Raw genomic sequence first — 70,723 nt, 5'->3', positions numbered from 1 at the left:
CCCGAACACTCCGATCTCTTTTTTTGCAACTCAACTAGGCAACTTACTCAATTGTCATAGCTTTTGGGATGCTGACCAACAAGGAGCGTCCGAATTATCTACCAACAAGGAGCGCCAGATCACGCAACATCAATTTATAACAAGAAGACTTCCCTATGACAAACTATCATTAATAATGTTAGTTTCCTTTTGGGATGCTGATCAATACAAAGCTTACTTAAGTGTCATAGCTTCTCCTGGGTCTATAAGTGTATTATTTTCCTATTATTAGCAGGTTTAGATCATGAGAAGGCTTTTCAAAAGCATATTTTTCTTTCTTTTAATTTTTTTCTACTTCCCAAAACAAAATTTGAAATCCACGATATATAGATCCCTTATTTTACATTAACTTGATAGTTACTGAACCTATACCTAACCCAAAATAAATAAAAACAAGCTAATAATGTACTCATGAAGACATTACAGCGTGCAAGAAAAAGCAATGTAATTCCCCCAAGAAGTAAGAAATTACAGAGACATTGGTTTTAAGTCGATAATTAAATTAGGTTAAGAAATTCAATCTCATGGTGTAACCAAGCACACAAGTTCAAATAATATAATATGATGAATAGTTTATGAAGTCAAGAAAGTTTAATATATAGGACTTAAGTTAATGAGTAGTTTATCTGTAAGTTCAAAGTTGAGATCAGCAAATTACATACTCATCTTTGTCTAGGATTGGATGGGCGGAACATGATAACAGTTCTGATGAGGTCTGTAATCTGTATATTATTTATTGCATTAATTCCTCCCTTAGCATTTGATGGGTGGTACCACCTATTGTGATAATGGGAATTAAAATGCTACTTTAATAGATATCTTGTCTCCTTCCCAAGTTGATTTCTCAAATGAAAAAATAGAAAGCAAAAAAGGGTAAAATTAACAAACATATGTTGAGCACCAAAGGTTAATGATCTGTCTTCATCAATCGCCCCCAATAATCAAAAAGCAAAAGCACTCCTTAGCATAAACAAAGCCATCAAATGGACAATCAGTGTCATGCTCAAGGATTTTTAAAGCTTAAATGACGTACCTTGGCTTTTCTGCTACGAGACACCCTGGTTGATTAGCTAACATCTAATGTTTTACAGTTTGGGAAAGCATTAATTTTAGCACTATGTGTAGGGGACCGCCTGTGATGACCCTTTGTTGATTAGTTTTTGAACTTAATACAATGCTGAAGAAGAGATGAACAACACAAATCAGTGACCATTAATTAATGATTAAAGTAATGTACAATAACGGGTTGAGCTGGATTGATCTTACCATGGCGTGTTTCACTAATGTTTCTTTGTTTCTTTTTTATATCTTTGTTCTAAGTGAAGGGAACAACCCACACTCTGGATCAATGAATTTGACAATTCAGTGAAAGATAATTACTTGATTGAGCGTATTAGACCCAAATTTTGAAGAAGTCATTATATACCATTATTTTTCAATCTTTTAATTGCACTTTCCACCAAATGTTGACATCTGTTATACTTTTTTTTCCTTTTATTAACAAAACAAGGTAGAATGGGACCATTTGGGGGGGTCTTGCCTTTTGCCATGTATTCATTTGCAAAGCTAAGCTAAGTAGGTATTGTCTGTGAAGAACCTGTGGTCCATTTTCAGCTCATCCTCCCTCACAATTCACAAACTAGAGAAGTGGTTCAAGCATACCAACCATCATAACTCAATTATTTAGCTGGTGAATCATTTATTTATTTATTCAGTCTTTGTTTTATTTTTCTTTAATTATTTGTTTATTTAATTATTATTATAGAACATTTGTTCTTTGGCTGGAGTGGGAGGGATGATTTAGAAGGGAGGTTCTGATGGATGAAGGAGATATGAATCAGCAGATTCAAGAAAGACTCCATTTTAATTACTGCCATGAAAATTTATATATGTGAAACGTTTTAAAGGCTAATTAAGATAGCCTTTCTCACGTAAGCACATACTTTTGGAATTAGTAGTCATTTTTCTTTCAATTTCAGTGGTTCAGATAGAATTATTGAACCCATGATTGTGTGGGCTACCCCTTGTTGGGGGTATATATGAATATCAGATTGTGATGATACAATTGTACAAAAATCTTAATTAACCATTTTTAATTATCTAGACTCATTGTTGGCAATGCCAAGGAGAAGAAATTGGTATTTCTAAGTAGGAAAATTAAAGAAAAGTTGGCAGGTTTTGGTGTCAAAGTGTCCATTAAAATCTTGTTTTCTAGATATGCCAGATCCCACCAATGAATGCATCCAAATGGGTGAGTTAGTCGCGTATGTATATGGCAATTACAGGTGGGACCCTCCGAATGTGATGATCGACATCCATGTGTATTAACCCATCTAGCTCACTTGACAAGTAAGCTAAAATCCAACACCAACTAAACCCTAAAACATAGACCATCATTTATCATCTTGATGAGGTGACATGCTTATTGTACACAGACAGAGAACTTGCACCAACTGATGATTTGGGTTAGACTAGAATCAATCAATCACCCAAGGAGAGGGCTCCATTTGCTTGCCTGTACCACTCGTGATGTTGCTTTTGGAAGCTCCAAGAATGCATATTCCTTGTCTGTTACTATGAAAGCCTTGAAAAGTAATTTGAGGGTTTGTTTTTTTCTTCAGAAGACAAGCTTTTGTTGGTGGGATCTGAACAGTACTTCAAATCAATATAAAGGCACTGGTTTGTTCTGGCTTATTGTTGTTGGAGGGAGATAGTTCTCTTGAAACATCTCAAGTAGATATCAAGTAGATGGCCACATACTTTTTTAGTTAAGAAGAACTAAAACCTGTAAAGTGGCATTTTCAATCAGGCACTACAGTGCTTCTGGTATTAACTAATCTATATTAGTTACATTGGCACATGTTTTGTCAAATCAGGAACATGAGACTGAGTGGGATGCATGTTATAGACAGCTTTACACCATCAACCACCAGATCCATCAATTGATTCTAACTAACCAATAATTAGATGTCTTCTTTTACTGTGGCATGTCCGGCCACCCAGAAAGGGTACAACTGATTGATTATGAAAACCCCACAATTTGGAACCTTTCTGCTTAAAAAATTTCTAGATGGGGTTCACTAGTTAGTCACATTGAAATGCTCAACATAATTAATGGAAGTACTGATACATTAATGTTAAAGAAGAAGAAGAACAAGAACAATAACAAGAACAAGAACAAAAACAAGAATGAAGTTCTTTATAAAATGATACTCAGAAAGTAGTGTTAGAAGGCTTCTCATTTAAAGTTTATGAAATGATACTCATCGGATTGATAGCCAACCCCCTGAGACTCAAGCCTAGGGTATGGGCATGGAACAACTTGATGTCAATTCCAAGTTTAGATAAAGTTGCATTAGTTTTTATAGTTAATTATTTCTAGATAAATTTGTAATAACATTTACTAGTTTTATTGATTTTTATTATTTACATAGTATCTAAATGGAATTTAAATGAAGTTCATTTCAAAATTTAATTTTAAGATTAGTAAGTTAGATTTGTTTTTCTTAAATATTTATTAATTTATATTATTTTAAGTGGAATTTCAATGGATTTTAAATTATACTTTTAATAGTAATAACAATTAATAATTATTATAAGATTATATATTTAATTATTAGTTTTAATAATCTTATCATTCTTTACTATTTCAAATGGAATTCAGAATGGTTTCCAATTACAAAAATATGTTTAAGATTATTATCATTTACAAACTTCTATTGATTTTTAAATGGGTTTTAAAAACTAATTATTATTTATTTATTATTTTATTGTTAGAATCATTCGTATTAACTTTATTCTTTTTTTTCTAAGTAAATTTGTAAATTTTTTTAAATTTATTGATTTTTTTATTTAAATGCATTGTATAAGGATAAGTGATGAGTACTACATTTACTACAAGCTAGTTTTACTCAAATAAGTTTGAGTGAACCATTTAACTCACATCTGTGCATCATATAGGTCTAAATAAACCCATTTAATTTGTTTCTCTCTTAAGGGAAAAAGTGCCCATGGTCCATGTTTTCTCCTTCTAAAAGTAGACATGGATAGCATATTTTGGTTGACAACAAATGACCTCTCGGTTGCTGCAGGAGCAGCATTAATAAAATATCTCTACAATGAAAGGGGAGAAAGAATTCTTTTCTTTGAATCAGGATTTGCTCATGGCAGAACACTCCATACTCCTTACACCAATCTCACAACACATTGCAGCTGTTCATTGGGAATATCCTTCATGAATGATAACACATTGAAAAGATACTCACATTTTCCAATACAGATATGCTAATGTGAACGAGGCCAGAGAGATCCTCACAGTATGTTTCAACTGCAAATTTAGAACATCTCCTATATTTGTATATATATATATATATTATTATTCATGTGAGGTGTTTCTAATACAGTTGGGTGTGACTGTAAGGTCAGTGTGAGGAACAGATCCCAATCGATGTGAACGTAACGCTGCTGACATGAACATCATTGGGTAAGGAGTTATCTCATAGGAGGTAATGAAAGATAAAAAGCAATCACAACAGGATTAAATGAATCTGAATTTGGTGCGATCACAATTGTGCAAACCTACACGATTGAACTAGTGTTCCTACACATGGGGTTTACACCACATATGGCCCCATGTATAGGGAACACTAGCATGTTCATTTGTGGTTGGTCGATCACTTAGCCAGGTTTTTACATTTGTGTTTGTAGATTCCGTGCAGGATTTAAACCATGTAAAGTGATTAGGGAAAATTGCAGATTATATCCTATATTTTGGGCCTAGTTTTACTTTGGTCTCGGAACTTTAAAACATGTCAATCCAATGTCTAAATTTCCAAAACTTGTTAGTTTAGTCTCTGTCATTAGCAGTCTGTAAGTTATTTCTATCATGTGATGACATGTGCGACTTAAAACTTTTGAAAATGTCAAAATTACCCTTTGACACTATTTATCATCTTCTTCTTCAAGAATCAAGATTGAACCAAAGCAACATATCGTTTTTTGACAAATTACTTTTCTCTATTGGCTTCTAAGGGATTTGAGCATTTGGATGGTTGATAAAAAAAATTAGATGGCACCTGAAGAGCATTTGTATCCTTTTACATGCCACTTAACAACAATTAACGATTTTGTATTAAATTGGCATGTTTTAGAACTGGATTGACATCTTTTGAAGTTTGAGGATCAAAGTAAGACTAGGCCCAAAATACAGGGTACTAATCTGCAACTTTCCCAAGTGATTATTTTGTTAATAAAAACCATTCATTATTTTAACCCTAATATCCTGCCCTATGAAGCCAATGACCTGACCATGTAACTAGGTGATCAGTTGGCATCCCTCCCTTTTGAGGAGTGGATTTGAACCCATAAAAGGCAAGTTCTCCTATGTATTTATGCCAAGGTTTTGAAAATCATACTGGACATAGAACCATTTTGGCCACCGGTTCCCAGGTCAAATAGTTTGACCGTCCAGTTTAAACGGAAGGCCTGTTCTGATTTAAAAAATAAAAAACAGCCTAAAACCGTTGTCTGAATTGATGGATCGACCGTCCAGTTTATAGCACTTCACCCTTACATGGGTCAAAGCAGCATTCCTGCACCCAAAAAGAGGCCTTGTGTACTCTAAACAGAATCCGACTAACATGAGGACCTAACTAAGATTGGTTTAGCTGCTTGCAAGGCTGTGTATAAATTGGGTACTTATCCAATCACGATTCAACATGCAAGGGATCTTTACACCTAGATGTGGGCTCTATATGCACAGAGCACTGGTATGTTGACTCGTGATTGGATATGTAGCCGATTACACAGCCTTATGATCAGAAAATCCCGATATGGTTTAGCCGGCTACTAATTGGCTAGACTGATCTAGGACTTAAATATCAACTTTTGTTGGTTGAGCGCCTGAATCTAGCTAAAGTTAAGGCTTAGTTTGGAAGGAGTACAAATGCAAATCTGTAGAGTGCAAAACCTTATATTTTGTATGTATTTGCACCATACATATTTGCATTTTTACTCTTTCCAAACCGAGCCTAAGGTTTTGAGAATAGGGTTAAATTGGGCCACATAGTTGAGGAGATCGTATTCTTACAAGATTTTGTTCACAGCATATTCAACCACTTGCAACTGTGTATTAGACATATCTTTGTAGTTATGGCTCAGTTTGAAAGGAGTACAAATACAAATATATAGTGGAAAACCTTATATTTTGTATTATTTTGTATGTATTTACACTATACATGTATTCTTTTCAAACTAAACCTATATATTTTTTAGTCATTAAAAAATATTCCCAATACACAGCTGCAAGTGGCTGAAAATAGTGTGAGCACTGTATTGTGAGGACTGATGATTGAATCCGAGTTATTAGTTGAATTCAGGTTAGATAAGGTAACCATAAGACACAACTCAAACTCAACTATTTTATAGGTCTCTCAACATCTGGAGTGACCCACTTGAATTCGGTTTCGCCAACAGCCAATATATATGGGTTTTGCTATAAAGGAACCCACTACATCACTTTGAGAGTAGAAGTGCTAGTCATTAATCAGCACTTGCTGGAGTAGCAGGTTGGCAACCCCAGGGTATTCAATGCAGAAGAAAAATGGCAAATAATGCCTACTTCAGCACCTCTATGATACACTAAATAACAATTGGTCCCGTTTGGCATGTCTTTTTGTGTGGGTTGTTGGTTTTTTAAAAATTTGACAGTTCACTTTTCAGTCTTTCTCCATTTGGATGGAGGAAGATCTTTCTGCCAAAACACCGCAGCCCGAAAAGACACAAGAAGCTCGATTCAAGTTTATTTCGGAAAGTTATAAATGGAGCTTCTCGCCTTTTTATGCCTGCTCAAGTCTCGTCTTTGCATAGAAAGGCATGTGGAAAGACGTACCTCCAATCAAACAATCTTCGGGCTGCTAAGATCATTATGTAAAATCTCTTTTGGCTGTCAAATCTTCTGGAAGATGTTTCAAAAAAGACTTGCCATATGGCACCAAAGTTTATAACCTTTACGCTGATACCACCATATTAATTTTGCCTTGTAGTAATGCAACCTAGTGTTGCTTTCACCAAATTGCTAATATTTGCAGGTGGGCAAGTTGGGTACCTCAGCTTAATTTACACTGCGTCGGGCCAGGCCCATTAAAACTTAGACAAATTCTTAACCCAAGCCTGCCTAAGTTCACCTGTATTCATTTGGGGAATTTTGGTTCCTGAAGTGTTTTCATTTTGCAAACTAAGTAGGTGTGCATGATGAACCAGTGGTCCATCTTCAATTCATCCTCCCTCACAATTCATATATCTGTATTATTTTGCCCGTGGATCATTTATCCATTTATTTATAAGCAACAAAGGGAGATTGAAGGAAGATGCAACCCCTAAAATTAGGGCAAGATGGGCAAAATGGAAGAGTGCATCTAGAGCCTTATGTGATAAACTAATAATCAAAAACCACTTCAACAAAAAAGAAAATTCTATAAAACAGATATGAGGCCAACTATAAATGAAACATAGTATTGTGCAATTAAGAAACAATATATCCAAAAAATGAATGTGGTGATGTGAATGCTTAGATAGATAAGTGGTAAAACTACAAAGAAATAGGTTAAATATGAAGTTAAACAAAAAAACCTAGGAATAAATTCAATAGGTATTAAAATTAGAGAAAGTAGATTGAGATGGTTTAGCCACAAATATAGATGACCATCTACAGCTCCTATTAGCAAAAGTGGTATGTCAAAAGTTGAAGGTGATAGAAAAGCTAGGGGTAGACCAAAAATAACTTGGGCAGAAGTAATAAGAAATGATTTACGTGCCCATTTGGTTTGCAATCAAGATCAAAATTAGAATATGAATCACATATTCCCAACACTTGTTTGGTTCAAGCGAGAATCAGAGCAAAATCCCAATTGTTGTCGTTTGGTTCATCTAGAACTATAATCATAATCAATCAAAATTTCAATTTTGTATTATTATTATTATTATTATTATTATTATTATTATTATTATTATTATTATTATTATTATTATTATTATTACTTTAATAATATTTTATTAGATTAGGGGTTAGTTTTCTTGTGTAATGTACTTTACTTTTGAGAAACCCTTTAATGGAAATCCCACTCCCAGGGGTGACTGTTGTCACAGAAAAATTCAGCAACCCCCGAGTGATATGTGAACACCCACTATTTTAAATATAAAACAACTGATGTGATTTGTTTGAATTTATTGGAAATGGTGTCATGCTTGTTTTTCACTCTAATTACTGAGTTGTTCTACAACCATAGTTGTGAGTGTGAGTGGTGTGGTAAGGCTAAGTGTGGTGGTTTCCTTAAAAGACGAAGGAAGACTGGGAGCAAGGGTAGGCTAAGGGCTTCTATCAGCCGAGAGACATCTTTTCGTTATGATTCGTGCCTCCTTTAATAGGGAGAAATCTCGAGGTTTTGCAAAGAAGGAATTAAAAGAGTTTGATTCCCATTTGGAAAGAGAATTTTAGATTTGATATAGTTGTCAAGGGGACACTACTAAGGGTTCACCACGTGTTTTATGAGATCTCGCCAGGACAAGGTTTTCTTTCATTTAAGGATTCTCATAATACACGTATGTTACTTTCTTTTGTGGGTCTCATGTATTGGCATGGCATGGGTAATGTCAGTGCTAGTCTTAACATGTCTTTCTTAATCCACCGAGCGTTCTATCATGAGTGATATTGGCTAGTTGTTGTGTTTTCGTTCGTCGCCAACTTGCAATGTCTCTAAGCTTATCACAAGCCTACAATGGCTTTAGGCTCATCATAGGTCCGTGGTGATTTTGCGTTCGTCATCGGTATTGTGACTTTGAGCTCATCACAAGTTTACGGTGGCTTTGAGCTCATTGCGAGTATGTACAGGCTTTGAGCTCATCGCAAATCTATGCGTGATCTAAACTCATCACAAATTTGTGCCAAGTTGTGAACTCATCACAAATGTTTTCATAACATTGTTTTAGTACCTTCTGTGCTATTGCAGTCATAGTGAACAACGTGTACCTACAATAGGTAATGACAGCTTGAGGGAGGGGGCCTAGAATGGCCATTCCTCCATGTGAGAGAATCCTATTCCACCTAGAATGAGAATTGGAATTACATTCCAATAAAATAAATGGTTGGAATTAGAATGAGCCTTCATTCTGATTTCGAACACCTAAGCAAATCAAAGAGATCCTATGTAACATAATTTGATAATGGATATGTTCCTGAACTAAGCATAATGGTGAAAAAAATGGCTCACATAGCCAAATATGTATAGTTTAAAACCTTGTATTTGTATCGTACATATTTCTATTTTATTAGTCACAAATTGAAACTTACATATTGGTACAGAGCAAATACATATAAAATAATATAATTCAACCAAGACTATTATCATGGCATCTAAAGTTTATACGAGTGTTTAGAGGCTTATGCCATAGCTCATCTTAAGTACATAATTCGGTTTCGCTAATTTAGGCCATGTTTGGAAGTGCTTAAAAGCAAGTGTTTATTCGAAGTGCTTATTTGGGCAGAGACCACACCATTAAACACTTATTGGTGTTTGCCTGGTTGAGAAATAAGTCTGAAATAAGTGCTTATTTTAAAAATAAGAGCTTATTTTTTAAGTCCAAATTTCCAGTTTTTTCAAGTGTTCATATAATAAGCACTTATTCAATTTTTTTCTCCCAAAATTGTCCCTAATGAATTTTTAGAATACCAATTATACCCTTTTACAAAAGCACTTTTATAAAAGTAATTTTATAAAAAATACTTTTTCGAAAGCACTTTTATGAAAGCACTATTACGAAAGCACTTTTATATGAAAGCACTTATATAAAAATATTTTTACATGAAAGCACTCAAAAAATACTTTTGTGAAAGTACTTTTACAAAAGTACTTTTAAAAGAACAATTTTATGAAAGTATTTTACAAAAACACTTTTATAAAAATACTTTTATGAAACGCTTTTATAAAAACACTTTTATGCGAGTACTTTTATAAAAGTATTTTTAGGGAATTACGTACTTTTATGAAAGCACTTTAATAAAAGTACTTCTATCAAAGTACTTTTATTCATTTACTTTGAATTGGACATTTTAAAATTTTGAAAGAATATGGACAAAAGAGTCACAATTGCTTATTTAAGTGCTTATTAGAAAAAAATGCCACCAAACGTCCAATATAAAATAAATAAACACTTGAAAAAGCTGAACGCCAAATGCAAATAAATGTTTATTCAAATAAGCACTTGTTTTTAAGCACTTACTTTTGACACAAGTACTCCCAAATATATCCTTAATGAAGAATTTGGATAATGATGTTGTAGGCTTGTAGCCTAGGACAGCCCTCCTGTTTGTATTGAACCTTTTGTTTTTTATTTCTATTAGTTTGGTTATAAAAGAAAGTACATAATTAGGGAATCATTTTCTCTTTCCATCTCAGTGGTTCAGATAAGATTATTGAACCCGCGACTGTCGTTCAGTGCACCAATGATATGGGTACTACCTCTTGGGTGGGGAAGGTGGGGAGAAGGGCATTTTATGAAATATAGGATACAAACTACAAACTACAAAGATCTTAAATTCTTAACCATTTTATGATTATCTAGAATCATTTATCATTATTGGCAATTCCAATTTCCAAACTATGAGAAGCCAGATCATTGTCTGGCGCCCATTCGCATCTAGACCGTTTATAAGGGTGTACAATCAACATTACAGATATTGGATTGCTTCATTTTGGTTGCTTTTATTTGTTCAGAAGACAGCAAAATTAGAGCTAAAACATAGTAACACAAACAAAAAACATCAACTAGCCAAAGCAAAAGATTTTACAGAAGGTTGTGTTCTAGTAAACACGGTGATTTAAAAGGCACGCCTAGGCACACAGGCGCCTCGCCTAGGTCCTAGACGCAGCCCTTTCAAAAGGCACATGCCTAGTGTTTCTACACATGCGCCTGATGCGCCTTGCACCTCAGCCCAGGCATGTCTTTTGAAAATTTGACGTTTTTTTGTTTTTTTGAATGTAACGGCTGGGCCGGGGGCTCTGCTCCACCAAAGCTCTGAAAACCCCCAATTTGGAAATACTGCTCATTCATTCATCCTAATAAAATGTCTTCTTAAAAAGGAATTAAAATTATAAAATCATTAATTTTTGTATGAAAACTAAGAATTTAAGACCTAAAATGGAATTGTTTGGGCTCGCCTCGAGCTCATAGAATCAAGAATGTAATATGTTTTACATTACATTAGCTACTTGAAGTAATGCAAATGAGTGAGAAAAGAAATTAGAGGTTTTACATGCTTGAAAATGTTTTTTATGTTTGATTTTATTTTTAAATTCTCATTTGAATATGCTTTACATCTTATGTTTATGTATTTTAATTTTAGATAATAGATTTTTTAAAACATTTATTTTAAAAATTAAGTTTATATTTTTTATCAATATTATCTTTAATATTTTTTTGATTTTTTTTGAATTTCTTTTGGCATTTTTCTGAATTTTTTGACTTCTTTTTAGCATTTTTTTTTGTATTTGTGCGCATTGCTTCAAAAAGGTGTGTGCCTCGCCTTGCGCCTCAGGTGCAAATTGACCCCTGCACCTTTTTTGCGCCTTGCGCTTTTAAAACACTGGGTAAACAAAAGGTTTAGTACCTTCAAGAAGACCCAGCACAGGTCTAATACCACTAGTCTATGACACCAAATTCCAAGTACAAATGTACAATGCCTTTTCCATTATTTGCAGCATCAAAAAAGAATGAACACACCCTGGATTTCAGGCTTATTGGATTGGACTTGTTGGCTTTGCAGAGTTCAGTAACAGTAGCAACAACGTGATCCTGCAAACCCATAATCATATAAGATGTTGCAGAAAATCTGCATTTCCTAATTTTAAATAAAACAAGCTATACTCCCAATATAATTTGGAACTTATCTTCTTTTACATTTAACCCAGGAATGAAAATGGAATCAATGGAACTTACTGGTCTACCTACTGTTTTTTTTTTTTTTTTGAAAAAGTTATTAGATTAAGATACCTAGTGTTTTCTGAACAAGTTATGATGTTTCAGATATTAAGAAGCAAAATATCTATCTCATAGTGAAATCAAAGCTAACTTACCAATCTATTATCTTTCTGTCTTCCAAATTCCATCTATAAAGTGAGAAACCTCTTAGAGAAAACCCAAAGAAACTTTCTTCGGGATGGAGGGGAGAATAGAAACCACTTGGTAAAATGGGATCAAGTGAGTAAGTCGAAGGAAGGAGGATTGGGAGTTGGGCATTTAAAAGAGAAAAATACCCCTCTCTTGAGCAAATGGCTATGGAGATTCCCCATAGAGTCCAATGCTCTTTGGGCAGCTGTCATCTCTAGCAAATATGGAACAAGTACAAATGAGTGGGACAGTAATCTTCATTTGTACCAGGTAAAGAATACAAATCCTTGGAAAGGTATAGCCTCTTCACACTCTTCTTTCCTTCCTTTCATTACACTTAAAGTGGGAAATGGTAATAAAATAAAATTCTGGAAAGATCTCTGGTGGGGGAACACCACTCTAGCAGAACCCTTCCCTAGAATCTTCAATCTTTCCTTAGACCAAGAATCAACTGTCTCCTCTTGTATCCTAGATATACCTGCCAATTACAACTTGACCCTGAACCTGAGAAGACCCCTAAGGGGCACTGAGATTTCAGACCTCTTGAACTTCTTTCATACCATTAAAGAAGTCTACACTTCCCCTCATTCCATTCACACCCGAGTTTGGACCCTCAACCTAAATGGTGATTTCTCTTCCCAAATCTATGTTCAAGGTTCTAACTGCAGGTGAATAGAGTTCCTCTTTCCCTTTCAAGAAGATCTGGAGCAGTCATATTCCACTAAGAATTTGCTTCTTTGTTTGGGAAGCGTGCCTACAGAGAATAAATACTTGTGACCTTCTTCAGAAAAAAAGTCAGGGAAGATCATATATTTCTCCTAATGCATGTGTGCTTTGCCTAAGAGAAGGTGAATCAGCTGATCACCTACTTATTCACTGCAATTTCTCTCAAAAGATTTGGTGGCATTTCTTAAACCTGACTGGATACAGTTGGGTCTTTCCAAAGCATATTCAGGAGTTTCTCCATCAGTGGCATGGTTCAGGCTTGAGCAGAAGAAGTAAAGTGTACTGGCAAACTATGTTACATGCAGTATTGTGGGGAATTTGGGAGGAAAGAAACAGGTACTTATTTGACAACAAAATCAGATCTCTTGAAGAACTAATCTCAGATATCTCCTTTCATTGCAATTTCTGGACTGTTAATTCTGACTGTTCCAAGGGCTCTCTCTCAATGACCTTAACAGAAATGTCCAAACGATCTTGTTTCTTCCAACCTATCCTCAACCAATCTAGAGACTAAAAATATCGCATAATGAAAGAGGGATGACTTTAAGCTTTGATGGAAGTGCTGCAGGCAATCCTGGTGTAGCTGGGATAGGGGGTATTTTGAGGGATGATCTGGGTAATATCTGCTGGGTTTTTAGTGGCCCAATAGGTAATGCTGATTCAACAAAGGCTGAAGTTATGGCTGCTCTCACTGGAATCAGAATAATAAAAAGATTGGGCATTCAGAACCTATCCATTGTAGGAGATTCTGCTAATACTATAAAATGGCTGAAAGTCAAGGAGGGGGGGCCTTGGAGGTTCAGTCATCATCTGGCTGAGGCAAGAGACTCCTTGGAAAATATAAACGCAAACCTGCTGTGGATACCGAGGGAGTTGAATCATATTGCAGATGGATTAGCTAAAATTGTAGCAAGACTAGAAAATCTGTACAGCAACAGGCTTCCCCCCCTTGTAATTTTTCTTTTTTGCTGTTTGAGTTTTCTTTCTTCTGTGCAGTACATCTGCTCATGTACTTCCTGCTATTTTTAATGAAATCTGGTTAACCTTTTCTCAAAAAAAAAAATGTCAGAGGTTATTTTTAGATACAAACCATTGACATCCTATTATTATCATAAGAGGTAGACACATGCTGCTAAAATCATCATACCTGTAAGCATGCAGGTAACAAATGATGTATGAGCACCACTTCAAGCCAGGGTCATGTTTGAGACATCAGAAGCCTCAGTTTTAGATGCACAACCAAGAGGAGAAAGACCAAACCGTTAACAAATGATGGCCTTTGTTACATTCAACCTTCCCTTTAAGGATTGGGGTCACATAAGAGGTGATGTCCTACTTCGATGTTCTCCAAGATGCTGAGGTCCTCTGCTACTAATAGGGGTGTTCAAATTTTGTTACCAACCAAAAACCAAACCAAATAAGCTATAGTTTGGTTTATTCAGTTTTTGATTTAGTATGACAATTTTTCAATCAAACTGAATTATATATATTCTATAAATGTATATAATATATATCATACATAAAATATAATATTGTATAATATATATATATATTAGGAATAATCCCAAACCAATTTGAATTCAGTTTCATTTGGTTCATGAAAATTGTCTAACCAAAATGTCAGCTAGGTTCTTTTTCTAACCAAACTGAACTGAACTAACCAAATGAACACCCCTAGCTACTAAAGGCCAGAAGATAAATAAATCTCTCCCTTAGCTGTGAATCCATTTCATTCATGGTCTTAACAAGGTGATGTCATGGAATATTAGGGACTTAAATTCGAGCAGAAGAAAAGAACACTGCAATTCTTGTTTGGAGTCACCAGATCACCTCTTCCTTTACTAAAATTTAGCCTACTCTTTGTAGACTAGAATGTTCAATATGTTTTGGTACTCATACCTCTTTCCAGAGACAGTGATGCAGCTCCTAGGGGGTTGGCAATCTCTGGTTTTAGCAGGAATAGCAAGCTGTTATGAGAGATGATTCCTGCAATTGTTTTCTGGGCTATATGGGGAGAAAGGAACAGGCAGATTTTTGAAATAAATTCTGTGAGGAGACTATGGTGGTGAGGAAAATTATAGGAATGTTGATCTCTACGTTGACTTTAAACACTAAGGGAAGGCATTTCAATACTGTTTTTTCAACAGGAGCCTTTTGATTTTGTAATTAGTTTTTTTGAAGATCTTTTTGTATCCCCCAACATACAGTTCCTTGTTGTAAATCTTCTGATATTAATAGAATTCTTACTTTATGTTTTCTACAAAATAAAAAGGCATACAGATATAAGCATGAGACTTTCTGTCTCTCTCTTATAACAGCTAGAGAAATTTATGTTTTCTGGGTTTGTGACTAGTCATGATCATTAGATGAGAAGTCAGGTGCATTAAGATGATAAGACACCAAATGATATTGCTCATAGATGATGTAAGAATTCACTGTCCATCACATCATTACGAGAACTGTGAACTGTCACCATATAAATAAATAATTGTTGGAACCACAACCAAGCCAAGTCCCCATATATATCGAGGCTTTTCATCTTTGCCAGATGAGATAGCAATACCATTCTTGCATTGAATATTTAATATATGATTCTCATTCAATAAGAGAGAAAATAACACTTTCAAAATTCTCATTCATTTGAAGCATTTCAGCACCTCAAACTCAAGCAAGGGTCAGAAGTAATTTCAAAATTATAGGAATGGAAGCACAAGAATCCCTTTCTTGAAGCTTCTGAACAAGAAATTGTAAGCGGCAATGCTTTTGTATGATTGGCAACCAAGTATCAGAAGTCAGAAAACTAACCCACACTAGGCCAACATTTTTCTAGCTTCTACTGTAGCTAAGCTATCACCTAGATAGCTGGCTGATCTTGGAGTTTCAAGAGAATGAGATGTCCACCCTCTTTGCTAAGAATAGTCTCTTGAATGTTGTGTCCAAGGGCCCATGGATAGGGGTGATCATTTCAGCCCAGCCAGCCTGGAAATTCCAGGCTTGGGCCTAGGCTTTGTGTTCAGGCCCAGCCCAGGCCCGGGTGCGCATAATGTGTTTTATACATAATTTGTACATACATACATACATATATATATGTTATTTCATGTTACATTATATATTTTATGTATAAATATTATAATATGACACTTATAATATGTATTATATATTTATAAGTAATATTTTAAATTATATAATGTACAAAATAAAATTATATGCCAATTAACATAAAAAATTATATATGTAATACTTATATATATATAGAAAACATAGGCCGGAATCAGGTCTGGCCCAGACCAGGCCCGAGCTTATGTTTCAGGCCCGGAACACCCCTAAGCCCTTACGTTCTTCCTATTAAGCATCCATAAAACTTGGCTTTACCTGACCATGTAGCAGGTGGTGGATGGGGGTCCAATCTCTTATCACCAGTTGTCTGCGTCCAAAGGAGGTGATGGTGTTGCATCCTTGTGAATACATTAATAGAGACTTCCCAAATTTCCCCCCTCAAAACTGAACTTCCACCGACAATATGAAAATGTATGTGAGGTAGTAATTGTATCATTGTATGTTGCTTTCGTTTGAATTTATAACTAGGAAATACATAAGAACGTTTGGGTTTAAAAGGAAGGGCTAAATCAGGGTTTGCTGGAATCAATTTATAACTCCATGCAATGATATAACATCAACATTCAAGAAGTATATATATTAAATGTTAAGCACCAAAGATTTGAATGATCATCTAACACCAAATTCTCAAATTTGCATGTCTGAGTAGTTTATTGATGGAGTTTCGAATTCAATATTAAATTTTTATCACTGAGAAAGAAGACAAAAAAAACGTTGAAAGATGCATCCAACCTCTTTTATAGTGATCAATTACATAGGTATTTCAGTTGGCAGGAATCAAAGATATCTAGTTAAGATTCTTCGAAAGATTGATGAGAGAAACAAGCACAAGGAATGAGGAAGGATAAAGCAATCATGAGGTGAAATGTGCTTTGTCACATCTTGTCCAACCGATATTCATCAAATTGTTTTTGTGAAACCAGGATCCTGGCTGCATAGGTCCCACACCTTTATAAATAAGTGTAGATTCATAATCAGGAATGAGGAAGGACAAAGTATGCCTGCATCAGATATGGTCAATTCTAACCTCTATCCTATTAATTGCAATTTAAGCTAATTGAAAACTTTAACAATCAATGAAAAAGGAAAAAGAATGAGCATTCAGAATTTATGGGGATTTTAGCTGACCTGAACAAGTTTGTCATTTTGTGGTAGCCTCAATATGTTTCTGTACTTGAGCAAAAGCAGAGAGCATCGCAGACCGCATATTTGCAATTTTTATAAGTGTCTCCAGTGCTGCAGAAAGTGCAAATTTCTTAATATATGCATCTTATGACATACAAGTTTTTAAGTTCTCACAGAATCTAAACCTATGATCAAAGAATATCCAGGAACCACATTGATTCCACATGGAAATCAGTAATGTATTGTAAAAGTCAAGAAAAGTGATATATTAAAATAAGAAACCAAGAGATAATACAGAAGCTACAATAAGATAAAATGAGCAAAAAGACCAAGACAACTAAACTGGAAGTGAATGACCCCAATGCATCTCATTCCAACCAAAGACGGGAACAGTCACCTCGGACACCAAAAATATATCCCCCAAAACGCATTTTTTATTCATGTGGCATGGAGAATAAAACTCAATGTCTAGGAAATTTGAAAGATAAAACCAGAATACATTCTAATCATGTGGTTTCATACTTTGCTCCTTTTTTTTTTGCTATTTATTATGTGCTTCCATACTAATAACCACATAAACATCAGAACTACCCCATAAGCTTGAGCAAAACCAGCATTAGATTTTCCTACTTACTCTAAGCCTTTCATTCAATTTAATAACCGATTTCAACCCGACAATTAATTAAATTATATCCAACTTCCACGTTTTAAAAAAATTAGGTTAAACTATCATTCTACCTATTTTGACTTGGACAAATTGTCCTACATTATAATGTGGCACAAGTATTATGATAAAGGAGGAATGAGTTTGACATTAATGAGTTCATTGAGAGAAAAAAAAAAAGAAAAGAAAAAGAAAAATCTTATGGTCTCACTACTATTTAATGTTATGAAGAGAGAGAGAGTATGAAAATGATTAAAATACTCTTTATATTTTATAAGATGACAAAGTGGGATTACTCCATTCATTCATTATCAGTTTGAATTAAATATTTGTGGCCATTTTCTGAAGCCTTTTAACCTTAAGTGGGTATTTCCCTCACTGGTAACACATTATCTGGACGGGACGTCCCTCCATCTCTTTTCTTGTCTGTTGAGTTGATATTTTGATCTTATCTGTTTGTTGTCTTTTCATTTGGTGGGGTTCTTTTCCTTATTGAACAGCCTCTCACTACAAATGGGGATTTCTTGAAGCTTTTGCATATCCAATGGTTTAATGTTTACCAATTTAATGCCTTACTTTTGTAAAAGGAAAAAGTGGGGTTACACTCGTCCAAAACAAAAAGGATATAGTGAGTTCCTCACTGTAATCATTCATGGAGAGAGAGAGACGAGAGAGAGAAAGAGAAGAAGAGGAAGATACGATTGAGAGAAAAAGAAAAACTGCTCCTGGCTGCCGCCAGTTCATTATTTATATTAACTTAATATAAAAAGAATGGAAATTACTAGTATGCCCCTGGCAGCACTCCCTAGAAACAAACTAATAAGAAAGAAAGAAAATAACTAACTGACAGCATCTTAAGAGGACAACCCACTAACAGCAACTATAAAATAACAATTAAATAATCCTCACAACACTCGCTATATAGAAAACCATGTCTATTTTCATGCAGCAAAGTATTAATATTATCTTAACCTGTCTCGAATGAAAGTTGGGCAGCTCGGAGCTTTGGAGAAACCAAAGTTCCAAATACTGATAGTGATTTGAAACGCTCCTTTTGTACCTGAAAAGAGAAGATAGTAGTTAAGCAATGATTTCATTTATACCTTAACTTGTTCAAATTTTAATATTTTAAATTGTAATCCAGGTTCTTCCAGGGTCCTTTCAGTATTCAGACACCTACATCATCTATATTAATTAACCTAGTCAAGATACATTTTGAGATCTTTCATGGGCCACTTACTTGATCTTCAACTTTGGGAGAAGGTGTGGACCTTGCTGAGTATTCCTCCTGCAGTTCTATAGGCAACGCAAAATGAGGAAAGAAGGGAAAATCATTAAAGAATAACGATGAAACTAACTAGAAAAAGGACATCAAGGAACCAATTTGATGGGTTAGGAGTATGACCCCACAATGGTATTCAGGTACATGCGATGCATAGCAGATCTTCTGTGCCAGATATTGAGCCACATACTTCCCTTACCACAGAATAGTACCATAATTGTCCCATCTAATAAGCATTCTCTGCTTGACATAAGTAAAAAATTTGATGACCAGTTCATCATATCTGGTCTATATTTGTAAAGGAGATCTCTTAGGTCACCAACATATAGCAGTGTTTTCCCCTACATGCTTGTTACGTGTAATGCTATGATGTTGCCATAGGCCAACCCTTAGTCTTTCATTTTTGCAGTACCTACTTTAGAAAATCTCATTAATGAAAGAATATGCCGTAAAAGGGTAGCATATACCAGAATGTAGGGATGAACCTCGATGTCGTAGCTCAGAACTACTAGACTGCTGCATCTCCTGTTTATCAATCTCTATTTCCCCTGAGAAACATTTTCCACTGTCTGAAGATGACCATTTGTAGAGAACAAAATGTGGTTGTTCTACCATGGCATCAGCTAAAAATAGTGCATATATCACAAAGTTACTTCGATAAAAATAAAAATAATAATAATAATAATAATAACAATAATAATAAAACTATGTTAAAAGTTAAGGGAAAAGAGGCAAGTCCTTGTCAATAAGAAGATTTTTCTTTCTTTGACTAGTGTGTGTGCATGAGAGAGAGAGGAAAGAAATGAAAGAAGAAAAGACAAACTTAATTTGGCAAGAAGAATATTTTTCAGGACTTCAACAAGAGGCTCCATATTAGTTTATGCTTATAGGCAGCAGGCAGAAGCATTAAGGGAGAACCACAATCAACAAAAAATACTCTCATTAGGGCAACCCTATGAGGAAGATCTCACCCCCCTTGTGTTTTCCATAAACGTGACAGATGTAGGTTGGGGTAACTACCAACCAACAATCTTTGTGGAAATTCTGAGCAAATCAGATGATCAAACATATCAAAACCTATTGCATTCTTTTGAGAAGGAAACCAGCTAACATAAGCTTTTGCATTTTGTATGGCCAAAATGATCAAGTTTGACCTCGAAGAATCCTTAGTGGGAGGGCTCACTTAGAGATCTCAGTGTGCAATGTATGGAACTGCAAGAAAGCAGTTTTTTGCTTCTATTCAGGTGCAAGGACTTCTGTCTTTTATATGTTTCTAGATTTCCCCCATATGTGAGGCCTCCTAAATCAGTCAAATCATGTGGCTTCTCTAATGACTGTCTCCAGAACCCCAAAGCAGTAATATCCATCTTGCATAGGTTGTAAATAAGTCACCACCCTCAATACAATGAAGTCCTAAGCAAGCTCAGAATTCAGCAAGTACTTAGCAGAGAAGAATCACCATCTTGTTGAGACACATGCAATGTGGTTGCAGCAGAGTGTGATTTGAGGTCAAACAACGCACTAGTGACACGTGATAAACCCATGGAATGTCGAGCACTGGCAAGGTCAATCCATCCCTGTACAAAAATAGCTTATAAAAGCAATTTTTGGTAGTAGAAAATAATATAACAATTATTTATATTTTATATTATCCAACAAATCATGAAAAAATAGTAAAGTGCTTTTCTGCATGTCTGTACTATATAACTTTTATTCAATTTAGAACATAAAGGTACATATGTACAATATCCCTTTTAGAGAGAGCATCAGCTATCTCTGCTCTTTTTTCAGCTACACATTGCACCCAAAACATTTATTCTCTCCCCACCCCTTTCTTAGTTAATTTATCTGCCATGCTGTTAGCTACCCTCTTTACCCATCTAATTCTCACTTCAATGTTTTCAGTCAGCCACTTGAATTTTTTTTATTCATTTCTATATTGTCAATAGGTAGCCACTCAATGCTGTAGCCATCCTGTTACCAACCCTGAATCTAAAAGCACCATAAATCAAATACAAGAGAATTCCCATTGTATGGATAGTTCAAATAAGATAAGAAATGGAGTAAGAAAGCACCATAAATCAAACACAAGAAAAGAATCAATGGAAACACACAAGATGCAGCAAACATCAAACAAATAAAGAGCCATTAAGACAGAGAGCAAATCAGACATGAAGTATAACCATGTCAAAACCAAAACTCTACATAATAAGAGAAGAAATGATATTCTACACTATCTTGTATGTAATTAGAGCATATTAGAAAGAGAAGAAAGAAAAAAAAAAAGATAAGTTAAATTGGCCATGATATTTTTCTAGCAATTAGGATAATAAAAAAGGAGAAGAGAATGTTACAACCATTCCAGTCCACTCGAGCCCAGGCCCAGCAGCCCACAATGGATCCAGAGAGAAGCCACTCATTTCATGCCGGTTCGTTAGAAGACAGAGGGGACCACCAGCCGTTACAGATGATTCAGTGCCAGAGTTGGTTATGCCTGCCATGAGAATATCTGATCCTCATGATTAGCTCAGTAGGCCATTATATAAGGCTAGCAATCTGCAATTGTGTAATAAAGAAATATAGAAATAAACTTCTTCTTCCCTCCCTATCTTCTCTATTCAAGGAGGTGAATCTCCCTCGAAGAGACTACCGAGGTAGGCGTTACCTACCAGAGAACATGCTGAAATCTTAAACAAACTAATTACAACTACATATCTTTGGTTGTAGCCTCTTTTCAAATACTTCAAGAGCTGATAGGAATGTTTCTGACAGTTGAAAACATGAAACTTCAGTAGGAGGGGCAGATTTCCTTCGATTCTTGGCTCAATGAATCCAAAAATAATGCTGAAGATGTTTCTAACTCTTCTTCTTCCTTTCTTCTCTTTCCTTCTCACTTTTTCTTCTCTCTTCCATAGTTGTGACCAAACTCTAGAGCATGGTTCAAAGTATCGAAGCGTATCGGCCCGTATCGGCCGATATGTGTCGTTCCAGGACCCTTCCAATACACCCCTATAGTGGGTGTATCGGGGGTCTGACTGGTTCAGAGAGTGGAGGAGACCTAAACCGGCCCCCGTGAACCTGTTTCAAAAAATAAATAAATAAAACATAAAAAAAAGGTATCGATTCACCCGATATGCCCATACCGGCGTATCGGGCGTATCGATATTTTGAACCTTGCTCTAGAGGATTTTCCTTCTTGTTGAAAATGTAAGGAAAGAAGAATGGATGAAGGAGAAAGGATTGGAGAAGGGGGATTCAGTTTTAGAGTGTTGGGAGGGTTTTTGGAAGGATAGAGGCTAAGAGAGAAGGGAGAGATGTTAGAGTTTGGTTGGGGCATCTCTTTTAGAGGAGAATAGGACTGGTTCAAACAAGAGAAAGAGCAGGGAGATTAGCTTATTGTTTTGTTTGAATATGCTTAGGAAAGTGGGGGTTTGTTTCTATTTTTTGGCTAGATAGCTCAAAAGGAAGGAAGGGGTTTCTTTTATAAGGAAAGTCAAAGGTAAGCTTGAAATTTCTTAAGAAGGTGGGGGCGCCCTAGGGTTCTCAAAAGAGGGTCCCCTATCTAATGTGGAGATTTAAAGATCGTTTTGTTTTTTTTTCTATCAATAACTGAATCAAATTTATTCAATAATAAGAAAATTAGTATAACTGAGGAGAAAGAATGGGGAAGGGATAAACTCTCTTAACCCCTCCCCAAATGAAAATTACAACACAGCCCAGAATAAACTATTTCTCCCCACCCCTTGGTTAGCGGGTGAATTAGCATAGCACCACCATCCAGCCTCCTCATCTTTCTGGAGATAGCTTATTACCAACTTCAAATCACCCTCAATTAACAGCTTCCTAATGTTCAGCTCCTTAGCCTTTTGAATCCCTTCCATAACTGCCAGAATTTCAGCCCTTAGAGAGTTCCCAATTCCAATTGGACCCGAAAAACATGCAATGACAATTCCTTCCTCATTCCTGAACACTCCTCCAATGCCAGACAGGCCCAGATTGCTTTCACTACTACCATCAAAATTAAGCTTAACACCAATGGCAATTCCTTCCTCATTCCTGAACACTCCTCCAATGCCAGACAGGCCCAGATTGCTTTCACTACTACCATCAAAATTAAGCTTAACACCTCTATGGGGTGGGGACCACATAGGTCTGACCACCACCCTAAAGGGGGAAGAACTAACAACCTCTCCATTTTCTCAGCAGCTCACCCTTAGAAACATCCTCGAATAGCTCTGACGAGTTCACCCAATGGACCACCTTGATGGAAATAGCTTCAATAATAGTTTCTCTGCTTCACTCTTTACCAAGAAATATATGCTGGTTCCTTTCTTCCCAAATTGTCCAACACACTGCTGCCCTTGTGCACCTCCAAAGCAATCTTCCCCTCTTCTTTGGCCAACTTACAAAAGTAGGAGCAGACAAGCTTTGTACATTAGTGGAGAGTTCCACCTGCACCCAAACAAGAAAAGAACCACTCCCAAATTGAAATAGAAAAAGAGCAAGAGATAAATAAGTGATAACAATTCTCATCCTTAACTTAGCAAAGAAAGCACACCAATGGAGGGAGAGGCACCAATTATGTCTTTTTCTTTGCAGTAGTTCACAAGTATTAATTCTTTCCAGATACAATTCCTAGCACCAACCACCCTCCCTAGGAGGAATAGGTGAACTGCAAATCTCTTCAAAGGGGAAGGAAGGACTCCGATATCCCTTGCCGGGATAAGGGCTGAAAAGAAGGAACTACAGGTGAAAGAACTATAAGGTCATAGAGTCCATATTCTCATATCCCTTTTACCTGCATCTAAAAACACACTTCCAATCTTTGTAGAAGACTTGTGACATTGTTCACTTCATAATCATGGGCTATCCAAGGGTTGGGGCATTGACATGTGTTAGGGGTTTTGTTGTGAATTTAAAAAGTGGGGGGAGGGGAGAGTTTAAGAGGGAGGACTCACAAAGTAATTATGTGGAATGTGAAAAGGCATGGAACGAATGGAATTTATGGATATTAAAACCCTAGATAGTTAGGGTGTGCTCTAGGTCCTAGGGGGAACGAATGGGATTCATGGAAAATTAAATGTCAGCCCCCTATGGAGATGATAAGGGTGAAGATTAAAACCCTAGATAGATTAGGGTGTGCTCTAGGTCCTAGGGGGAACCAATGGGATTCATGGAAATGGAATCTTGAGTTTTTACAAGGATAAGCGGGTATTTTCGCACATAAAATTTATGAAAGGATATTTAGGTGGGGCCGAGTCATTTGGAGGGGGAATGAGGTGTTGGGAGTATTTGGATCTCAAGGATACGGAATATCTAGTGCTTTAACAGACGAGTTTGCACTGTTTAAAATCTTTTTTGATTAAGGGGTAAAATGGGGGATTTTGCGTTAAATTTCATAGGAGGATATTAGTAAGCTGCTGGTGGAAGGAGACTCTCAACTGACTGTTAGTTGGTTGCAGAAGGAAGAGTCTAGCCTGTGGAAGTTCTCAAATGAAAGAAAGAAAATCAAGCAGATAACTCAGAATATGATTGTAAGGGTTCAATGGGCCAAGAGGAGCACTAATTCCATGGCTGACACCTTGGCTAAACAGGGGGTGGGAAAACCTAATTTCTTTTGGGCTATATTGTAATAGGTGTTTTCAGTTCTGTAAGTGAGGGTTAAGATATCTTACCCCTCCAATCTGGTTGTAATTTCCTTATATTTTTAATGAAATTACTGTTATTGATAAAAAAAATTCATAGGAGGATAATCAAGAACCCTAAAAAGGTGACAGTGGGATTTGATAGTCTTGGGAGACATGTCACAACGAGAATCCTTGATTTAGAGGATTGTAATTAACGATAGCCATCAAATTGGAGTCTTTTCCATAGGAAGGGTAAAATGGGGATTTTAGGTCTAAATTTGATGAAAGGATGATCAGGAGTCTAAGAGTCTTAGAAGAGGAATGGTGAGGTTTCAGATCTTAGGGATTGTACCACAGAGAGGATCTGTGATTTTGAGAGTTGAGGCTAATGAAAGCTATTGAATTGGAATCTTTCCTAATATAAGGGGTAAAATGGGGATTTTAGGTCTGAAATTTGGCAGAGGGTGATCAAGCGATGTAAAAATGTAATGATAGGGTTTCGAGGTCTTAAGAAATGTGCCATGAAGAGGATGTTTGATTTTGAGAGTTGTAGCTAAGAAGAGCAATTAGATTAGAACTTTTTCCTATAAGAAGAGTAAAATGAGGATTTTAGGTCTAAAACTTGGTGGATGAGTGATTAGAAGGTGTAAAAGGGCAATGGTAGGGCTTCAAGGTCTTTGGGGTTATGCCGCAGGGATAATCTTTGATTTTGAGGGTTGATATTAATAAAAGCTATCAAATCAAAATATTTTCTATAAGAATGGTAAAATTGGGATATTTTGTCTGGATATTTGATGGAAGGTTGATCGGGAGTCTTAGAAAAGGAATGGCTAGGAGAGTCGTCATATCTTTTGTGTGAGGGGTAAAATGGGGATTTCAGGTCTGAAATTTGACGGATGTGTGACCAAGAGGTGTAAAAAGGTAATGCAAGGAACAAAATTTCGTCACGTATCGGCCAATACGCATCGTATCGAAGCCTTCCCGTTACGCCCCTACAGGGGGTGTTTCAGGTCAGCAAGTGGTTCAGAGGGTGGACCAGCCTTAAATTGTCCCCTCTGAACTAGTTTTGAAAAAAAAATAAAAAATAAAAAACATATAAAGAAAGTACCGATACGCCCTACTGGCGTATCGCCCTATATCGCTATTTTGAACCTTTAGGTAATGGTAAGTTGCAGCTAATGAAAATTGTCAGATTGGAATCTTTTTTTGGAGTGGTAAAATGGGGATTTTGGGGTTAAAAATTTTACAAATGGATATCCAAAGATGTTTAAAAGTGATCGGTGATGTTTGATGTGTCAATGGTCAAATTATCGTGAGGAATTTCTGGTCCGGAGGTTTCCGCCAATCAGGATGATTAAAATGGAATCTTTGTTTAATGAGGGTCAAATGACAATAAGATGGGGGTGAAACCTAGTAGATGGGGATCTAACAGTATTTAGAGACTTTTCATGAAGTTTGATTGGTCTTGAATTGGTATTAAGGGGCTAGATCTCAAAATTGATGGTTTCGGTTGTTGATGAGTGTCAAAATGGAATCTAAGCTTGATGATAGGTGAAATGACAACAAGAAGATACAAAACTTGGCAAATGGTTGATAAGGAATATGATTGTTACTATACAGTGGGTGAGGGGAACAGCTAATGCCTTCGCTAATAGCTTGACAAAACAGGGCACAACTCGGGAAACACTATTTTGGGTTAAGCTGTAATTTTGTATTAGTACACATGTACATTTTTCTTTAGATTTTATGTGCTTCATGTTTGGAGATGCGGCATCTCATGCCTTCCCAAGGGACTGATTATGTAATTTCTTTCTGGTTTAATGGAAATATGGTATTTTATCTATCAAAGAAAAAAAAGGTTGTTTGTGGTCCAAGGAATGAAATGAGTCATCGATAAGGTTGTTTGTGGTGCAAGAAGTGGGTTGGAGAAGGGACTGACCAAAAATTAGGTGTTGACACAGAGTACCAAGACCAAAACAATGCCTATTTTCTTCCTAGGCCGCAATGTTACCCTTGTTGTTTAAACCATTTTATTTAAGTCATAAAATGTGAATTGCCAAGAAATCTTAGGCATCATCACACATATACTTGAAGAGAAAATAATGAAGACAGAGTTGAAGATCACCATTTTCAGTAAAAGCTACATTAATCAACATTTTTTTGATGAATAATAGTAAAACTTTATTAATTCAGAACCTGATTTAAAAGTGTAATTTCGTACAACAACCCATGGAGAGGCGCGAGCTTCAGCCCCTCCTAGAAGCTTACAAGTATACTAAAATAAATTACAGAAATCACAGTTGAGCCCAAAACATTTCTTCCCTGTTTACCCCTTGCTTGGCTAACACATCAGCCATAGCATTTGCTGATCTCCCCACCGACTATATAGAAACCAACATATTCCTTGTCAGCCACATGACTTTCTTAATTTCATTCTTGTAGCACCAGATGGTATCCTTAAGGTTTTTCAGCCAGCCCATCACCACCTTGGAATCCCCTTCAATTATTAACTGCTCTACCCCCAATTGGTTTGCAGATTGTACCCCTTGTACAGCAGCTAATAGCTCTACCCTAATAGAGTCTCCGAATCCTGAAGGACCCAAGTAAAGTAGAACAGTTTATCCACTCTTGTTCCTTAGAACAACCCCCATTCCAGAAGGCCTTGGGTTACCCAAGCTACTTCCATCAAAGCTAAGCTTCAGTGAACCTTCAAACGGAGGAGACCACCTTCTAACTATCTTGTTCTTAAAGGAAGAGCACCTTGCTATTGCTAACCAATTTCTCTAAAAATCGTTATATGAGAATTGTTGAAATTTTTCCAAAGTCTTCAACCAATGAATTGCCTTATCCAACACACAGGCTTTCAATTCCTAGCTGCTCCTTTTCTTCTCTTGAAAAACTCTAGCATTCCTTTCTTTCCATAGTGTCCAAATTAGGGCCGCTCAGGTGCATCTCCACATAATTCTCCCTCTTTTTGTAGGCCAAGAAAAAGTAGAATGGTCAAAAATCATGTGAACTTTTGCTGGTAAGCTCCAACTACTCCCAAACAGCGAGAGTAACCAAGCCCATAGGTCTGCAAAAAAAGGGCATGCTATTAGTAGATGGTAACAATCCTCCCCATGAGCTCTACAAAGGGTACACCAGTTAGGAGAAATATAGAGGAAAGGTTTTCTCTTTTGTAAGTTATCTATAGTGTTTATTTTCCCATGGTACACTTCCCAATAAAAAGCCATAATCTTTGGGGGAACTGACCTGCACAAAATTTACTTTGTCGGAAAAAGCTGTTGGACAGAAGACTGAGAGAAGGACTTAAAGTAAGAAGCACAAGTGAAGGTCCCTTTGGGCCTAGGAGCCCACACCCTTTTGTCTAGCCTAGAGGGATCCAAGCAAACATATATTAAGGCAGCCAAGCAAGTTAGAGAGGGATCAATTTCATCATCCTTTAATCCCCTATGAAACCCTAAATCCCAATTAGGATCCATAGGTGTTCCCGAAGATGAGACGTCACCTCTTTTTTATACAATGAAATAGAAAATAGCATAGGGAATAGGTTCTTTAGAGGGGTGTTTCCTACCTAGATGTCCTCCCAAAATCAAACAACATTGCCAGAACAAACTTCATACCTGACAAACCGGAGAAATTGAGGAAGAGTGTTGTTGATGGCCTTCCAAGGTGCAGCCAAGTTAGCCTGCCTTGATAAACCAGCGTCCCACCCATTCTCTGGACTCCATGAATGCTTCCCACCAAGCTACATTACTCAACATTTGAAAAGCCCACTCCCTGGCATTCTCGGTCCTAAATCATTGTTAGTCAGTTGAATTGTGGTCCTAGTAACATACTATTGGTGTGTCCTTACATTATGCCATCCAAAAATCAAAAAAAGGTCGTTTTCCATGCATTATATGTCATGTACTCAATGTTTTCAGTGGTAACCCTCATATTGGGGCCATAACCAAGCCAATTAATAAAAAAAACAAAAATAAAATTAACTTCAATTCTTCAGGGCTTGGGGGTTAGAGGATTCTCCAAAGAAAATGTACTCAAAGATTTTACAACTGGTGAGTAACTTGATTAGCCAGAAATATAACCAATTGCAAATCTACCCCATCTCCAAGAAAAAAAAAAGCATTGTGTTTCTTTCAACAACACTGGAGCAAAACAATAAATGAAAGAACGAAAGAAAGTAAACAAATTCCAGTTAACATAACATGGATGAATTAAAAAATAAAACTAAACCAACAATATACAAAGAAATTTCATAGCCAAAACAACAAGAACTTAACAATTAATCATAAAACAAAAACAATAAATAATCAACATTTGAGTTGAAAAACAGAGTGGGCATCCAAGGAAAGGGAACAAAGAGAAGGGGAAGGTAGTGCCAATCTGACCTGGCGAAGGGTCAAAGACAATGAATCTAAGAGAGTGAGGTAGTCGTCCATTGAATCCAGAAACTGTACGACACTTTCTTCTTGTTGATGTTCTGCTTCTCCATCTTCTCTCCCATTTTCAAAGCTTCCTTGTCTATTTTGTTGTTCTTCCATCGAGATTTACTAGTAAACCATGTACAGGTTAACAAAATATCCAATACCTGGTTTTTCTCTTAAATGGAAATTAAACAACAAATACACAGAGAAAGATAGGCAGAAATAGAGAGACATAAATGAGGTCACCACTCACCAGTTGAAAAAATAACAACATTACCCCACATGGCCCTTCAACCAAAAAAAAAAGAAAAGAGGAAGATGAAGACAAGCATTCTCCTCCTCAACCTCGAGTCCTTAATTCCTCATCTTCTACTTTTTTTCTCCTTTCCCCTTATTTTTTGGCCCCATTCATTTTCTAGAATGCTATTTACCCGGGTAGGTGTTACTTGGGGAACACTTACCCAGGTAAGTGAACTTACTTGTGTTATTTCCAGGTAAATTATACAATGGTTTTTTTTATCCATAAAAAGTCATTGTTAGAAATGGGAAAATTTGTCACAACACGTTTATCAACTTTCCCCCCAGGTGGGAAAGTTACCTACCCACCTAGGAGATGGGATCACTTACCCAAGTAAGTGATACCTAGGGAAAGTGATTTTTCCATGGGTCCTACATGAATCCAAGAAACAAACATGGGAAAAGTGGTCAACGGGAACCACAATCCCATTGACCGACTCCCCCCCCCCCTTTCAGAATCCGGGAAACGAACGAAGCCTTCATGATTATTCACTGTGAAAGGGAAATAGGGATATATTGCATACCTGAATCGAGATGAAAATGAGATGAAAGTGATTTCTTCATAGTTCTAGAGGTCCAGCATCCTACTTATTGTTCCAAGAAGGTATTTCAACCCAAGACTGAGGATAGAAGCCTATTTGAGCCTGAAGTTAGAGTGCTTCCAGCTTAGGTACATAAACTAAAACTCTTATTTATTTTTCCTCCTTTAATCTCTCATTTTCTTTTTTAGTTTGAGATGAGTTGTCTTTAATTCAAATATATGTTCATTTGTTGACATTTGGTCAAAAATATTTCAAAATATTATACATTTTTTGTTTTTAAATGACATAGGTGATATTTATCGAAATGGTCAAGATATATATGTTGAGTTGTCGACATTTGGTCGAACATATTTGAAAATATTATACATTTTTTGTTTTTATTTTTGAATGACATAGGCGATATTTACCAAAATGGTCGAGATACCAACATATTGTATTTTTTAATTCAAGTGAGAGTTTATGTTGATGGGTCTCATCACTGACATATGTCAGCAACATTTCTGAAACATTGCAACATTTTAAACCATGGATATACATACAAACATCCAATTCCTCCAATTTTCTCCAAAGCCCATTCTCTTCATCACCTCTTCCAAAAAAAACCCACTCCACATGATCATACACCTTCTCCACATCAATTTTACATGTTACCTCCTCCGCTTGACCACTTCTGATTCTTGCATCTACACACTCACTAGCAATAAGAACCCCATCTAATATCTGCCCCCCTTCAATGAAAGCCATGTGCATTGGCCTACCACCAAATGTAAAACCTCCTTAAACTTTCAAACAACGCCCATGAAGGGCATTATGACTTTTTAGTTATGACCTTTGGCCTTTCAAGTTTCAAATGCACCAGCACCTTCTATAGTCTAATGAATGATATCTTTAGACCATGTGCAAGTTTGTACTAGTTTTCTTTGATGACATTCTAGTGTCTAGTTGAAGAACATTTACAACACTTGAAATTGGCACTGAAACTAACGGGCCAGCACCAATAATATGCTAAAGGCCTCTAAATGTCAATTTGCATGTAAAGAGGTCGACTAATTGGGCCATGTGATTTCTATGCAAAGCGTTGCAATGGGTCAAAAAAGATAACATGTATGCTTCAACAGCCAAGATCCAGTTCCATTAAGGCATTGTGTGGATTCCTTGGCCTCAGAGGTTATATTTGCAAGCAAGGGTCAAAATTTTGATACGATATGTCCCGTCTATCGTATCGTATTGTTGGGATCCCAATACACCTGTTTACAGGTGTTTCAGGAACCCCCATTTTTAATAAATAAAAAAATACACTTAAATATGGTCCCAAAAACCAGGTTTTGAAAAAAAAAACTAAAAAAAAAATTATAAACGTGCATGGTTCAAAGTACCAATACACCTCTGCCGATACACGGGCATATCGATACTTTAAACCATGTTTGCAAGTTTGTGTACAATTGACAAGATTCCTACCCCACTTGCAGCTCTATTATAGAAGAATGCATAGGGATGAAATTAGATTTTGAACAACTAAAAATGGCCATGTGTCGAGCACAAGTATTGGCTTTATTAGATTTCAATCAGCCACTCATTATTTTGTGTGATGCCAGTGGGGGAGGCATAGGGGCTATTTTGATACAACAAGGAAGGCCCATAGCATATTTCAGTCAAGCCTTAAAGGGAAAGAAATCTTTATCCTGCTTATGAGAAAGAATTATTAGCTATAGTTATGGCAATTCAAAAGTGGAGGCCTTGTTTGTTAGGATGATAGAGCAAAGAATAGTCATTCCAATGCAACAACAATGGCTCAACAAACTCGTGGGTTTCAACAAGTATAAAATAAAATATAAGAAAGGGCATGAAAATGGGGTGCAGATGCTCTCTCTTGGAGTTAAACTTATAAGTTAGCAACCATCTTTTTTTTTCGAATAATAGTACAAGAGGATCCCCCAAAAAACAACTCTTGGGGAAGGATCAAACAGACCATACACCATTACAGATTCCAGAAGTTCCTAGAGGACAATCTAGCCCCAAGATGAGAGACCTGAACCCCCTTTACAGCCAAGACCCAAGAAAGCAACTTTCCAAAAGAAAAGGCAATTAGTTCTTCTGGATCTTTGGAAATGTTGTGGAAAAGTCTTTTGTGTCTTTCTGCCCAAAAAGTACTAATTACAGCAGCCAGAATAGACACCCACAGGCTTCTAGCAAGCTTTGACAGACCCTGTAACTCCCAACAACTCAACAACTCCTTCACAGAGCCACGCATAACCCGGGCAAGACCCAGAACTGAAAAATAGTGGTTCCAGGTCTTGGCCGAGATAGAGCAGTAGAGAAGCAGATATTCATCAAAAAAAAAACAGTAGAGAAACAGATGGTTACTATCCTCCGATCTTTGGCCACATAGCACACATAACAGGTCTTGGAGCTGTAAACCTCTTTTTGATAAATGAACCTTAGTTAAACACCTGTCTAGTATTGCAGCTCAAACCAAAGCATTAATTTTTGAAGGAGAAATTGTGTTCCAAATTTTAGCTGCAGGCATGTCTTCCAAGTTGCTATCAGACAAGTAAATGGCAAAGGATTTGACTGAAATTAGCTGACCACCTAGACAGCATAGGATAATATCTAGTTGTGTCATGGTGAGATAGATGAGGCTACCACAAGCTGCCAATACATAGCAGCATCATGAAAAGTCTATACTACCCTTCTACAGTCAACTCTAACACTCCCCCTCAAGCTGGTGAGTAGTCCACTCTTCCCCGATTCCACCCTTTGGTAAACAAATTTGCCCATTGATTTCCTGTGTTCGCATATGTTGTACTTATCACTCCACTAAGCACCTTCTCACGTACAAAGTGGCAATCCACTTCTATATGCTTCGTCCTTTCATGAAACACTGGATTAGAGGAGATATGAACTGCAACTTGATTATCACAATATAGCTTCATAGGAGTGTCAATCGAGCATCCCATCTCCTCTAGGAGATGCTTCAACCACACTAGTTCGCATGTTGTGTGTGCCATAGCCCTATATTCAACCTCTGCACTGCTTCTTGCTACCACTCTCTGCTTCTTACTTTTCCATGTCACTAAGTTCTCACCAAGAAAAGTGCAATACCCTATAGTGGACCTTCTGTCAAATATGGAACCGACCCAATCAGCACCCATGTATCCCTCTATCTCAAGACTTCCTCCACTCTTATATAACAAACCACGACCTAGAGCTCCCTTCAAATACCACACAATCCTTAGGACTGCCTCCCAATGTGGAATTCGAGGATTTTGCATAAACTGACTCACTACATTGACCACAAATGAGATATCAGGTCGAGTGATGGTTAGGTAATTAAGTTTACCCACCAACCTTTTGTACCTTCCCGGATCCTCAAACTCCTCACCTGCATCACTACCCAATTTAGCATTCGGTTCCATGGGTGTTTCAACTGGTTTAGCACCCAACAATCCTATTTCTTCTAGCAGATCAAGAACATATCTCCTCTGGCACAGATTAATACCATTCTTGGACCTCGCTACCTCTATCCCTAGTAAGTATCTTAATTTGCCAAGATCCTTTGTCTGAAAGTTTCAACTGGTTTAGCACCCAACAATCCTATTTCTTCTAGCAGATCAAGAACATATCTCCTCTGGCACAGATTAATACCATTCTTGGACCTCGCTACCTCTATCCCTAGTAAGTATCTTAATTTGCCAAGATCCTTTGTCTGAAAGTTTCAACTGGTTTAGCACCCAACAATCCTATTTCTTCTAGCAGATCAAGAACATATCTCCTCTGGCACAGATTAATACCATTCTTGGACCTCGCTACCTCTATCCCTAGTAAGTATCTTAATTTGCCAAGATCCTTTGTCTGAAAGTGATCATGCAAGTAAGTCTTCAACCTGTCAATCCCTGGTCAATCACTGCCTGTGATAACAAACTCTAGTGGTTGCTCCATGTACATCTCCTCGAGGAGATCACCATGTAAAAAGGCATTCTTGATGTCAAACTAAAACAAGGACCAATCAAACATAGCCGCAAGAGAAATCAGAATACAAACTGACCCAATTTTGGCAACCAGAGAGAGGGTGTCTGTGTAATCAATACCATATAGTTGTGAATAACCTTTGGCAACTAACCGAGCTTTCAACTGTTCAACACTCCCATCAGGTAAGTATTTAATCGTGTATACCCACTTACAACCCACAACATGCTCACTAAGCGGAAGAGTGGTGAGGTACCATGTATGAGTATGAGTCAGGGCCGAGAGTTCGACCATTACTTGGTGCCACCCTGGAGAAGTGAGGGCTTCCTGGACATCCTTGGGAACAGAGACAAAGGATAACATAGAAACAAAATGGCAATAGGAAGCCGAAATGTGAGATACAGAAATATAATTGGAAATGGGGTGGAGAGTGCAACTACATTTACCTTTCCGCAAAGCAATGGAGAGATCAAGATCAGAAACTAGGGTGGGACTGGGTGGTAACAACTGCCGGATCTGTCGACGGTGACGAAGCTGGAGGAGGAGTCGGTGCCTAACGATGTGTATACACTTGCCGGATAGGTGGTCATCCCGCAAGTAGCTGCACTGGAGGCAAAGACTGGGTCGCAATTGGAACAAGGGGAACGGGGTCCTCAACAAGAACTGGAAGGGAAGGTGATGGCAATGGAGGAGAAGAAGTATCTGACCCGGAGAAGAAAGGAACAGACTCAAAGAATGTAACATCAAAATACACGAAAGAATGTAGAGAATGAGGATTATAACACTTATACACTTTTTGAGTCCTGGAATAGCCAAGAAAGACGTAACACTGTGGAGGGAGGATGTGGTGGAAGTAGTGGAAGAATTGATAGGCAGATTCTCAGTTTCCAATAAGTGTAAGAATGTAGAGAATGGGTGTGTATGGGTCTTAACCAATGTTTATGGCCCTAATTCCTATAGAGAGAGGAATGAGATGTGGGAGGAACTATATGCAATCAAGGGGCTATGAGATGGCCCTTGGTGCATGGGCGGGGATTTTAATGTCATTAGATTCTCTGATGAAACCAGTAATCCCCAACAGGTAATTACAACAAGCATGAGGAAATTTAATGGTTTATTGAAGAATGTGAACTGAAGGAAATACCTATGTTGCAAGCCAGTTACACTTGGTCCAACCTTCAGGAAACCCCTTTGTGTTCGAAGTTGGACAGGTTCTTATTTAACCTTGCCTGGGAGAATAGTTTGGATAACTTGGTTACTAGAGCGTTACCCAAGGTCACCTCCGATCACTGTCCTATCCAAATAGGTACTGAGTTTTTTCCTATAGGACCCAAACCTTTTAGATTCAAAAATATGTGGCTTACCCATCTAGATTTTGTGAAAAAGGTGAAGGAATGGTGGGGTGAGGAGGAGAGGGGGGTAAGATGGAAGGGGATCAAGTTTCATAAGAAATTAAAAAGGTTGAGAGCCAAAATAAAAGAGTGGAATAGAGATCATTTTGGTGGAATTGAGGAGCAAAAATTGTGCCTAATCTCTCGAATAGAAAACTTGGATGTAAAGGAATCTCAAAATGGGTTGACCGAGGAGAACAGAGTGTTAAGGAGACAATTGAAAAAGGATTTGGAAGAGGTCTTACTGAGGGAAGAAATCAGTTGGAGACAAAAATCTAGACACAAGTGGATTAAGGAAGGCGATGGTAACACTAGATTTTTCCATGATTTGGCAATTGGGAGACGAAGAAAGAATCTTGTGACCAAGCTAGAGATAGGAGAGGAGGTGATTACCAACCAGGATGACATAGCCAGAAAATTTGTGGACCACTTCAAATCGATTTATAGAAGACCTTTGAGTGAGAGAGCAGTCGTGGAAGGGGTGGAATGGCCAAGAATTGATGACGGAGTGGCAAGGTGGCTGGAAAGGGATTTCGAGGAAGAAGAGATTAAGAAAGTTGTCTTTCTAATGGATAGATCCAAGGCTCCAAGTCCAGATGGCTTTACAATGGGTTTTTATCAAGACTGTTGGGAGGTGTTGAAAGAGGATTTAGTTGAAGTCTTTAAGGAATTTGCAAACAATCACATTATAAGCCCTGGAATTAATGCCACCTTTTTGGCCTTGATACCAAAGAAGAATGATGCCAACCACCCAAAAGATTATAGGCCTATTAGTCTGGTGACAAGCATCTATAAAATTCTGGCTAAAGTGCTCTCGTTGAGGATCAAAACAGTCCTCCCTTCTATCATTAGTGAAACCCAGGGGGCTTTCATTCAAGGGCGACAAATAACAGATCAGATCTTAATTGCGAATGAGTGTGGAGGAAATGAAAAGGTCTAGTAAGAGAGGTTTCATTTGTAAATTGGATCTTGAAAAGGCCTATGATTTGGTGGACTGGAAGTTTCTATTAGAGGTTATGCGAAACTGTGGATTTGGGGACAAGTGGTGTAGTTGGTTTTTTGGGTGTATCAGTACTTGTCACTACTCTATTCTAGTAAATGGTATGGTGAGGGACTTTTTTCCAGCTTGCAGGGGTGTTAGGCAAGGGGATCCACTCTCACCCTTCCTTTTTACCTTAGTAGCTGATGTGATTAGTAGGATCATTACTAAGGCTGACAGTGAAGATGCTATTAGGGGTTGGAGAATAGGGAGACACCAAGTCCCCGTCACCCACCTTCAGTTTGCAGATGACCTAATGATCTTTTCTGAAGGAGGTTTTAGCAAAAAGGTAGCAAACCTAAAGGAGCTAATCAAAGGATTTGAAAGTATTTCTAATTTGAGAATAAATTTGGAAAAGAGTTGCATAGCGGGTATAAATTTGGAGGTAGGGGAGGTCGAGGCTATTGCGGAGTGCCTTGGGTGTTCCACCTCTGCTTGGCCTATGTCATATTTAGGGCTTCCTTTAGGGGAAAATCCTAGGGAGAGTAGATTTTGGACCCCAGTGACAGAAAAGTTTAAGAAGAGATTAGCCACATGGAAGAGGAATTATGTCTCTTTAGGAGGGAGAATTACCCTAATAAGAGCTACCTTGGCTAACTTACCTACCTATTTTTTGTCTGTTTTTAGGATACCAGTTAAGGAAGCTAGGAAACTGGAGAAGTTGATGAGAGATTTCTTATGGGAGCCGGGAGAAGAAAAAAAGGATCACTTGGTTAATTGGGAAATTGTGTGCAGAAGTAAAGAAGAGGGGGTTTGGGACTTGGAAGGGTAACTAGAAAAAATCAAGCTCTGTTAGGGAAATGGTTGTGGCGATGGCCATTGGAAAGAGAGAGATCGTGGCATGAGGTGGTGGGAAGTATTCATGGGAGGTCAGAGAATGGATGGGATGCTAGTGTATCAAGGCAAGCTAACCTAGCAGCACCTTGGAAGGCCATTCACAACACCCTTCCTCAGTTCCTCAATTTTATCAGGTATGAAGTTTGTTCTAGCAACATTGTTCATTTTTTGGAGGATATTTGGGTAGGAGACACACCTTTAAAGGATCTGTTCCCTTCGCTATTTTCTGATTCTTTGTACAAAAAAGAGGTGATCTCAAAATTTGTCTCACCTTTGGGAACACCCTTAGATCCTACTTGGGATTTTGAGTTTCGTAGAGGAGTTAGGGATGATGAAATTGAATCTCTTTCTGTTTTGCTTGGTTGTCTTAATCAGGTTTGTTTGGACCCCTCCAAGCCAGATAAGAGGGTATGGACTCCTAGACCCAATGGAACCTTCACTTGTGCTTCTTTCTTCAAGTCCATCTCTCAACTTTCTACTCACCAACCCTTTCCGTCAAAAGAAATTTGGTGCAGGCCATTTCCCCAAAAAATTATGGCGTTTTGTTGGGAAGTAATCCATGGGAAAGTAAGCACTCTAGATAACCTACAAAAGAGAAGACATTTCCTCTGTATTTCTCCTAATTGGTGTATCCTCTGTAGAGCTCGCGCTGAGGATTGTTACCACCTATTAATATCTTGTCCCTTTTCTGCAGACCTTTGGGCCTGGCTACTTTCGTTGTTTGGGAGTAGTTGGAGTCTACCAGCAGAAGTTCACATGCTCTTCAACCATTCTACCTTTTATTGGCCTACAACAATAGGGAGAATTATGTGGAGATGTGCTCGTGTTGCCTTGATTTGGACTCTTTGGGAAGAAAGGAATATTAGAATTTTTCAAGAAAAGGAAAGGAGCAGTCAGGAATTGAAAGACTGTGTGTTAAATAGGGCAATACCTTGGCTGAAGACCTTGGAAATCTTTCATCAATTCTCCTTTAATGACCTTTGGAGAAATTGGTCAGCAATAGCGAGGTGTTCATCTCTAAAGGACAAATCAATTACAAGCTGGTCTCCTCCATCTGAAGGCTCACTGAAGTTGAACTTTGATGGAAGTAGCATGGGTAATCTAGGATTATCCGGAATGGAGGGTGCTTTGAGAAATGAGAAGGGAGAGATTTTGTTGCTCTACTCATGTCCCTTGGGAATTGGGGACTCCATCAGGGCAGAACTTTTAGCTGCTGTACAAGGGGTGCAATTTGCAAACCAGCTAGGGGTACAACACCTAACAATCGAGGGGGATTCCAAAGTGGTGGTGGGTTGGTTGAAAAATCCTAAAGAGGCTATATGGCATTACAAGAATGAAATGAAGAAATTTAGTTGGTTGGCAAGGAATATGTTGGTCACTGTACAGTGGGTGGGGAGATCAGCAAATACTTTGTCAGATGTGTTATCTACGCAAGGGGTAAATAGGGAAGAATTGTTGTGGGCTCAGTTGTGATTCTTGCTTTTCTTTCCTAGTTTACTAGTAAGATTCAAGGAGTGGCTGCAGCTCGCACCTCTCCCTAGGATGTGTATGAACTCACTCTAAATCTGCTTCTGAATTAATAAATGTATTATCATTCATCAAAAAAAGAATAGCCAAGAAAGACACACTTAGTGGATCTAACATCTAACTTGTCCATTCCAGGCCCAAGATTATGAACGAAACACACACATCCAAAAACTCTGGGAGTAAGTGGAAAAGAAGACAAAGTGAAAAACAAAACAGAGAAAGGGGACTAACCTTCAAGGATAGACATGGGCATGTAGCTAATAAGAAAGCAGGATGTAAGCACAGCATCACTCCAAAAGGGTTTGGGGATATTCATCTGATGTAATAGGGACCGAGTAGTTTCCAAAAGGTGATGGTTCTTTCTTTCAGCCACCCCATTTTGTTGAGGGATGTAGGTACACGAGGTTTGATGGATAATGCCATGTTGTTCCAAATATTCTTGAAAGGGTGTGGAAAAATACTTGCGGCCATTATCAAAACAAAGAATTTTAATATGTACACCAAATTGATTGCGAATTTCAGCATAAAATTTTTAGAAAATAGAAAACATTCACTCTTTTCTTTCATAAGGTAAAGCCATGTCATCCTTGAATAATAATCAACAAAAATTACAAAGTACTTATAACCATTATAAGACACTACTCTGTTTGGACCCCAGATGTCCGAATGGACTAAAGAAAAATGACTCGATGTACAACTATCAACTCTAGGACTACAGGAAACACGATGATGTTTCCCAAACTAACACGACTCACAATTCAAATTAGAAAGACGACTCAACGACGGAACAAGTAACTGGAGAGCTCTAAGAGACGGATGACCAACTCTGTAGTGCCATTGATGAGGGGAAAGAGATGACTGAAGGGTTGTTGCCGAACCACCTCCACCAAGATAATACAGTCCACCAGTTTCATGCCCTCCACCAATCTTCATTCCCGTCTTGAGATCCTGAAACACATAAGAGGAAGGGTAAAAAGTTATTGAACAATTAAGAGACTTAGTCAATTTACTAATAGACATCAGGTTAAAGGGAAACTTGGGAACATATAAAATTGAGGATAGGGATAATGAGTCTGCGTCAACATTACCAACACCACATATGGCTGATGTAGAGCCATTGGCAAGAGTAACAGATTGGGATGTGAAGGACGGAGAAATGGATGAAGACACCTGGAGTCCCAGTCATATGATGGGAAGCTCCATAGTCTATAATTCAACGGGAAGGTGTGGATGCCAAACAAACCGTACCTGAGTGTGCAAGGGTAGTCGTGTTCTATTGAGATGTACCCTGAATGAACCGCTCATACTCATCCCGTGAAACACTCACCATCTCCTTTCTAGAAGCATTTGTAGATGTTGTGGGGATCTTATCAGTAACTTGAGATTATTGTCTTGAACTACCACCATTTATAGCTACATGATTTGCCCAGGTTGAAGGTGGGCCATGTAGATCATAGCAAAAGCTGATAGTATGTCCCTCCATACCACAATGAGTACACCTTCTCTAAGTATTACCACGGGCTCCCCCTGAGTCTCGACCTCCAACACGACCACCACCACTACCACAGCTAGGTTGACCTCTACCACTACGACCTCCCCCTCTCATAACCGCAAATGTATACCTATCCGATAAAGTGAAAGTCTCTGTGGGTCCAACTAAAATCCTCCGAAGACGAACAAACACTTCCTCAAGAGAGGGAAGAGCAGATCCACCTAGTATTTGTGCCCTTACTAGCTCATATTCAGACTTCAGCCCTACTAAAAATATGATCACATCCAACTGCTCTCTTTGTTGCTGAATTTTGACATTAGGTGTAAGAGGGTGATAAACATTCAACTCATTTCGTAGATTTCTCATACTTGCATAATAGTCCTCAAGACTCTGATTCCCTTGTTGCAAATTGAAGTATTCTTGGTACAGTTGATAAACCCTAGTAGTATTATCTTGTCCAGAATATAGTTTCCTTGCATGATCCCAGACCTCCTTGGTTGTATCAAAAAACATGTTCACACTGATTTTGGACTCCATGTTGTTCCATAGCCATGTCATAATTTCAGCATCCTCTTGCTCCCATTCTTCATATCCCGAAGAATCAATCGGGGGTTTATCTACTCTCACATGCTTCACTTTCTTTTTGGCTTTCAGGAAAACTTCAACAGACTTAGCCCAAGGGACATAATTCTCACCATTCGGTTTTATAGAGGTCATCTGCACATTCAGATAATCAAAAGGCACCATGACACTTGATTTGCATTCACTGTTGTCCCCCATGACTGCACAAGAAAAAGGGAGAAACTGTACCACTAGGTTGTCACTCTACTGCCCTAATGAATCACCACACTACACACGAATAACTGAACACTACTAGGGTTCCTAGTATCAAAGGTTTCAGCAACAACATTCACAACTTTTCACCACTATAAGCAACAATATCACTGCTGCCGTCTACTGTCAGTACTAGAAACCCTCACAATACATCTCACGAATAGGATAATCAGTTCTGCAACACATAAAAAAAAACTTGCTACATAACACAACTTGATTCGAAGATCATGTACCTGTCGAGTAAAGGGTACCAAGTCTGCACTGTCACCATCACAAAACCAGCCCTCTTCGAAATGCCGAGTAGAGGGTTTTCTACCAACCACACAAAACCACAACTGCACTCACTGGAGGCATGGAAACCCCCAGAATGAGAAAACGACTAGTCCTTTTCTTTCTTTCTAGGAAACTCATAGTGATCAATGGGAATTCTGCAAAACCTTGGAAGGGAATGCGCAGAACAGAGAACAGAAGAGATGACTGATCTGAACTGATTACCGTGGCTCTGATACCATGATAAAACTCAGATCAGATGTTCGTATAAGTCCAGATCAGAAGAAAGAGAAGAAGAAGAGGGAGAAGAAGGAGAAGAAGGAGAAAAAGAAAAGTCTCTGCCGAACTAGAGATAAAAGTCTAATCTACTCTAGTCGGCCCTTCTTTTATTTATACTCTTCTAAAGTATACAATAATTACTATTGTGCCCTCACTTAAGTGAGAGCCACATCAGCTGGACAATTAATATATAACTTAACATAAAAAGTCGATACTACCCTTCTACAGCCAACTCTAACAGTGGTTTTTGTTTTGTTTGCCTGTATTTCTTCTATGCTTGGTAATTTGGGTGATGCGCTTCACCTGCCTCTTTGTATCGTTTCTCTCTTTAATGAATTTTCTTCTTTATTTATCTTCAAAAAAAAATTATAGCAGTATTTGGAGCAGAAATATAATAATCAGTATATAAGCAACTTCAAATCTTCAACTCCAAGGGCAAACCAATATAAATAGCAGTCTATTAGTTCAGTCTCAGGCTTCAAAACACCAGAAACAGATATTACAGATTAGGACAAACCTTAATCTGTGATTTAAGATCAAGAAACACCAGCTGAAACAAAGAAAAATTCTAACTCAGTCCAAAAATATAGGCTGTTCAACAATACTAAATGATCCCTTTGAATCACGGAAAAAAAAGATCTGAAAGTGATCTCTATGCAAATCTCTATATACTGACCTGCTCTGATACCATGTCAGAAGCAATCAGGAAAGATTCAAACGGTTGGAGAAAACAGAATTGTTGGGTGTCTCTAAAGTCAAACCATGCCCATAAAAAAGATATTAATATTATGTAAATAAAATAATGAGAAAGGACACTTATGTCCCTCTTACAAAGACAAATAACAAGCTGTACAAATAACGATACGATGTATAAAAAGTATAGTACAACAGTACTCCCAGCCCAAAAATAATGAAATGCATCTCAAACAGGATCAGAACTTAGAGTCTCTACATGCAGTGAATACCATTGGCTGAATGGTGGTACAATACCACCTACCAGTCATCTTCCAATATAATCCCATATGAAGCTTTTTTTTATGAAGGAATAATCCCATATGAAGCATTTTATGGAGTAATTCCTCTATGGTTACTAGCAAATGTGCCGAGAACCACAAAAGTTCAGGCCATGGAAAAATGAAATGAGGGACAAAAAACAAATATTACAAGAGCTCAAGGAAAATTTAAGGGCCACTCAAGAAGGAAAGAAGAGAATAGTTTACCAGGGTTGTACTGAACAAGAATTTCAAGTAGGGGACCTAGTTTACTTAAGGTTACAACCTTATAGACAAAATTCTATAGCAGTTCGGAAATCCATAAAACTCTCAGCACAACATTATAGTGCCTACAAGATCCTCCAGTAAGTTGGGAAGGTTGCCTATAGACTGGATCTTCACCAAAATTGCAAGCTCCACTCAGTTTTTCATACTTCTTTTTTGGAAAAGCTAAGGCTCAGTTTGGAAGGAGTACAAATGCAAATATGTAGAGTGCAAAACCTTGCATTTTGTATTATCTTGTATGTATTTGTACTGTACATATTTGTATTTGTACTCTTTCCAAGCTGAGACTAAAGTATTTTATTAAATATCAAGAATGTACACCCCCAACTCTGCACAGAAACTGTGCCACATGGCCCACATCTACCACCATCTATACCAGAAAAAAAGTACTCTTTAGTAATTATAAGAGTGTATGAGAATTCAAAAAAGAACTGTACGGTATATTTGCAAAACTTCAGTGCATTGCAATCCAGGAATGAATTCTCTCTCACAGGTCCTTAACAACTGCCTCCTTTGTCTTCCCACTAACCCCAACGAATCTAAAATTTCTTTCTTTCCACACAGACTCAAAAAAAATTGCCATAGGTAGCATTTCTCAAACCACTTTTCCTTTCCTACTCAGACCAGTTACATGTGTCAAGCAGCTTGGTCCACAACTTTCTAACAAAAGTGCAATGAAAAAACAAGTGATCCACCAGTTCCACAGCCAAATTACAAAATTGCAATTGACATTACCAACCACCCATCCCCTCTTTACTAAGTTGTCCTTTGTTAAGCACCTATTTAGGGAGGTAGTCCATACAAGAAAAGCAACCTTTGTAGGTGCAGCTGTACACCATATCCTTGCCCAAGGTAAAATTACTCTCCCTTTCCACCAGCTTGTTGTAAAAGGATCTAACTGAGAACAACTTAAACATGTTTTCTTTTTTTTTGGTTAACAGCTTAAACATGTAGAACAAACAAAAATTACACAAGTTTAGCACATCAATCACGTTTAGCCTTGGTGAAGCAAGAAACAAGTGAGAATCCAGAAAACTAAACAAAAAAACATCAATCACGTTTTTCATGCAAGTGTAATCCAAAATCCAAACAAGTATGGTGCAATGGTTCAAATAGGGATGATGTTCACATGTATACACGAGTCTGGTACTAAAATAAGAGCAAAATATAGCCTAAAATCAAACTTTTCATAGACATAACAAGAACAACTTACAAACAGAGATCAAAATTCATGCTTTTAAACAAGAAAGGGCAGGAAATGGGGATAGAACCTTACGTAAAAAGGAAGGGAAAACGAAGCTAGGGAGCGAGTTTTTCCCTCCTATGTGTGTCTCCACGGATCAAATAGATTGCAGGCGTCTTGGACGTGATGGAGACCTGCTGTAAGCCTTCTTCTTGCCGAATGACCAGAGAGCAGATGATGGGGCTTAGGTCTTCTCCAAAACGTGAAAGACAGAGAATAGAGAGAGAGATGAATAATAGAGAAAAAGCTCGAAAACCGGAACCGGAGAGAAATAGAGGGAAAGAGGAGAAGAATGGGGTTTCAAGGTGTGAAGCAAGCTGCAATGGCGTCTTCTCCCTTGGTTCGGATCGGACGAAGAAGTGGAGAGGAGACTGTTTACGCACAACGGCTCTTCTTTCTCACTTTGCAGTGTTCACCGGGTAAGGCACGTGACATTCACGTGTCCCCCATATAATTTCAAGGCCTGCAACTTCCTAGGTAGTAAACCGCAGAGATTGCGATTGCGATGGGGATCGCGAATTATGAATACACGAGAATTAATCTTACAATGATAGTTGCCATAACACTAAAGGAACCACCGGAACAACTACAATGAGCGTTATATTGGTCAATGAACTCGAAAGTTAAATACAATGGCAGACCTTTGTGATGATTAAAAATCACTCCCGAAATGACAAACATGACCACTTATACCTACAATGCCCTATGTGCATCACTTGCGAAGCAGCAACTCATAGCCAACAATGTCACCAATACATGTCACCATCCGGAGAGCCTTATTCCTAACATATCAAAGGACCATAGCTAAGATGTAGCACATGAGAATATTAAGGGAAAGGGAAACTATCCTAGAGGATCACTACAAGACACGTCGCAAAACCCTAGTAAAGCTTATCCCTTCAAGACCAAAGAATCGTGATCTACTTTTCTAACAAGAAAAGTCTTTATTTGTACGCTTCTTGTTATAGCTTTGGTGGCCTTTCTATAAAAAGGAGAGACTCGAAGGCCCACGCATGAGACCAGTCTCAAGAATCCTTACCTCTTAGCCTTGTAAGCTCTCTACCGCCTACTTCCCTGCTACTCCCTTCCTCACAAAGCTCTCTCTACCCGTGGTCATCCTTTGTCTTTCAAGGAGACCATTCCTTGTTGCTTTACCACCTTACCTACATTAGAATATCCGGTTTTCTCATTGATCACAAAGATGGTCCCTAGAAGAATCAACCTTTCCCAAGTCCACGAAGAAGAGCAAATCAACAACGAGGGATTTATTCAAAATGTGGACACTGAAATATCAATTCCCCCAGAGTCAAGCAATCGCGCAAACATAGATATCTTGTCCCACAAAGTCTACGACTTTTAGAAATGCTTTGGTCGCATGGAATAGATTCAAGTCGAGATGAGAAACTCACTGTACCTGCTCCTAGAGCGCACAACCGCACCAAAGAACCCTCCTTTCACCCCAGCCCGTCTATCTACTCAACCTTCTATCCATCCTAGGACCACCACACCGGAATCTCATAACCCTTAGCATCAAGACACTTACAATTCAGCCCTGTTAGCAGGAATTGCCGCTAGAACACCACACCCCTCTAGTCCTTTTCACTCCTACCCCATTGATCGAGTATCGCTGCCTCTGAAGCACCTATCAGCCACACAGAACTCCGAGAATATGTTCAATCTCATAGAGGCCACCAAAACAAGACTCAGACCTTCACCCTCCTCGAAAAGCCTTACTCAAATTGAAGTCTTCATATGCCCTACCTAGTTTGGTACACATAACCCCAATCATGGCCCTTGTATGACAGACAGAGGGATAGTCTTCAAGAACACATCAACAAGTTTGACAATGGATTGGGATCTTTTGCCTTAAACGGGGATCTCAATGTACTAGAATTTTCAAAATCACTCACCAAACCAACCTATTCATGGTTCATCAACCTGACCCCCAAAAAGCCTAGATTCATGAGGAGAACTCACCACTAAATTTCTATCCAAGTGGTTTACTCTAGAATGGCAACTCACCATGGTAAATCTATGCAATGTTGAGTAGTGACCTAGAGAAGACCGTATAGCCTACATGATGAGATTCCAGAATATCACACGCACTATGTTTGACAAGTGTACCACGGAGAAGCCTACATAGTCAATCACAAGCAGCACACCAACCGAGGACTTGGCCAACCGAAACCCATATTCCAAACCTAGTAGCCAAGGAAGACATAATGATGGTCTATTGCCTTTTGGCTGCAACAAAAACGAAGTCTTGATGATAATGAATAAGCTCGTAGAGGCCCAAGTTATCAGCCTACCTCCCCCACCTCCTCTCGTCATTCTAGAGAAGGACAAGCATGGTCTCCGATGGTGCAATTTTCATCAACCTACCAACCACAATTTGATGGACTGCTTTACCTTGTGAAGGATATTTGCTCAAAAAGTCAAGTTACATGACTTCATCAAGCACAAACCGGCCCAAGTTGATACCAAACCCCTACCTAAACCACCAATAGGGATAGTATGAATGTGGTCTAATCGGTTAACTATGACAATGCAACACCAGATACACTTTTGGAGAGGTTTGAGCATAGCGAGGAGTTATGCCAATACTTCTCCAAGTAGGGAGCCAACGAATCAACAAGAAGAGCAGCCATCAATGTTTTGGTCGAGACATTCAGGCACCCTCTTGAACCACATCGCCCAAATTGCTTCAATATAGAGTTTTGTGAAGATGACATGCTAGCCATGGACCCTCATCACAATAGACCCTTATACGTGATGGTGAAAATCTGCGGGCACAAGATGAGGAGAGCATTGATAGATCAAGGGAGTTATATTAATCTGATATCTGCACACACACTCCATCTGATGAAGATCACAAAGGATGATTTTGTGGCTTAGTCGATAGAGATAACAAACTTCAATGGTAATATATCAGCAGCATGTGGCTCCATCATGCTTCCTGTGGTCACAGGACCATTCTTCACAGAATAGGAATTTCAAGTGATATTTGGCCACACAACATACCATGTCCTCCTCGGTTGACTATTGATCCACTCCCTAGACTTGGGATCATCCACCTACCACCAATGCATCAAAGCAAGACATAAAGGAAGAGTGGTTTGCCACTAGAGTGTCGTTTAAGAGGTCAAAAGCATATCTACATTATGTGATATACTACATAGTGTTTGCAAAAGATAGTGAAGCATGAATTACATGAATTGAAGGGGTTGAATTACCCAAAGAGGAGGAAGTCACCATGACTACACAAAGGAAGAGTGGTTTGAATACCTACCACCAGAGTGTCGTTCAAGAGGTCAGAAGCATATCTATAGGATGTGATATACTACACAGTATTGGCAGAAGACGGTGAAGCACAAATTACACGAATTGAAGGGGTTGAAGTACCCAAAGAGGAGGAAGTCACCATGACTACCACAGATAAGAAGCAGCAGCAATGATGCGTCAGAGTCATGGACACAGATGGTAACTTACAATATACCATCGTGGAAGAAGACGAGGATGTTGGTGCTCCTAATGCCAAAAAAAATATAACTAAGGTATAAAAATTACATTTCATCTATATTGTATGAAACAAACTAATAATTTAAATTCCTATCTCTTATTGTTTCATCAAATACATAACTCTTAATAAAAACATGTTGCCCTTGCTTTCATACTATTTTTTATAATAACAAATATTGCCTTATGATAATGACATCAAACCAACATACTGTGGTACAGGCATTGCAATAGATCCAACCTACCAAAGTCGAGGTACATAACTCACAAAACAATAAATCAAACTAAACATATACACAACAAACTAACAATACAAACATCCACATGAGAAAAAAAAGTGACATTGTCGAATACTATGACGAATAAAGGTGTAAAACGGGTTGTGTCGGCCCCCAGGGATAACTTGGGGGGTCGGCCCGACACGGCCCAGGCCCGTGTGGGTCGGTGCCATGAGCCAGGCTAGCCCGTGGGCTGAGCCTTGGGCCAGGTTGGGCCGTGCATTGGGCCAAAGCTATTTATTTAAAAAAAAATTGACAAAAAACTTAAAATTTTAATTTTATATGAATTTTGATGTATAAAATTGCTTATATATACAATAATTAAATAAATTAGTATAGTAAAATTAAAAAAAAATATTTATTTTATTAATATATTATATACTATATATTATTATATAATTATAATAATATAATAATATATAATATATATATGGGTCGTACCATGGGCCGGGCTACGGGTTGGGCCGTGCCGGTATGGCCAGCTCGGTCTTGTCGTGTCGGCCTGACCCATGGACCTAAAACCCTAGGCCCAGCACAGCCCGCACGATCGTGTTGGGCCGCAGGCGGCCCGACACAATTTACACATCTAATGACAAAGTTCATCTCCCTCCCTAGCATTTATAGAATTCCAACGGTGTAGTTGAGGAATCATTGGAGGAAATCGATAAGATGCCTCTACTTGCACTCCTAAAACAATTCCAAGATGTCTTCGCCTGGTCGTACGACCAGATGTTGGGACTACACCCAATCTTAGTGATGCACTCTTTATACATAGATCCCAAGTACAAACCTGTCAAGCAACCCCAACAAGTTTTCAAAGTAGAAGTAGCTCTAAAAATCAAAAAAGAAAAAGCGAGGCTCCTCAAAGTTGGGTTTATAAAGCCTACATACACTCTAAATGGTTGGAAAACGTTGTACTAGTCAAAAAGAAGAATGGCCAATTAAGGTGTTGTATGGATGCCCACGACCTCAATAAACCTTGTCTAAAGGATAAGTTTCCTCTACCTAACATGGAGATCCTCATAGATGCACAACTGGCTCCTTTGTCAATGCTTATAGTTGGTATAATAAGATTTACATGGATCCTATAGATGCACCACACACAACCTTCTGAACCCTAATAGGCAACTTCTGTTACAAGATGATGCTTTTTGGACGTAAGAATGATGAAGCCACTTACCAAAGAGCCATGACATGTGTTTTCTACAACATGATACACAAAGAAATAGAATGTTATGTGGATGACATGGTTGTCAAGGCAAGAAAAAATGAGAGCCACACAAAAATCCTCAAGAAAGTATTCACAAGATGTAGAGAATTCAATTTAAGGCCGAACCCACTAAAGTGTGCATTTGGAGTCCAATTAGGCAAATTCCTATGATATAGAGCTAATCAATCCGAAATTCACTTTGGTAAATTCAAAATCAAAGTTTCCCTAGAACTACCATCACTAGAGGTGTAAATCAGGTTGGGCCACCCCGACCTGGCACGGCCTGACCCAACTTTGGACCGACCCAGAACGACTCAACACGATGGTTTGCGAGCCATACTAGGCCTGGCACGATCGTGCAGGCTGTGTTGGGCCTGGGGTTTTAGGTCCATGGGTCAGGCTGTCGCGGCCCGCATGTCGGTGTGACCCATATATATTTTATATATTTTTTATGTATATTTATATAATATTATATAAATTATAATTATATAATAATATATAGTATATAATATATTAATAAAATAAATATTTTTTTATTTTATTATACTAATTTATTTAATTATTGCATATATAAGCAATTTTGTACATCAAAATTCATATAAAATTAAAATTTTAATTTTTTTGTCAATTTTTTTAAATAAATAGCTTTGGCCCAATACATGACCTAACATGGCCCAAGGATCGGCCCATGGGCTAGCTCGGCCCGTGGCATGACACGAGTTCGCATGGGCCTGGGTCATGGATTGTGCCAAGCCGACCCCCCTAGTTATCCTTGGGGGTGACACGGTCCGCACTTTGCACAGGCCGCCTACGGGTCGTATCGTGCCCGTTTTACACCTCTAACCATCACCCAATAATTAATTGTAGCTTAAGACCTTTCTAGGGAAAGCGTCATGCCTTAGAAAATTCATCATGGGCTTCGCAACGACCACTTCCCCACTTTTCAAACTCACCAAGAAGTCTACCCATTTCTAGTGGTCTAAATAATATGAGAAGGCACTCGAATAGTTAAAGCAAGCCCTAGCTAAGGCACCAACCATGTTTCCTCCTCAGAAAGGTAAGAAGTTCAGACTCTACATCGCATCCAATCTTGAAGCCATAGGGTGTCTAATAGCTTAGGAGAATGATGAAGGACAAGAACAACCAATATACTATGCCAACATGACCCTCAAGCCAATAGAAAAGGAACTACTCCCACATGGAGCAATAGTGTCGAGCATTAGTCTTCGCCATCCAAAAATTCAAATAATATATTTTATGATAGAAAATAGTCCTCTTAGCGAAGAATGACATCTTTTTGATACTTTGTAAATAGGCTACCCCTATCAGGAAGGTTAGTAAAATGGATGATGTAGCTGAGCAAATACAACATTGAGTACACCCAACCTAGAGCCATTAGATGCTAGGTGGTTGGAGACTTATTAGGCGCATTCCCTACTAATGATTAATTTGATATATCTGAGGAAATCCCTAAAGAGGTACCCCTCATCATAGTACTGGACGATACCGAATGGGAGTTGGCATTTGATGGCAGCTGCACTAATTCTTCAACAGGTGCAGAAGTGATTCTGAAATCCCCTTTAGACGATACTACAACAAATTCCTTTAAACTATAATTCACTTGTTCCCATAACATCACAAAGTATGAAGTCCTTGTCCTGGGACTGACTATCGCAAGAGATTTGGGGGTGAAGAAAGTCTGGATAGTTGGAAACTCCAAATTAGTTATTGGCCAAATGATGGGAGACACAACCATTAAAGAAATCTCAATCCTCCCATATAAGACCCTCATCTCGAGCCTCACCAAAGACCTAGAAGTGACACACTATCACAGGAATAGAGCAAAAAATAGATATGTTGATGCCCTTTTTCTATATTCTAGGTGGTTCTTTTTTACAACATCTACCACAACAATGCAAGTTAATCCAAGCATTCATGAAGTAGAAAATATACAAGAACTATAAGTATATAATTAAAATTTAACATATTATTTTTATGTAGCTCAAATAAGATAAAGATCTATATATGCAGGAGCAAAACAATATGTCCTCAAAATAATAATACTTTGTTGACTACAAAAATGTATTTGCTTAAGCAATGAGAAGAAGTTAAAATAAAGGACTTTATAAAACGTCAAACATTTTAGGTAACTTAACAAAATAACTCATCAAAATAAATGCGCAGAAGCTTACTCTCACAGATGTCAATTCTTCATGTGGAAGGTTCTCCATAGAGCTGTTCGAACTAAGACATAAATATGGAGCTATAGAAGAAGAGAAGAAACTGGGTGCACTTTCTGTAAAGTCTTTCTAGAAACCCAATAACACCTTTTCCTACAATGCCCTCTCTCTAGGGCAATCTTCATGCAGGCTCAGGTTGGTTTGGTACCAAAAATCTTTTTGAATTCTGGCTAAGTGGACCTAATCAAGTGGTGGTGGCAGTACAATTCCCATTTGGAAAATAAAGTGAAAGTATAACTATATTGTGAAGATATGTGTTATCTTCAGAAGCATATGGGATGCAAGAAATGATCAATTATTTAACAAAGTGAACTCAAACCCCATCCAAATATTGAGAAAGGCTGAAAGTGATTGCAGTTACAAAGAATCGGGACTCAAACTCCTCAATCTATCAGATCATCGATCAGAAAAGGATTTACAACAAGTTTTATCCTCAAAATTGAAGGGATGGGATATCCATCATATGGACGTCCAAGTCTTGCGGAATGGACTGGGCGAATTTCAAAAATTTCTCCCATCTTTGCAGGGAATCGAATTCCCTATTTTGGAAAACATATTTTCAAGGATCAATCTTGAACCATGAACCAAATCAGATCTGAACCAAAAGGAGTAGGAGGGAGGATGTACCTGATACGGAAAAACAATATCTCCCAATGGAGGTGTTCACGCCCAAGGAAGGATCCAAAATCTGCTCCCATTGAAGATGACGCAGTGCAGAATGGAGCAGAATCAGCAATGTTCTTCCAAAAGAACTTGACCCTTCGCAAGAATCAATTGGATGGCTTGTGAGTACAACTCCAACCAATCTTTTCCCAAAAGATTGGAATCAAAATCAGATCTTGATTTCTCCCAAGGACTGGAGATCGAACCAAAGGTAATGGCGGCGACAGAAAAGAAGCGGCAGGAGAGAATTCGCGAGGTGCAGAAAATTCTCTTCTTGTAATTTTCAGCTCTAAAGAGAATTGAACATCAATCACTAACTCTCTGTATTTCGCCCCTTTTTTCTTTCATAATCTTAAAGGGATCAACTCATAATCTCATTAGGAGTTGCTAATCCAAATCATATTTGGGTTAGAAGTCCCTTTAAGTGATAAGGGATAACCCTTATCTTATCTGCAGATCAGATCAACCATCTCCTAATCTAATTAGGAGGTTTCCAGATCTAAATCTCATTTAGATCTTGGACTCTCTAAGTGGATAGGGTCTAGGCCCAATCCTAACAGCTGATCCATCTCAGAATTCGCCCCTTTTTTAATTGACTGATCAAATCAGCCCAGTTTGAAATGGGCTTAAGGCCCATTTAAGATTATATACTCACTTAGCCTTCCAAACTACTGCCCAGTTGAGCTTCCTTGTATGGCGTGGGACCCAAACATTGATTTACACATCAACCACATGGGTTCGGCCCAGCCTTTGTTACAAGGCCTGGCCGAATACACTGTTAAAGATAGTGCATCCCCTAGAAACCCATCTTATGGGCTCTATGGGCCCAACACTTACCCTAAGTGGTCTCTGGGCCAAGCCACCTTGTAACACCCAGGGACTGTGGGCAGATGCAAGATTAGCCCACCAGGTATTATCCTCAATGGTCTTACACTTAACCTCTCAACCCATAATGATCAAACACTGCCCGACAAGAGAGGACCTCTCCCTTGGCTGCAAGGAACAGTGTTGCACTCTCGGCTTATATGGATCCCGGGAATTAAAACCTTCTTGCAAACATTTGAGAAACCATAATATATATACTTTTATATCTCTTATAAAATATGTTTTACAAAAACAAATCTCAACGGTTGAAATCGGCTGCCGGTAGTCTTGGTTTCCATCAGTGAGAGTGCATCCCCGATCATTACCTTTGTCCAACAAAGGGGCTGATCCTGTCACTATGATCACCCACTCAGATGAATTCTCAGACAGTCCCAACATACCTAGGTTTTGACCCCCGCTAAGAATCTTACTGAATGGTACATCAAAGACAGCCCAATCCGACATCTAGTGTAGTATCATAATCGAGTCTAGGGGTTAGGTGTAACTTTCTAGTTTTGCCCATCTATCTCCAAGGTCCAGGGCAATACTAAAAATCTGGTCCAGTTCAAAGGTTATATTAATCCTACACTGTATGTGCCTAGGGTCTCAACCTGGTAGCTGAGACAGGCCACCCCAACCGACTTGGTGGCACCACAGTGTCAGCCTTGTCATGATAGGTCTCCCCAGATCGATCCACTGGCTGTGAACGTTCTAAACTAACATGAGTCTCATTAAGTGTCCAGTTTAAGGGTATTACACAGAAACATACCAAGGGAACATGAATCAAATATACACTTTTATTCATTTACAATAAACTCATAAGGTACATCATTCTGATTGAAGCTAAGGGCATACAAAATTGTCTAACACAAAATTTCTGATCACTCTTGTTGATGGCTTATGGAACCCATTCACACAAACTGCATCTACTGGTTTGTATATGTTCACTCACAGGTCACATCTTATCCTTGTAGAAGGTGAACCATGTTTGGCAAGACCCCCAGCAACAGCTGAGCTTTGGGCAGTGATTAGAGGACTAAGAAAGTTTTTTTCTATGGATGTAAAGGCAGGTTTTATGTTTTCAGATGCTAAAGTAGTGTTAGCAAAGCTCAAAGGGACAAGCAGCCGGATATAGTAGGACCATCAAGCTTTCTACGACCATATTTTGGAACTTTTATCTCTTTTTGATAATATAAAAATCATGTGTGTAAGTAGGGATGTTATTTCGCCATCCCATGAAATGGCAAGGAGAGCTAGGCATATGAACTCTTTTGTAAATAGCTATGCCAGCTCGGTAAACCTCACCAATGTTTTTGAGAAACCATGTAAAGGGATCCAAATGTTCCCTTAACTTTCTGTTAAATGAATTTCTAGTTTTTCCTTGCAAAAAAAAAGACAATAATAACTAATATCCTTAACTCTAATGAATCATGGTACAATGTGTGTGGCAATTGCAACAAAAAGGTTGATATAACAAAAAGAGGAACATATTATGACAAATGTAAAGAAAATGATATCTAGTATTATGAGAAGTATGTGATAAATTAAAATAAATAATTTAATAAATTAAGTATGTGATAAATTAAAATAAATAATTTAATAAATTATGTCAAAATAATATTATTAACAATCCAATAATATCGAATAGATATAAACATATCAGATGACATTAGGAAAGGTACTGTCACATTATGGGCAAATTTGTTAAACTACCCCTACTATTTAGCTAAATGACAAACTGTACCCTTATTGTTTAACTATTGTCTTAGACTACCCTTATTGTTTTTGACAATTGACTAGCTCTACCCCTGTTGTTAGTGTCCATTAATATTCTGTCAAAATCCGTACACATGTGACACCACGTGACCTATAAATTATTTTTAAAACCAAATACTACCCTCCATCCCTCTTCTCTTCACTTTCTTGTTCCTTCTTTTCTTTGATTCAATTGCAACCGATGCAAGGGCAGTTCTGACATGAATGACACCACTGATAGAGACACCAATAGAGACACCACCATTAGAAGGAACCAATGTGGTGATCTTAGTAATGTCCTTCCCTAGTAGATTCTCTCTCTCACTGAAAATAGAGCATTCTCTCGCCAACTAGAAGACAAACAAAATTTTATGTACTAGATCTAAGAGGGTTATCTCTGTGCTAGACGACTGAGATTTTTCCATAGTGGACAGCTCTATTCCAGATGACCGAGTGAGGGAAAGAGAGGGAGATAAGGATAATCCAGAATGCGGCAGATTAGAATATGATGCATCATCGACTAGAATAACAATCTAGAATATGATCAAGGATACCGATTTCATTTTGGCTAGATGTTGTTCTCTTGAAAGAGATAATGATATGCAATGACAACTATTCTTGCAGTGACACCATAGTTGGAGGATATTTCCATTTGTTGGCTACTATACTTCACCAGACCTCTTCTTCCTACTTTGAGACTGGGAATAGGGTTTCGGCTACTTTTTTTTTGTGACATAGTTGTCTATGCTTATGGAGAGAGATTGAGGATACTGTTCTTCATCGGACCTCTTCTTCCTACTTTGAGACTAGGAACAGGGTTTCAACTATTACTTTTTGGCGACAAAGTTGTATGTGCTTATGGTCAGAGACCGGGAACAGGGTTTCTAATGGCGACCTCTTCTTTTTCCTCTATTTTTTGATGCCAAAATCACTATTGCCACTGCAACTTCTGGCAACGGCAATAATCTTCTTCCTCCGCCCCTTTCCTCTCTTCGTTCTCCCTCTCCACCTCCCCTCTTTGCATATCAGGAGTTCATCAGAAAACCAGCCCAACTTAGATAACCCTTTTCGTATCTCAGGAAACTAGACTCCCCATTTTTCTTCTCTTTGACCCATTTTGCTAATGACCTCAACATCACGTTTGAACGTGACATCGTGAACCTTGATTTATTTGACCCAGCTTATTGGTCGCTGGCTCAGCTTCATGTGTTAGATAACGAGGCAGATGTAGTGAACCTTCTCGTCGGCACACCGATTATGTCTTCCCCGCCCCCCCACTTTGTGAAGTAACTTTTGCTGAAAATTGTCGTCTCTATGGACCGAGGCTGGAACCACAGTGACCTTCCCTTCTTGTACCATTTCTCAAAAGCTTTGCTTTACTCACGATAACATTAGGTCTTAGAAATGGAATAGGCCTGATGAGAAGAGCCCTCCATCGTTATCGCTACAACTTATAATATCCTTACTTGAGGCCGCTGAGAAGAGATCATCGAGAATGGAATCATGTTCATCGAATAGAGAATAAGAGCAAAATGGACATTTCATCCTTTCTGTTACGATTTAACGATAATGACAATTGTCATAAACAGTAAGGGTAGTCTAAGACAATAGATAAACAGTAAGGGTACATTTTGTTAATTAGCTAAATAGTAGGGTAGTTTAAGAAATTTGCCCTCACATTATTTGAAGAATCTGCTGAGATAATTGGGTGTTTAGTATTAGATTTTGTAAAGCTCCAAAGATAGGAAAAAATTTTATTATTAATCATTACTACTAACAAAATTCATATCATATTACAGGGAAAAAAGTGAAAAGAAGGAAAAATATACTTCTTCATCATACAAGTTGATAAAAAAGGATGCATGGGTCATAGCTCTGGCAAATTTGTAGCAACTAACATGATTGAAGTAGATAGTTCTACAACAACATGGATAAAAGATGTCGACTCATTCAAGGACAAAAGAATGAAAAAAAAAATCAAGATTGAAAAACAATGGAGAAGATTAACAACCTTTAAAAGTGAAGCAGTATTGAAAATAAGTCAAGAAAGAAGTTATCTCAGAAGACATTACAATTATTTTCTTTTCAGTTATATGCAATTCCTACGGCATTATGTAACTACAACTACAAGCATTTTAACTTTATTTTTATTCATATTGTTACATTTCTTAATTTTCAAATTCTATCTTAAATATGATATATCTAAAATTCAATAAATTAATATCGAGAAAATTCCTTTACATTTAATGCATATGCTTAATTACTAGTGTAAATTAAAAGACTTGAGCCCTAATAATTTGATTTAAAAATTTAGGACTTATCATCAATATACATCATGTTTAAGTATATTAAAAGTTGTAAAATGTATTATATATGATATTTATATGACCTCTAGTATATATATATATATATATATATATATATACATCATAACGCTTTGACCTTTGGTTCGACCCTGATTGAACCTCTGGCCTATTAACCTCTCCCCTCTCTGATCCTGATCTGGTTCTCAAAATATTGGAAACAACTTAACAAATTAACTGGTATCATAAAAAAGATGCCCAAGATGCCCAAGGGTAAAGGTACAAATTGAGTTGGCCCATTGAAAATTTGACAAAATCCCAACCCTAACCCCTAAAAATTGCACCCCGAGGGGTTATTCATCAAAATTTAGAAGAATGTTTTTATTGATCAAAACTCTTCGGATATGTTATCAGAGCGCTTCGAGTGCCATTTCTTTCCGTTATCATAGCTCTTTGTATAGCACGCCTTTCTCGTTATCGTAGACTTTCCAAAAAAATATGATCTTTTAATATCTTTTTCATGAATCAAATGAATTCTCAGGCTGTGTTTGGTTTGAAAGAAAATTTAAGAAAAAGAAAAAAAATCGTACTCCATTTCTATTGTGGGACAAACAGGTCCTTTGGCTATTCCGTAAGCCCAATTTGAGAGAGAGAGAGTGATAAGTGATAACTACCAATAAAGTAATAATGAACAAAAGCCAAATCATGTAGGTTCATGAATAAAAAAACAAAAGAATCATGTAGCCCATGCATAAAAAAATGAAATGTAGGCCCATGAACGTCGATCAGTCTAAGATTTAGATTCCTTTTTATTGTAATCAGACAATCCCTGATGACGAGATCCTTTCCACTTTCGACAAAAAGATGATGAAATAAAACCATTTCAACTTTTTTTGTAAACAGTACATTGTACTGCACAACGTTTTAACGTTTTAAGGAAGCATCTCTCTACCTGACTCTATTCTCATTATGTGGTGTCTGCTGACTTTGCTCTAGTCGTTGCATTCAACGTTCCTTGCAGCCAGCTCAACTCAGCCGCCCTCTTCTTCTTCTTCTCCTACTACTTCCCCCCTTCCCTTCTCTCTCTCTCCCTCCTCTGCCGATCGGAAGGAATATCGGAACTGAGAATCAGTCCGGTCAATCCCCCCTTTCTTTCTTTCTTCCTTTTCCCTCCCCTCCCCTTCCCCTCTTCTTCTAGTTTCTTTTCATCCGGCCACCCGCCACCCAACTTCACTGAACACCACCTGATATTGCAGTACCATCACTGCTTTTGGCAGCTGCACCTCCGTACAGCAAACTCGCCGCCACCATCTCTTATCTCCTACTTTCTCTCTCCTTGTCTCTCTCAGTGTCCTCCCATCGGCGCCGTCATTGATAACAGCGGCTGCCTCAGACAACGATCTCGAATCTCGATCATCGTCCTCGTCAATCAGTCGTTGCCAGCACACTCATCGAACCCAATTCACTGCGTGGGCTGGGAAATCACAACCGGGGCGCGTAACCGCGTTCTCTTAACCCAACCACAGCAGATAGGGTTTCCCATCTTGCAGCATCAAACCCATAGTTTCTGCTGCGTTTTCGTGCAGTTAAAAGATGGGGTTCGACAAGGAAGCGAGTTCGTCTTCTTATCGCCTTCGGCCACTGGCCAGAGAAGACACACCACTTATCGGAAAGCCCCAACCTCTGTCATCGAAACCTAAGACCTTTGCCAACGTTTTCATCGCCATCGTTGGAGCCGGCGTCCTTGGTCTGCCTTACACCTTCATGAAAACCGGGTGGGTCTTCGGCATCCTCATGATTGCCACCATTGCTTTCCTTACCTATCACTGTATGATGCTTCTTGTGTACACCCGCCGGAAACTGGAGTCTCTTCAGGGCTTTTCCAAGATCAACTCTTTTGGCGATCTCGGCTTCACGGTCTGCGGCCCAATTGGGCGATTCGCTGTTGACGCCATGATTGTCCTCTCCCAAGCAGGGTTCTGCGTCAGCTACCTCATCTTCATTGCCAACACCTTGGCCTATGTTTTCAATTCGGCCACCGCCACCAATTTCGACCCACGCATATTGGGGTTTAAGCCCAAGGTTTTTTACATCTGGGGGTGCTTGCCTTTCCAATTAGGGTTGAACTCGATTTCTTCATTGACCCATCTCGCCCCTTTGAGCATTTTTGCTGATGTCGTCGATCTTGGAGCGATGGGTATTGTTATGGTGGAAGACGTATTTATCTTTCTAAAACAAAGGCCTGCTTTGGAGAGTTTTGGGGGTCTTTCTGTCTTCTTCTACGGCCTGGGCGTCGCTATTTATGCATTTGAAGGGATCGGAATGGTTCTGCCACTGGAAACAGAGACTAAAGACAAGGAAAAATTTGGGAAGATTTTGGGCCTTTCCATGGCGTTTATCACGTTGATGTATGGAGCATTTGGAGCTCTGGGTTACTTTGCTTTTGGAGAAGATACGAAAGATATAATCACAACCAACCTTGGGAAAGGGCTAGTGAGCAGCTTGGTTCAGTTGGGTTTGTGTGTGAATCTGTTCTTCACGTTTCCTTTGATGATGAACCCAGTCTATGAGATAGTTGAAAGGAGGCTTTGTGAAGGAAGGTATTGCATGTGGTTAAGGTGGGTTGTGGTTTTGGGTGTGACCTTGGCTGCCTTGCTTGTGCCTAATTTTGCTGATTTTCTGTCTTTGGTCGGTAGTAGTGTGTGCTGTGCGTTAGGATTTGTGTTGCCTGCTCTCTTTCACTTGTTAGTATTCAAGGATGAGGTGGGATGGAAAGGACTAGTTTTGGACATTGTGATTGTGGTTTTGGGGATCATTTTTGGCATCTCCGGAACCTGGTCTTCCCTAATGGCGATTTTGGCTCCCAAGGTTTGAGTTTTGGCCACTTCGAGGAGAAGCAATGAATCTGTGTAATATGTGATCGTGATTGTATTACATTATATTATTGATACAAACAACAGGGTGTTTGTATGCTTGGTTTGATTTGTATTTAGTCTTAAATAATTTGAATTTTATATCTTTACGAGTCATTGTCAGAAGATAATATTAAATTAGAGCATGGCTCATCAATAGAATTAAATAATTGCATGGTTCATTGAATGAATTGTATGGAACTATGGATTTAGATTACTTGTTACTTAAAATTGTTTATTAATAGTTAATCCTATTTTGCTCAAAAACTAATTGATGAGCATCTAACCCTTTGTTTGATGAGCATCTATCCCTTGATGATGTAGTGTGGAAAGCAGGTTCTATTTTTGCAATTCTACTTTCCTAACTCCAGTATAAAGTGAAGATAGAAATTTGGAGACTCTTTTTAAGCTCTAAACTACTTATTAGAGCTTCATAGACATGTCTCAATGGCTCAATCTTCTGGCATTTCAATTACCTAATGTTGTGCAAGCTTTTATTCAATGCAAGAATTGTTTTTTAATTTTCCCATGTGTACAAGTAGAATTTTAACAAAATAGTATATTTAACTTACAAATATTTACATGCAGAGGTTATTGTATCGATATGATTAGGAAGAGGTTTAAGTGGGTCCAACAGCAATGGTGATTTTTAGCTTGCCAGGTTCTTAGAAATGTTGACTTGGTCAAACATACCACAGACAACAGTGGATAGGTTTTGTAACCTCACCATATATATTTTATTTGATTAAGTTGAGCTGTCTGGTTGAGTCATTTGATCTGTGACCCAATGGCGAATTCCTAGTGGAGTCATTAGTCCTTTTCCCTCCTATTCCTGCTGGTTCTGCTTCACTTCACCAGGGGTCACTGATCAATAATACCCTTGGGCAGGAACTCTTGGAGGCTTAAACCCTCCAGTCTCAACTAATTGGCTTGGAGGCTTCAACATAGATCTCTGCATTTATTTCATCAGGCATTTCAGCAGGTCAAGTCACTGTTGCAAAAAACATCAGCAAGTTTCAACACAGGCTCTGCTCCCAGCTAGTCAGCTTCCCTGGCCAAAGATGATTCTGATATTCAAGTACACAAAAGTGATTTGTGGAGGTAGACACTGATAGAGATGAAAAAAAAATCACTGGAAAACAGGCCTGCAACCTGTTTTTAAGTTGGAGACTCCAAAGAAGTAGATAGCTTTTGTTTATTGATTTAGTTTTGAGGTTTATGTGCTTGAAATCAAAGTCTACCAGTATGCTCTTTAGAGTAAGGCAGAATTTCTTGTCGAGGTTCAACCGTGCAATTTTATGCTTTCTCTGGTCTATCACTGGAGATGTGGATCTAGGTCATTCATTTGGTTGGCCTGTAGTACCTTGTAGCCTCTCTGTGGAACACATGGATCTGCACAGACACTAAGCAATGATGCCTATCTGCTCCACGGATTCTTTTGAAGAATGAGTAATGCTGCAGGCTTCTCTATCTTTTATTATTTTCATTATTATTGACGTTTGAACTGTAATGGATTGCAATTTGCACTCATAATCTGTTCTATTGTGAGATGGCTATTGAAGAAGGTTCAAACTTATGGTTCTGCTTTGTGTGTTCTTGTATTTCAGTTTCCTTTTTTTTTTTTTTCCTGCATGCTTAATTGTATGCCATAGGGTCAAAATGCTATCATATTATTATGCGCTTCTATGTTCTTTTCCTATATCTTTTTATGCAACCTTTTGTATGTTACTTGAAACTTCATTAGCAATTTAATATTTCCTTGACATCTGGTAAGCACAAGAAATGAAAAGGCTGTTATTGTGTTCTATAACAACATTATGCTTATGTTATTACTATTGGCAATTGTCAGAGGTCTTAAAGCAGATCTAGTACTTAACTGATCAGGATAATGATAGCATTCTATCTTTGAAAGAGTTTTGTACTGCACTGTACTTGGGAAGACTGTCCTCTTAAGAATCTTGTCTCTTGAATGTTGTGTCTAATGGCTGTAGTGTTTCCAATAGGTTCAGAACAGGCTGCAAAAGTCTCAGCTTCTGGTCCCTTAAAAGATCCTCTGAGCCCTTGTGTTCTTCCTAGTAAGCACCCATAAATTTAGCTTTACCTGACCATGTGGTGGGTAGGGTCCAATTTTTTATCAGCAGTTGTTTTTGATATCCAAAGGAGATGATGCTTGCATCCTCGTCGGTTCATTGATAGAGAGTAGAGACTCCCCTGAATTTCCTCCCTGGCTCCCTTGGAGATCTCCAATGAGTCACCCTGATGTGAGTTTCTTGTCCTTTTGATTTATTTATTTGAGATACCATTTAGTGTTCTGTTGATTTTCCCCTCAAGTCTAACCGTGGTCCTAAGCTGTTGCATGCATTTTAACCATCATTTATATGTTAGAGCATTTATTGATTCTGTTTTGAGCTGTACTAGTTTGCTTTTAACTGCTTAGTGTTCCATAGATTGCCGAGACATTGTAAGCAAGTTGTATATTTCCTGCAATGGAGAAGGGTGGATTTTAAAACAGACTAGTTTCATCAATTCTCCTGGTTTGTCTGGTGTAGGGGGTGTTTTGACCAGCATGGAAGTAGATCATTTCTCCTGGTTTCATTTTTTTTTCTATAAAAGGTAGCAATTTCAATTTCAAGAAGTGGACCCTTTCCTATCACATCTAGAACGACTTGATTTTTTTTTTTAATTATCTTTGTGCTCCCTGTTAGATTATTTCTGGTGACCATGCTTGCTTTTTGCAGATTCCTGGCTCCTCCATGAAATTGATACCCACACTTACCTGAATTAGGTTAACAGTCGTCCTTAACCCTCATAGCCCCCTCTCGTATGCATCTATTGTTTTGGAAGCCAAAAAAAACGTCCTGCTTTTGCTCTTGAAGACTTTATCTATTACTGGCATATAATCCTGGGTGTAGAGGGGTAACCAAGGTTTTTAAAACTGATTTGGACAATGAACCGGTCAGGGTTTGGTTCCCGGGTCAAATGGTTCGACTGTTTGAACCGAATGGATGGTCCGTTCTGACAAAAAAATAATCAAATTTTAAAAAATAAAAACCGGTCAAACCGGTGAACAGTTCAAATGGGTCAAATGCCTAGATCAGCGGTTTGCTGACCAAATCAACGGTTTTGGGGGAAATAATATTTCTGGGGTAAAACGGAGCCGGTCACCTGGCCAGTTTTCAGTTTTTCCGGTCCGACCATACCGTCTGGTCCAGTTTTGAAAACCATGGTAGCAACTGTTATGAAGGTTCTTTTTGGATTTTTATTTATTTAGTTTTTTAAATTCACTCTTTTCTGATTGATATTTTTTGACTCAAAAAATAAACTGCACTTGGCATGGACCCACACTATAAATCAAATTATGGCATCAATTTCCTATGTACTTCCATGCAAGTGTCCAAGTCACTTGGTTGCAGAATAAGTCTTTTTGATTGTTTTTTTAGATGATGTTCAATCTTAATTCATTTGAGGCACAAGGAAAATTCTTTCTTTTGACTCCGGTGTCTTTGGTTTAATCAAACTGCTAAAACAAAGTCCCCTCAGCATATAGTTTAGTTAATTGATCATAACTCTACCTCTACTATTTCCATATTGTCTTAAATCACTTTTAAGTTTTCTGGTAATTGTCTAAAATCTTCCTTACTATTAATTTTTTGTAATATTGTTCACATGTGACATCATGAAAATTCTTAAAATACTCTTTTCAATTTGATGGTCAGTCTGATGATATGATAGTGATGGATCGAAGACATTGGCTTTGAGATTGTTTAGGGAAGAGGGAGGGTTTTGGGACATCCATGGTAGATACATTCATCCTCAAATCTTGGGCTTCTCAAATCTAGTTAGCACATGTTCGGATAAATACAAATGCGGCATCGGAAAAATGCGGAGGTTAGGAAGGGAAAGAGATCCGAGAAGGGCTTCGGTGGCGGCATATGTCTCCTGCTGATTCCTTTGAAAAAACTAGTGTCATGGGGATTGAAGGTAGACTTCGGATTCATCTCTTACATGGAGCAGATAAATGGAAGAGGAGGAGGAACGAAATTGTGTTCATTGAGCAGAGAACGCCTCGTTGAACTCCCATTGAGCAGGGAACCGTAGGAATTGCCTCATGAACACCCCCTACCCCCTCTTCCCTCTCCCTCTCGTTCTCTTCCATGATGCCATAGGGGAACTGTCGGAACTGCCTCATTGAACTCCCCCTCTTTCCTCTACCTCTCATCCTTGGTGCCATAGGGGAATCGTTGAACACCCCCTCTTCCCTCTCCCTCTCGTTCTCTTCCATGATGCCATAGGGGAACTGTCGGAACTGCCTCATTGAACTCCCCCTCTTTCCTCTACCTCTCGTTCTCTTCCATGATGCCACAGGGGAATTGTCGAAACCGCCTCATTGAATTCCCCCTCTTTCCTCTACCTCTCATTCTCTTGGTGCCATAGGGGAATCATTGGAATCGTTGAGGTCGGATGTGTGGGCGAACTCCTTTTCGGAGATTGAAGATAACATGCATCACCGTAGACTATGTATAGGTGGAACTCGACAACAATATCATCACAATCAATGTCGAAGATCTCCCTCGTCGACTAGATTGGACCTATTCTTTCCTTGTCATGACTCTCTTCTTTCGATTCCAGATTATGTCTTTCCAGATCTGTTCCTTCTCTCTCCCTCTCGTCGTTGTTAAGATTCAGGGATGTGATTCCATTCTCTACTTCAGCATGAACTCCCTGCTTCAAATTTAGGGACAATTCTACTTTTTGGTGGTGGCACACATTAGCTTCACCACTTGCTTCAACTCGTCCTGGTCTCCGACGAAGATGAGTGGAAAGGCCTCGAGTGGTGGTTCTATTAAGGTTCAATGTGCGGCACACATTAGGGTTCTGGTTTCCATTAGCTTCATCACCTACTTCATGTTGGGAAATGGGGTCACTGTAACTTCGGAGGAGAAGCTCTGAGTCGTGTTTGAAGACACTGTCTTTAAAACGTTATTTGCCCCCATTCAGTTTCACTGAGTTTGCTATTGGGTTACAGGCAAATCCGTTCCTAGGATACAATAAAGCCTTGGGCGAGAATCTGCAACCAGTAAAGTTGAAGAATCTTCAAAGAAACCTTCTATGAGACTGTAGCAGACCGGATTGAGAGAGAGAGAGTGGATTTCAAAAATGTGTGTTTTTGAAGTCTGATTCATGCTTATTAAATAGTTTATGAAGAGGTATGAAGAAAAGGTAAATGCTAGTTCAGAGAAGGTACCTTGAACACTCACAATTTCAAACATTGTGACTGTTTAAAAGGTAGTTAACAGTTAATAACTGTTTACTTTGAATTGTGCCTCTTGATCATACCCGATCAAATGGTGACTGTTGATCTCATCAACGGTGATGAACGGTCAGCATCGCACCAAAACAAAAGCCTCCCTTCGCGAGCCACGCGGGTGCGCGAAGTGCGCCTCATTGCGCCGCACATGCGCGCACATGCGCGCACATGTGTGCACAAACCCCCGCACATGAGCAAAGTGCGCCCTATTTCTAAGGAGTGTAAATCAATTCCTATTAAAATACTGAAAACAAAGCTTATAATTTTCCAATGTGGGACAAGTTCAAAATTGGGTTTTGTAAGAGAAAAACTGATTTTTCCAACAAATGTGCAGGTGCAATTTCTCATGTAATTGACCAATCAAACCCATTGGATTTAATCTCTTATGAGATTAAAATCCAACAATCCCCACATTGATTGATCAATTACATAGTTCTCTTTCAATCCAAACTACTATGACACAGTTATGCATACAAAATGTGTATATCAACTTAAACATTTTTTTAGTATAGATATCTCAAAGCCTTGTCAAAGTTATTGGTGGTAAGACCTTAAACCAATTATTCTCAAGACAGACTGGAGACACTCATACACACAAAAATGTTCACTCTCTGCAAGAATTTCAAGTTTTGCTCAGCACTGTTATCCCGAGAGCAAATCCAAACTCTCATTAGAAGCGACACCATTTCTATGTTCACATAGGTGAAGTTTCACTATATGTTCCGTTATTTGACACATTTTAGAACTTCATTAAGAGTTTAACTCAACCTCTCATCATAACGGACAACACTATTTATGTTGTGATGGGAAATTTCTCAATGTCAGTGCTAACAGTCACATTGCTGTAACTTGTTGTTACTCATTAAACCCAATACTGATGGTTTTTCAGTTCAGGTCGGGTTACCATTACAGGTGACTAAGTAAAGGGTTTTAATCCCATCTCTTTGGTTGCCATTTTTACCAATTCTCTGGTCAAGCCCTTGGTAAGGGGATTAACCAAGTTTTTACTTGACCTCACATAGGTTATAGCGATGATTCTATCTTGAATCAATTGCCTAACAAATTCATGTCTCAGACTTATATGTCTGGACTTACCATTGTAAGTACCACTGTAGGCTTTTGACATAGTTGTCTCATTATCACAATAAATGGAAATTTGAGGCATAGGACTAGGCTAAAGTTTTATATACAATAATAAATTCCTAATCCATTTAGTCGCTTTTTCCAACAGCCACCAAGGTTATGAATTTGGATTCCATGGTCGAATAAGATATACAAGTTTGTCTCTTGGATGCCTAAGAGATCGCACCCCCACCAAGGACGAAAATCCATCTAGAGGTGGACTTGTTATCTCTATTACTGGTAATCCAACTTGCATCAGTGTATCCTTCTAGTATAGCTGGATAATCACGGTAAAATAAGCCAAGTTCCAAGGTTCTATTGAGATACCAAAAAACTCTCCCAATTGCCTTCTAGTGCTCTGCACCGGGATTACTTGTAAACCAACTGAGTTTACTTACTGCAAATGCAATATCAGGTCTAGTACAAAGCATAGCATACATCAAGCTTCCTATTGCACTAGCATACTGAAGTTCTACAATTGCTCTTCTAGTATTTTCTACTAGCTTTATACTAGAATCATATGACATGTTATATTTTTTAAACCCTAAATGTTTAAATTTCTCAAGTACTTTCTCAATATAATGTGATTGGCTTAATGCATAACCCCTACTATACTTTTTAACTTTTATTCCCGAGATGGTATTTACTTGTCCTAAATCTTTCATCTTGAAGATAGAGGATAAGTAGTTTTTAGTTTCATTAATGCAAATCATATTTATACCCACAATAAGCATATCATCAACATAAAGACACAATTATTCTATAATTTTCAGTGAATTTTGAATAGATGCAGCTATCAACACTATTATGTTTAAAACCAAAAGCTAGAATGCAAGAATCAAATTTCTCATGCCACTATTTAGGTGCTTGTTTTAATCCATATAGTGATTTAACCAATTCACAGACTTTCTTCTCATTTCCAAGAACAAATCATTCTGGTTGTTCCATATAAACATCTTCATTTAAATCACTATTTAAGAAAGCAGTTTTAACATCCATTTGATGAACAGATAAGTGATAAATAGATGCTAATGCTATGAATATTCTAATAGAAGTTGTTCTAGCCACTGGTGCATAGGTGTTAAAGTAATCAATCCATTCCTTTTGACTAAATCCTTTGGCTATTAATCTATTCTTAAAAATTTGTATAGTTCCATCAGTGATGTATTTTCTTCTAAACACCCATTTACATTTTATTGGTTTTGATCCTAGAGATAGGTCTATTAGTACCTATGTGTTATTTGATATTATTAAATCCATTTCACCATTTATAGCTTCCTTCCAAAATGTAGTATCTCCAGAGATCATGGCCTCACTGTAGGTTTTTGGATCATTTTCAATGTTCAAGACAATAGGTATTTTATTTAAAATCTTATCTCTACTAATCTCATCAAAAAATACAATTGACTGAGTAGAGATAAAATCTGAACCTAAGTGTTTCTCTGTTCTTTGTCTTTGACTTCTTCTATGTTCTATTGTAGGTGTTATAGTTGTGTCATTTCTTCTTTCAGTTTCATTATTATAAATAGGTATTAGGATCTGAATTTCTCTTTCAGGTTCTCAGTCATTTCCTTTGGATTCATTTTCTATATATTCAGAATACAGTTTATTTTCAAAGAATCCAACATCTCTAGTTTCAATTATTATGTTGGACTCTAAGTCTAGAAGCCTATAGGCCTTGCTATGTTCTGCATATCCAACAAATATATTTTTCTTAGCTCTGAGTCTTAATTTGGTTCTTTTAGGATATGGAACTCTATAATATGCTAAGCACCCCCACACTTTTAGATATGCTAAATTAAGCTTTTTTCCTGTCCATAATTCATATGGGCATTTGTTATTAATTCTAGAAAAAATTCTATTATGTAAATGATAGGCTGTTAGGAGTGCTTCTCCCACATGTTTAAGGGTGCATTAGCTTTTAGCAACATGTAGTTTATCATTTCTGTAAGTGTTCTATTTTTCCTTTCGGCCAGGCCATTCTATTGAGAGGTATAGGGAGCAGAACATTGATGTATTATTCCAAATTCTTCACAGAAAGAATTAAACTCATTTTTAAAGTATTTAGCACCCCTATCACTTCTAAGGATTTTAATTTTCTTTTTTAATTGATTTTCAACTTCAATCTTGTATAGTTTAAAATGTCAAAGGCTTCATCCTTAGTTCTCATAAGGTAGACATAGGTGTACCTAGAAAAGTCATCTATAAATGTTATCAAGTATCTCTTACCTCATCTAGTTAATAAACCATTGAGTTCACAGATGTCAGAATGAATTAGTTCTAGAAGTTGAGAATTTCTCTCAACACTAGGGAAAAGTTTCTTAGCCATTTTAGATTTTACACATATCTCACATTTTTCAATTGATTCATTACTGTAAACAATTATATCAAGTTTGCTCATGTTCTTTATGGATTTAAAATTCAAGTGTGCTAATATATCATGCCATAAAGAAAAAGAATCAACAATATAAGCATAAACTTTTCCTTCATTAATACTTAATTTGAACATACCATTACAACCATATTCCTTTCCAACAAACATCCCATTCTTGGATATGATTAGTTTGTTGGATTCAAAAACAACTTTGAATCCCCTCTTACAGACAAGATTTATTAAAACTAAGTTCATTCTAATGTCAGGAACATGGGGAACATTCAGGAGAGTCAGTGTCTTTCCGGAGGTGAAGTTCAATTCTATGCTGCCTCTTCCAACAACTTTGGCACATGTTTGGTTTCCCATCTGTACCTCTTGGCCATCAGTCACTTCTTCATATGTCTTGAACAAAGACTTGTTCTTGCAAACATGGACTGTGGCACCTGAATCAAACCACCATACAGAAGACGATTCTGCCATGTTGATTTCAGTAATCATGGCGACTAGATTGTCTTCTATCATATTTGCAGACTTGGTTCCGCTTTTCCAATATCGGCAGACTCGAGCATAATGCTCATTCTTTTCACAAACATAGCATGATCCTTTCTTATTGTTGCTCTTCTTGAAGTTCTTATCCTTATTCTTTACTTGTAATGCAGGGTTAGTCTTTTCGATTCGTTTTCCACAAAATTAACCTTAGAGTTCAACATACCGACCAGGGTCTTATCTCTACTGTCTCTAATATGAGACTCTTCTTCAATACGAAGGTGTTGCTGAATTTGCTCCAAGGTAAGTTCTCAGCATTGTGTAGAAGCTTCTTCCTGTAATCCTTCCAAGAGGGTGGAAGTTTGGCAATGATTGCTCCCACTTGGAAAGATTTAGGAAGGATGATGTCAATGGATCGAATTTTGTTGATTATCACCTATAGTTCATGAATTTGCTCTAGTATGGGTTTATGGTCATTCATGGTGAAATCAAAGTATTCTGCAATAAGATACTTATTCGTACCTGCTTCTTGCACCTTGTATTTGAATTCCAGGGCCTTTCAGATTTCTTTTGGAGATAAGTTCCTTGTAGAAGTTGTAGAGCTGGTCTGATAATGCATTCAGTATGTGTTCTCGGCACAGAAGTGAGTCATCTTCTCGTTTTGCTCTTTCCTTTTTTAGTTTTTCTAAGTCTTTGTCAATGGGTTCAGGAAGTGATTGCAGATTCAGGTCCAGTAGATAATATAGTTTTAGTGTGGTCAGAAAGAAGATCATCCTGTCTTGGTATCGGCTGAAGTTTGTTCCATCGAACTGGTCAAGTCGAACAAGATATTGGTTCATTATCTTGATAGAAGTCATGCTTGCTTCCGCCTCCATTGTAGAATAACATTCTAAAATTGTTGGGAAATGGGGCCACTGTAACTTTGGAGAAAAAGCTCTGAGGCACGTTTGAAGACATTGTCTTTAGAACGTTATTTGCCCCCACTCAGTTTCACTGAGTTTGCTGTTGGGTTACAGGCAAATCCATTCCGAGGATACAACAGAGCCTTGGGCGAGAATTTGCAACTAGCAAAGTTGAAGAATCTCTGAATAAACCTTCTGTGAGACTGTAGCAGACTGAACTGAGAGAGAGAGAGAGAAAGTGGATTTCGAAAATGTGTTTTTGAAGTCTGATTCATGCTCCTTAAATAGTTTATGAAGAGGTACGAAGAAAAAGTAGGTGCTGGTTCAGAGAAGGCACCTTGAACAGTCACAATTTCAAACAACGCACAAAAACCAAAGCCACGCGGGTGCGCGCGAAGTGCGAGCAAAGTGCACCTCTAAAGCGCCTCATTGTGCCGCACACGTGTGCGTGCGCGTTGCGCGGTATCAAATTCCCATACTCTCTACTATTTCTAAGGAGTGTAAAACAAATGCTATTAAAATACTAAAAACAAAGCTTATAATTTTCCAATGTGGGACAAATTCAAAATTAAGTTTTGTAAGAGAAAAGCTAATTTTCTAAACAAGTGTGTAGGTGCAATTTCTCAT

General features: G+C 38.1%; 3 protein-coding genes across 20 annotated transcripts; 1 reads left to right on the top strand and 2 right to left on the bottom strand.

Moving 5' to 3' along the window:
• Positions 1-11,693: 11,693 nt before the first annotated feature.
• Positions 11,694-45,087, bottom strand: LOC104607252 (uncharacterized). 18 transcript variants are annotated; one of them, XM_019199427.2, is made up of 10 exons: positions 44,197-45,031; positions 42,320-42,392; positions 42,161-42,193; positions 29,134-29,295; positions 20,557-20,692; positions 19,583-19,738; positions 19,074-19,129; positions 18,806-18,893; positions 17,173-17,280; positions 16,645-17,045 (listed from the first exon to the last, which is right to left on the bottom strand). In XM_019199427.2, the coding sequence occupies exons 4-9, from the start codon at positions 29,284-29,286 to the stop codon at positions 17,186-17,188; spliced, it is 684 nt and encodes a 227-aa protein (XP_019054972.1). In that variant the 5' UTR covers positions 29,287-29,295; positions 42,161-42,193; positions 42,320-42,392; positions 44,197-45,031; the 3' UTR covers positions 16,645-17,045; positions 17,173-17,185. The 18 variants fall into 18 exon arrangements, with proteins under 18 accessions (XP_088760412.1, XP_019054972.1, XP_088760415.1 ...); XM_088904286.1 differs by lacking the exons at positions 16,645-17,045; positions 29,134-29,295; positions 42,161-42,193; positions 42,320-42,392 and adding exons at positions 11,694-11,886; positions 21,473-21,624; positions 28,366-28,537 and having other exon boundaries at positions 44,197-45,073; XM_088904289.1 differs by lacking the exons at positions 29,134-29,295; positions 42,161-42,193; positions 42,320-42,392 and adding exons at positions 21,473-21,624; positions 28,366-28,537 and having other exon boundaries at positions 19,601-19,738; positions 44,197-45,087.
• Positions 40,273-41,040, bottom strand: LOC148792208 (uncharacterized). Its single transcript, XM_088903751.1, has one exon. It carries the CDS (start codon positions 41,038-41,040, stop codon positions 40,273-40,275), a length of 768 nt encoding a protein of 255 aa, XP_088759877.1.
• Positions 45,088-57,956: 12,869 nt separating the features above from the next.
• LOC104607253 (amino acid transporter AVT3B-like) lies at positions 57,957-60,095 on the top strand. Its single transcript, XM_010272850.3, has one exon. It carries the CDS (start codon positions 58,586-58,588, stop codon positions 59,864-59,866), a length of 1,281 nt encoding a protein of 426 aa, XP_010271152.1. The 5' UTR covers positions 57,957-58,585; the 3' UTR covers positions 59,867-60,095.
• Positions 60,096-70,723: the final 10,628 nt, after the last annotated feature.

This window comes from Nelumbo nucifera, chromosome 4 (genome assembly GCF_055504915.1).
Source record: "Nelumbo nucifera cultivar China Antique chromosome 4, China Antique-T2T, whole genome shotgun sequence".
Classification (NCBI taxonomy): domain Eukaryota; kingdom Viridiplantae; phylum Streptophyta; class Magnoliopsida; order Proteales; family Nelumbonaceae; genus Nelumbo; species Nelumbo nucifera.
The sequence above is the reverse complement of the archived record's forward strand: the minus strand, read 5'-3'. Positions and strand labels throughout refer to the sequence as shown.

What these genes read in the sequence shown, in the direction of transcription:
- LOC104607252 (XM_088904287.1), bottom strand. Translation starts at nt 28,459, where the DNA reads ATGGGTGGGACGCTGGTTTATCAAGGCAGGCTAACTTGGCTGCACCTT. An exon ending in GGCTCGAGTGGACTGGAATG is followed by an intron (nt 20,693 to 21,472) that starts GTTGTAACATTC and finishes ATTTTTGTACAG; the next exon opens with GGATGGATTGACCTTGCCAG. An exon ending in TGGTGATTCTTCTCTGCTAA is followed by an intron (nt 19,739 to 20,556) that starts GTACTTGCTGAA and finishes CACTATTTTTAG; the next exon opens with CTGATGCCATGGTAGAACAA.
- LOC148792208 (XM_088903751.1), bottom strand. Translation starts at nt 41,040, where the DNA reads ATGGGGGACAACAGTGAATGCAAATCAAGTGTCATGGTGCCTTTTGAT.
- LOC104607253 (XM_010272850.3), top strand. Translation starts at nt 58,586, where the DNA reads ATGGGGTTCGACAAGGAAGCGAGTTCGTCTTCTTATCGCCTTCGGCCA.